Below are 72089 nucleotides of genomic sequence, written 5' to 3' on the forward strand. Positions count from 1 at the left end.
AAATGGACACTATCATGTCCTTTTTTCCTTCTTGTCTAACACTTATACAGATGCCACGTTATTTAAATAATGTATCTGTCTAAGAGTAAAAAAAAAAAGGTAATAAAGGACAGAATGTGATAAAACTGTTCCTCTCCCAGGAAAGCACTAACAGGGGAAATATCTATTTAAAGCGTACTGTCTCTTTGGTTAAGAAGAAAATGAACTTGCTACAAAGGGTTGTGGAACCTCACTTTGATGGAATTGGTGGTGATTAAAATCTGATGGTAGAATCTAACCATTTAAATTGCAATTTAAATTGGTCAAATAGGATGGAAATCAGAGCCCTTGACAACCTCAAAATGGGGCTGTAAGAGTGTCTCTGTGAGCATGTGAAATATTTTACCTCTCTCAATTGAAATTAGTGTTGCAAGGATAAAATGAAACAGTTTCTAAATTTATATGACTTTTCATTAGTAGTAAAATGATATTTGCAAAGACGAACATCTTACAATATATAATGATAAAGAAAAACTGCCAGAAAATTTAAAGCTTTTAATAACAAAGCTGATTAAACATTTTCTCCTTATGAGATTTTGTTATTCCAGATTTTGTTGCTATATAGAGCCTGAAAAAAGTGTAAGATGGTAATTTAAAAGTTAGTAAGTAGCTAGTAAATTACCAACTTAAATTCTTTCTTAGTTTAACTTAAGGTCATGTAGGTCAAAATGTTATTACCAACCCAAATACAGGAAATTCCATTACAATATATACATATTATACATGTAATTATACTATTTTAATTAAAACTAATATTTTAATATGTACTAGATTGTTTAACACAGTAAGTAGAAAAATAATATCTGCTTGTACAAGAAGTAATGAAGTTATTAACAAGGTCTCTAGTGGACGAGAGATTAGGACTTGCCATAACGAAAGTAGCTGTTTTAACTTTTGCTCAACAATCTTTCTAGTAGTTTACTAATTCCAATCATTATTTCCATTATCAAAGCTGCCTAGTGTCCTTCATTGGACTACCAGGTGTCCCATGTCATTGAGGGTGCAATCAGCCATCCATTTCTGTCAGGTTCTAGCATGTACCAGAGAACAGCCAAGATAGTTTCTAGACCTCACTGTTCAAACAAAGTCTAGATCTCTGAATATGACAGTGAATTATAGTATATTGATAGGAGAATGGTTAAAACACTATTACTTAAAGACAAAAGCCCAGGGCTCAGTGGTTAAGGGTGCTTGCTGGTTGTTCAGAGAACCCATGTTCAGTTCCTAGCACCTATATTTGGTGACTCATAGCCACTTGTAACTCTAACTCTCATAGAATGCATACCTTCCTCTAGCTTCTTTGGCTCCTGCACCGTTACCTGTGTGCACACATAGACATATACAAATAAAAATAAGATAAATCCTTTTAAAAAACTATATAAATAAAGGTAAAAATAAAATTTGTATTTTATATCAGTAGCTTTCCTTCTAATTAAAATTATTTTTTGAGAATTTGTTGAAAAGTTATAATACATCTACATATTGAACATGTGCACCACATACACACAAACACACACACACACATCCCTTTTAACATGCTTATCTTCCTGAGGATTTTGATTCTCAAAGAAATGTGTGTTTAGCTAGCATTAAAAGGTCCATGATGTAACCACATAATTGCAAAAAAAAATCATTATTACAAAAGATACACCCACAGAGAAGATACCCTGTGCTTCACTCCTTTCTGTTCCTTAAAAACTGTGAATAGGCAGATATTCCTGAAACCATTTCATTAACATGAAACCATGTTAAAATTGAGAGCCCTGATCTTGATAAGAGACTTGGCATAAAAGTAAGTCTAGCTTAGGCCAATGATGCTATAAAAACATCCATAAAATTCTTCCATATATTTAATAATAAAATTATGCTCAGAGTCCAATAAAATAAGCATAAATATCTTACATGCATTGATTATACAAGAGAGTATTCTGCTATAAAGTATACATGCGGCACATAAATAAAGCTGTATTATCCTATAAATCAAACTACTTAAAATTAATATGCTAGCTATAATAAAGATTAAACATTTAATTAACAGTATTTTTCTTGCCCTCTTATAAGTTTTATGATTTGAATGACCAGGGTATTATAACTTGTTGTCTAGAGATGCTTGAAAAGGATTCTTTCCTAGGATTTCCTGTCTTAATCACTTAGTTCAAGTGGATAGAAGTCGTGAGCATGCTCAGCAGACTGAGTCTTAAGAGAAGCGGAGAGGAATCCTCCCACACTGCAGAGGTAACTACACATCTATCTAAAAGTCAAAACCTAACCTCACACAAACTGAGACGGATCTAGACAAGCATAGACCTCCAAAGGGAATACGTGCCATGACTCCAAGAAGGAAAGCATTCGCAACACTTTTCACCTGCAGCTCCTGGTTCCACATGGGCAGCAACTGATAGAAACAGAGACAGACGAAAAAGGCTAGGCAGGTTGTCATAAAAGTGAGTAAGTCAGAAATGAAGTTGTGACAGGTGACAATGAGGAAGAGTTCAGTTTGATGGACATGCAGAGGTCCAGGTAATTTCAAGAGAGCCAGTGTCAATGGGTCTGAGAGAGAGCAAGATAAACAAATCTAAGTCCCTTTCATCCCCTTTGATGAATGAGGTAGCTCTGAAACAAACAAATCTGTTTTCTCATCACTGGCTTTGCAGTACCTTCAGCTAGGCAGCTCAGAGCAGGGTCAGACTGGCACACCCTCCAGAAGAATGGAACTCAAGTGTTCCAACTTGGTGATAAAAACAAAGTTCTTACTTTTCAGAATTGAATCTTTGATGTAACCACATAATTGCAAAAAAAATCATTATTACAAAAGATACACCCACAGAGAAGATACCCTGTGCTTCACTCCTTTCTGTTCCTTAAAAACTGTAAATAGGCAGATATTCCTGAAAGACAGAAGATTTATGTATTTTACCATAGAAACCATGTTAAAATTGAGAGCCCTGATCTTGATAAGAGACTTGGCATAAAAGTAAGTCTAGCTTAGGCCAATGATGCTATAAAAACATCCATAAAATTCTTCCATATATTTAATAATAAAATTATGCTCAGAGTCCAATAAAATAAGCATAAATATCTTACATGCATTGATTATACAAGAGAGTATTCTGCTATAAAGTATACATGCGGCACATAAATAAAGCTGTATTATCCTATAAATCAAACTACTTAAAATTAATATGCTAGCTATAATAAAGATTAAACATTTAATTAACAGTATTTTTTCTTGCCCTCTTATAAGTTTTATGATTTGAATGACCAGGGTATTATAACTTGTTGTCTAGAGATGCTTGAAAAGGATTCTTTCCTAGGATTTCCTGTCTTAATCACTTACTGTTGGGAGAGGCACATATACTTCCTGGGACTCTTCTATGAGGGAAGATCTTCCATAATGAATTTAGATAAGTTGTATAGCATCTGCCTAGAATGCATGAAGCCCCAGGTTCAATTGTTAATATAAAAAAAAAAGGCAAGAAGAATGTTCCAATTTGGGCAACAGACTGATGAAGATCAGGGTGTTGCTTCCCAAGTGACCTGGTAAAATTTCACTTCTCTTTATTTTTTTTTTTCTGTTACTGTGATAAATACCTTCACAAAAACAAACAAGGATGCCAAACTCAGTCTCTAGTGTTGCACTTTTTCCAACAAGTCTCCTCCTCCTAAAGGTTCCAAAACCTTCCAGAATAGCGCTACCAGCTGGGGACCAACTATTCAAACATAAAGAGTCTATGGGAGACATCACTTATTCAAACCATATAAACTAATTTTAAAATTAGACTTCAACACATACATTTTAACAAGACACAAACTTTCAGACCACAGCAGTTCTGGCAGTATATGAGTGATCCTTGCAGCAAATAATCTGGTGATAGACAGGGCAATGAAGTGGTGTCTTAAACGTCAGTTTAAGTACTCAAAAATACATAAGCCTTGGTGAGTGTGCTCTGTCTAATTTGTTTTCTCATTTGTGAGGTTATTTGCTCTTTCCCCTTACCTCATTCTATTAAGAGTGCAAAGTCTGTCAGAGAAATGCAAAAGCAATTGTGAGCAGGCACGTGGGGAGACAAACTATCACTATCACTCAGCTTCAAACCTAGGTGATCTGCAGAGTGTAGTGATGGAGCGATAGTGAGTCTGACTTGAAGTTCGTCACTTTAGCATTTGGAATCCTGGTCACATCCTCATCTTAATTATTGAATGCTAATATGCCCTAAGAGAACTATCATTCCATTTTATAGATTAAGAACCTGATCCAAGCATTTGTGAGTTATAAATGCAGATCTTAGCTTCCAATCAAGGAAGCAAAGGGTCTTTCTGTGCCCAAGGTCTCCCACAGAGGACATCTACAAAAATACTTGTTCTGTGAATAAATTAACGGGTGAGTTTTCTTTCCACCAATGGACAATGTTCAAGAGCACAACAAGTAAAATAGGGAAGAGAAGTTAAGTAACAGCAGAGTTGTTCTTCATATTTCGAGGAATGAAGGCTCCAGTAATAACTCAGCTTCATTGGATGCTGGCAGTGTTCTGGTCACTTGATAACCAACTTATATTACTACTTAGAAGACCTGGCAAAGTTAAGTAGTAAAAATACTACTGTGCTTTCATTTGGTATGCAAAAGGAAACTATAAGATACGCCTCAGTCCGAATTTAAACTGTGCTAGGCTGACGCGACACCTCATGGTCTTAGAACTCACTACAACCCCACCTACAATTGAATAAAAAGTGACAATAGTGACAAAGAAAAGGTGCAATAGTAAGAAGATAAGAGGAGTTCAAGAAGTGTAAGGTTGCTTTCTACCACACGCTGGGTTTTAAACTTAAGTAGATTTGCTTTAGTTCTCACAATAGCCCTAAATGCTCTCGTGAAACTTCCACTCAGGATAAGACAAATGACATTCAAAGAGGCCTCCTGACTTTCCCAAGTTCAGGCAACTAACAAATGATAAAAATGTAATTCAAACCATTTCCATTTCCAAATTATACAACCCTTATCTATCACATATGATATTGTTGAAGCAAAGCCTACACAATCTAGACAACTACAAATGTTCGCTCTCAGTAAAAATTTGTGTCTCTAAGCCATGTGGTAGAGAACAAAGGAATCCAAGTATTTGTGCTTGATCAATGGCTTTCCCAATCTGAGGCTCTGATTCTATTAACTCAGCATGTGTATTCTGATCTCTAAGAATAAACAAGGATCTGTAAGGGAATACTCTCATCCTACCAGGTCAACTGAAGCATCCCTAGTGACCAAGAAGTCACAGGTTAGTGCAATCAATTAGGTGAAAATGCTGTGCAAAATAGAGTGGACTTATTTCACAATGAGGGCATAGTTCCAGTTTTATACAATATGTACAATATGCCTGTCTGTCTTCTTGGGGACACATATGGTGCCACTGCCTCAGGTTCCCCCTTGTAACATTCTGATGTTAATATCATTCTTATTTTAGAAAGTGTTCTGGAAGTTCTGGCAGACAATAGAATTGTGAGTGAATGCAGTTGGATATTATTTTGGTGTGTGTACAAGCAAAATAAGCACAGTCAAGAGATAAGAACAGAAAACAATTCGTTGGTTGTATCAGGAGGGAGAGCATGGGAGTTATTGGGAAGCGAAACCAAGAATTTCCCATTAAGAAGTCTATGTGTACTCACACAGGAAAGTACACACACCTTCCTAAGGATGTGTGATTAAGTGTGTTCCTGAGTATGCTAAGTTTGAGGTTGCAGATGAAGAAAGTAAGACAGAGAGGCATATTTTGCTCAGTAACATGAAACATATGTAAAAGGCTGAACTGACAGGCAGGAACACTTTGGGGTATGTTCAGTTTGTATTATAAAATCATACATAGGAATGTTCTAGGCATGATCCAAACAACGTTAGTTGAAGAATGCAAAGATACTTTGAAGACAACATAAAAATTTGACCCAAAAAGTAACTACCTTCCTTAGAGGCTAGGAGAATCAATTAGAAGGGGTACTAAGCAGAAAATATGGATTCCTGAGTTGTACTTCTGACCAGTACTCTGACAGTAAGTAGTAAGGGTGCCAGTCATGAGCACACATCTGAGAATCATTAAAGACCATAGTACAAGGGAGAATATGTTTTATTTGAAACAGAGACTCTCTCTGTATCCCTGGATGACCTGCAATTTGCTGTATAGACAAGGCTGCCCTCAGGCTTGCAGATGTCCTCATGCAAACCAAATGTTGGGATGGCAGGTGTGAGTCACGATGTTCAGCCAGGCCCTGAAGTGACGCTGAGTTTCTATTCACTTCTCTTTACTTCAGACCAACACTCATTAGCGGATGCCATCTACCAGACGTTAACACCATGCCTCTTAAACAAGTGCTCCGTTTCTCGTCTTCATGCATATCAAGGCCTCCAGAAAGCTCCAAACACGATTTGCAGACCCGATGCATTCCACAATGAGTCCCACATTTTCCTGAGCTTAGGAAGCAGACACCGATGTCAAATAAGATGAAAGTTAAAAACAATATTGTCCATAGCTTTGTAAATTATGCATAGACTGTGCTAATTTTAAGTTCCTTGAGTATGAGTATGAGTATATAACCAACATAATCTAAGATGTTTTCCTTCTTCAATATTGTAGAACTTGTTCATTTACCTGTCAATAATCAGACAGAAATAAGGTTTTGCTCATGTTTTGCAAATGACATTTTTTAAAAAAATATTTTCATAACTTTACTGTGAGCTTTGCATCTTTTAGAGGTGTCAGACGGAGATAGGCAAAGCGATGACTGACTGTTTCACTCTGACAGGTCCTTTGGCACAATTATTTAATGTGAGCATTATTTAAATGTGAGCGTGAAATGAATCTGTCCTAACGTGGTTTTTAATTTTCAGTCTCAACATCTTATCTTCCATCTACATTTAAAGCAGCGCATCATTCTTTGCTTCCTCCTTCCATTTAGAGTTAACACAGAGCTTAGACATTGCTGTGCTATCCTTGGCTCTGTTATTTTCTTATCCCATCTGAAGGGGAAAACGCTGATTTTTGAATTGAGGCAAAATGTGATTGGTTTTTGGATCTGTAGAGCTGACGATTTAAAAAAGCCATGCTGTCTTTCCAGCTTTATTTTAACACTGTAGGATACTAGTAAAGCTATTTTCACATGGCCATCATTTTGAGGAAGTGCCCAACCTAAAGAGAAGTTAATGGAGAAGCTGACATTATTACCTTTCTCTTAGCCTGGCCGGAATGGTGCTTGCATTACTATGGAGGTGTATGATAGCTGTGTTTACTGTGGGATTCTAGACACCCAAATGGAGAACTGCTTAAGAGGTAGTAGAAGGACAAAGGCAAATTAACAGCACAATTATCATTGATGTAAAGATGAAGTGAGGTGAAAATGCACAGAAAATAGTTATGTGTTTAAGAAATGGGTCACGTTGAAGTGAATGTATAATCCAAAGAATTTATGTACCTTGATCGTATGTCATTTTTCTCGAGAAACAGCAGCCAATGGTGTTGTACTCATTCTGGAAATTGCCTTTAAGTACAAACAATATTCATTACAAGCAACTACTCTCAGCCTGAAAGGAAAATGGGAACACAGATTATTTGAAAACAAACAAACAAACAAAAGCTGCAATCTCCAGCATGGGGGATTTTGTTGTTTTTGAGAGGGAAAATGCCTAGATGATGATCCTACACGTTCCAGCCAATGGCTCCAGAGAGTGTGGACAAACAGAATTGTCAGTGTTGACACAATGGAGATGATGATGCTCTCAGCCATTTCCCAGAGAACAACTCATTTTCTGTGTGTGCTGGTGATATGGGGAAAACAACTGCATAGTTGAAAGAGAGTGAGTCAAATGGCTCTTTCATTGCTGGCAAAAGGAGTCAGAGTTCCTGCACCTGCTTAGTATGCTGCCGCGGTGTAATCCGAAGTAGACTGCAGATCATTTATGTGCTGAGTAAAATGTTAAAATTGTTCAAGGATGAGCAAAACCATTGAATTTTAACTACCTCTCAGGGAAAAAAAAAAGGTTCAAAAATTTCATTTCTTGATTTGTACACTTTTAGGTACAATTTTTTTTCCATAGATGAACATAAATGAAGTTAAAAACTGATGTTTAGGATAATAATACAGACAAAATACATTTCCCAGTTTTTCAATTAGCAGACAACTAAAGAAAAATGATTTCCACTTTTAATGACCTGGAGATTTTCTCAAGTGTTAAGAGCTATAGAAGATACTGTATTCAAACAATTTTCCTTGGTTATAATTGTTTCTATCAGCTTTATTCTTGTCTTTTGCTGTTTGAGCTCATATTATGCTTGTGTGTGTACCCTGTTTTTATTCATTTTTTTTTACATTGCAGCATAAGAGTTTTCTAGTTTGATTAAAAAGTCTTCTGTAATGAATTTTTGTGGCTTTTATATTAGTATTATAACACACAAAACTACCATACTACAACGAAGATAAAGCTAAGAATTCTGTATTTAAGAACTGTATTATGCAATATTTCTGTAACCAATGCAGCAATGAACATCTTTGTATACAAAGCAACATAGCTAACATTTTAAAGGCATGAGTAAACGATGATACATTAAAGTTGGATCCTCAGATAGGCTGCTCCTCTTTACATGCTCAGTAAAGACCACATTTCCCAGATCTTCTTGCTGGTACAGTTGACTACATGATTAGGTTTTGCCCAGTGTGTAATGAAAGTGCCCTGCAGGAGAGGCCAAAGCCCTTCCTTAAACTACGCATGCTTCACATCTCTTTTTTGTACTTTTCTCCATTTCTGAATCATAGAACAAGGGCTACAGGAGCAGTGGGACAAAAGGAGTCTCATCCCGAAGGCTGTGGAGTAGACTGAGATTTTACCAGGGGTCTTGGGAAGCAACACTTTCTTGATCTTCATCAGTATGTTGCCAAACTCAGAAAATTCTTCTTGCCTTTTTATTTTCATAATAAGATTGAACATGGGGCTTCGTGTATTCTAAACAGGTAGTGGACAACTCAGATAAATTTATTCTGGAAGATTTTCTCTCATAAAAAAAAAATCCTAGGAAGTATGTTTGTCTCTCCCAACAGCTCTGACAGTTACATAAAAACTCTATTTTTATATTGGACCTACCGCATCTTGTAACTAATGTATGCAATAGAATGACGTTCTAGACAGTAAGAATATACCTATTTTATAATGAAATAAAATAAGCATAGTCATGCAACACACAGCAATAGCATCTATAGTAATGCCACGGCATGCTAAATCCAATTGGGGTAAATGTGTCATCTATTAGTGGTACACTCTATATAAAATCACATTAATCAATAAGACACAATCCTCATCTTTCACAAGTATTGCTATATATAAGAATATTTGTTCCAAATAAAGAATAAGAGTTTGGTAAGAGGAAATTCTTAATATTTCGCTCCAAAAGGTGAATTAACTAATGAATTAAATCTGGAAGACAGATAATCCCTTGAATGTGTGCAAATAAAAATATGCTTTCTATTACTCCCAAGCAAAATTTCTATTTTGAAATCATCACTGTAAGATATACTACGTAAAGTATTCTGTAAATAGTAAATATTCTGTTTTGCTATACTTTTCTCTTTCATATTACATATAGATTTAAAAGTATCATTCATGTAACAGAGAAAGTTTAGCGATTACTTTGTGGTTCATGATTTTCTGAAGACCATGTGTATAAAGTGTGAGATCACATTTGCATTTTATGGAGCTATTTCACTGACGTCACCACGTAGTACCAAAGATATAACTTGGAAATTTAGATTTATTTCTAATTTTACAACCAACCTCTATTATTAAAATCTTCCAAGTAAATAAAAACCTCACATAACAAGTTAACTAGACATAAAACCCTTTCAACTCAATGAATTCTATACACATGTAATAGGCTTTAGAACAGAAACTTATAACCTAATTTTAATGTGAAGGTTTTATTTTAAAAAGGCATCATTTCAAGTTAAAAGACATTATCTTTTACTTAGTAAGTATTTAGATTTTGAGCGTTTGCGGTTTTTGTTTGCTTCTTGGTTGGTTGGTTTGGTTGGGTGTTGTTTGGTTGATTTTTTTGGTTTGGGTTGGTTTTTTTTTTTTTCTCCAAGGCTTCCAAAGACAGGATTGTTGCTACCCACAAAGATGAGACTTTCAAGAACACTGTAGCCCACTCACAGCCCTTTTCTCTTTCATAGCCACAAAGTCAGGAAATTTGGGGACGGTAAGGTAAATGTTCTTTAGCAATCTATAGGAAACACAACCTAAGTTTAAGCATCTTATAAATTTTATCTTTCAAGATGAAAAATGTGACTGATGTGAAAATGACTACTTTAAAAGCAAACTTGTAAAAACAAAAATCCCGTGTTTCCTCCTGTGCTAACAACCTGGCAATACTGAACCAGAAAGCCAGAGTCTGAGTCACATACTTTCAGAGGAGTTGCCTAAGGGCGACATGGATCAGCTCCCATTTTGAGGAGGAAAGCAATCTGAACGAGGGTGAAGATATTTCAGCCACAGGATGTTGATGTTAAACCTGGAAGTACGAAAGAACATGTGCTGTGTGATCAGGATACACTTTATTGTCAGGAAAGCATCCAAATCTTGGGAATAAGTACTAATAGGGAATGTCACTGTCTTTAAAGATAGATTCCTTTTTGGTCACCAGATGGAAAAATTAGACCAGAAGAGAAACCAAAATGGACTTGAATTTACATGAAAATTCCAACTTCTATATATTCTAAGCAATTAAATCAAAATATGCATATGTACTATTCTAGGATTGTAGGAACCCTGCAGTGTGTATTTTTCTGTAAGTTTAAAACTGTTTATGGGATTTTAACGGAAGTAAATTTATGTTATGGACTTGATTAATCCTTTTTATCCTCAAGCCACAGCTCTATTTTTCTAGTTCAAACTACATATATGCGTATGAAATTTGATATAAATAGACAAAATAGATAGATTGAGATAATTACTTTGATTTTCAAGCACTTTGAATAAGTAATTCAAAGCATAAGTACAAAAATTGGTAGCAATACCAACCTAAAAAGAGGAGTCAATGGGTTTGGAAACCAGTAGAGTAGTGAGAGACAAATTTCTTCATAGACAAAACTGTGAACGTAACATCAAGTGAATGCGCGATGTTTGATCCTAGAAATCTCTGCAATAGTTTATTAACTAAATAACCATCCCATTCTATTGATTTAATCATACTGTTCATTATATTTTAAATGAAATTGTGTTAGAACTGTGAAGACAAAAATCATATATATATATATATATATATATATTCCTTTGACAAGCTAGAAAGAATTAAAAATTTAAGAACACACTAATGAGAGAGAGATAATCCACTTTGCTCCATATTGTACTCATTGGTTGAAATAAAATACCTAAAAATACAGGTTTTATCTTTTAAATTTCAAATGGGCCCAATGTCTTTCAAAAACAGCAAGCTATTTTATTCTGTCTATTGCACCTCCATGGTAACAAATAACAGCTTTTAAATAATAAGTTGATTCTAATTTCCAAGAAGTAAATAGTTACTAAAAACAATATTTTCTCTAAGGTAAATTTTCATGGTAGTCAATTTTCCACAACTTAAAAACACAGGTGCAAAGCTACATAAGAAAGAAGAAATGGCTTCATGACCTATGCATCCTTGATCCAAAGTTGCATGCTATTTTCAAGGCACCACTCTCCCAGAATTCATGCTGTTAAATTGATTAGCCTGGCAAACAAGATGATATGGATGCTGTCTGTGTAATGCTAAAGCAGCTTTGCTCCTCATGAAACTGAAAACATGGACCCTGTTGCTTTTGACTGTAGCTACACACCACAACAATGTTGCTCTTTTCTTTATAGAAAATAAAAGGAAAGACTGAGATAGTCACATTGGTAATGGAGGCGAAGAAAGGAACGTTCAGATTCGTCAAGAACAGGGGAGTTGCAGATTACAAGCAGTTCTCAGATTCTCTTCATATTGGTTTTAAAATGAAGACTACTAAACAGGGATTTCAAAGAGCTATGTCAAATGAGCACAACCCCACCACAGCCCAAACCAAGTCTTTCCTTGCTTTTTCAGAAAAGTACATTATTCAAGGCTATTTTATTTCTCTTGTACAACTTGGAATTGCAGGCTGATACAGTTTTCCCAAAAGCTATCCGGCAAGGCGTGCTCACAAACACAAACATATAATGTTTCATCCGGTTTCCATTTACCCTGAGCCTGTACCAGAGATGGGCTGCATCTTGTAGCATAAGGGTAATAGCTATCAACAATTCTAGGACTGTCTCCTCCAAGAACTAATTTCAGATTTTTAGCTCGTGATCCTTTAGATCTAGATAATAAATATTTTAAATGACTTTAACAGTTTTTTTTTTCAAATTTTCTAACATGTTTTATGCATTCATGCCCTAATATCTCGGACTTAGTAGGAACTTTTGTTTATAACCAATGTAATATATCCAGTCGTATCAGAGATTGATGAGAACAAAAAGCAAGAATAAAATCTCCTTTCTTATTGCCTCCCAAACTTTGACTTTATTTCTCCCTTTCCTTTGACTTTGAGTGAGACATTAATTTTTCCTGGATCTGGCTTAGGCTTTTCTGATTGTAGCCTTATCGTCAGTCTCCCTGGAACTCACCTTCCCTACATACAGCAGATTTTGTGCTTGTTCAGACTCCACAAGTATGCGTCAATTCCCTTCTATATATTATATAACTTTCTACTATATTTATATAATTATATTACTTTCTATTTTATATATAAATACTATTCTTGTGCATCATTATTTATGGACTAAATATGATAGTGTTTATTCTTTCCTATAGAATTCTGAGGAATATTTCAACTTTTTCCGGTATTTGTTTTGTTTACTAACCAAGTCTTAAGTTCTTTTCCAAAGTATAAATTGGTACATTTTGTGTTAGAGGTTTCCTCACTTGCAAATAGTTGAATAATCTCATTGCCAAAAGCAACTGATCTATGGTCACTTTGGCTTTTTATTTATAAATATGGAATGAGAGTATCTATGTTCAGGTTCTCCATTCTCTCATAATTCTCTCCCACCAAGTACTGTGAGAATTCAAGGAACGATGTTTTATATATCTTCACAGCAGGTAATCCCTCTAGTCTGGCTTCTGATGGCTGCCTCTGAGGCTACCCAAAGTGATGTTACGTGCTGTACTTCCCCCAAGAACTCTCAAAGCAGTGGTGCTCCCTAAGCTAATTCTCAGGACCAAAGAACTCATGCCATGCTCAGAAAGATTGGATTCTCCCTGCAAAGGAGTTCTCTTCAATGTGCTGATCTCCACCTCAGCTTCCCTAAGGTGGATGGATGCCAGCCAGAACCTGTTGGATCTGTAACTACACAGAAGCCGAGCTTCTTTCCTTTCCACCTTTTACTCCACCGACCAAAGTATTAAAGTCCGTTTTAGTCAGCACTCTAGCTCCAGGTAAAGGGTAGATCTAGCCCCACTGAAAGTTACTAAAGGACCCCAAATCAGCCTTGTGGCCAGGAAACTCAGTGCTGCTAGGACAGACTTCACATGTCTACAGATATCACCAGCCTTCCATTTTGAAGCTTATGGGAGAATCACCTTTCCTCAGAATTCATGAAAAAATAAGATACAGAGGATAGGGAAAAGAAATGCAATCTTAAATAATTAAGTAATATTTTCAAAATATTCATTTATAATTATTTTATTAATTTTGTACATGTCATCAGAACTTACCCCTGAAGCTCAGGGGAAAAAAAACAGTTTGAGGTATTAAAATTGAAAAGGAATTTGCACATGTTTGTAAGGACTTCCCACTACAATAACCAAATAAAAAATTCAGTGTAACTAAACAGAACCTACAGTTCAGAGATTACCGGGGAAGCTGAAAGAAGCAAACCTCACTAACTGCTGTATAACTTTGCTTCTCTTGTCCATGATAAAAAAAAGGCAGCAAAAAAATAACATGAGACTTAAGTTGTCTCCAAAATGATGTTGCTGATTATTCAGCTCTATGTAATGAAGTGTAGGACTCAAAGTCCAAAAGCTGACACAATCCAGCCATGCTAATCACTCTTAGCCATCCAAAGGCAGAGTTCTAACAGACAAACCTGTTTCAGGATCTAATGCTTGATTCACAGAGCTTAAACTTGAACACCTGCTTACCCTAGGCAGCTGATATAGGTTCTTCATGGCATTTAAGTACTGTCTGCGTAAACAGACGGTCATACACTGTGATGGACCGTTAATCACGTTAACACAGAATCAAAGACAAGATTGACTTTTTAAGTGATTTAATTTTTGTTTAATATTGAAGAAATTATCCAGGATTTGTTTTTCCCCATCCCATTTCACTTTGTGCCTCTCACCTTGAAATAGAAAAGTTGAGGTAATTATTTAACTAATTGTTGTAATATAAACACTTGCTCCTGAAATATCCTAGCAAATTGGAGAAAGGGCGGTCTTTCAACTTGGTGATTGATTTAATTATTATATTAATTTGCAGTGTGCATACTCCCCTTGAAACAAATCTAAAACTGAATATTGGTTTGCATATTGCATATTAAAAATCTGTCCTGAATAACAGGTCACAAATCATAGCAGTGACATGTCTACAGTTAATACAGTACTACCAGGAGCTACACACCGGGCTCTGGTGTTTGTCACAGAATTCTTTCACTTGTTCAGCTGTTGGAATAATTTGAACACTAAAAAAAACTGTGGTTTTTTTATTGCTTTTATGTTAAACATGTAGTCTTTAAAAAATGGCTTTACAAATATTTTGCGGAACTGTTAAAAGATCAAATCCTTTCACTATTGAGTACTAAGAGAAGCTGCTTTTCATTCACAACTGAACCCGACATCTAAAAAATGACATTCGACAGAGACAGCCCCTTCGGACATTTATTGCCCCACGTGTCATGAAATGTTTAGAACAAAGGAACAACTTTTTCATGTTGGCTCCTAAAGTGTTCCACAAACTTAACCTCATATGCATTTCATCTTTATTCTGGGATTTTAAAAAGATGCTAGCTTGTTAGAAAACCCTAACAAGAGCGAAATGCATGCATGGTGTTGAAAATGTCCTCTGCTTAGGCAACAGCTTCTGAATTAAGAAGAACCTTCCCATAGAGGCCTCGCTGCTGGACACAGAGTTTACCTGGCAGGAGGAGTCACCTGTGCTGATGCTCACAGCAGTCAGGACCAGGGCCTCATAGCCATTCATATTCAAAGGAGTAATTTTCTAGGGACACATTGTATTCTTCAGACATTAACAACTACTTTCACTATTTGTTTTACAAATAGATTTCCCAAGAGTGCTTTTCATTTTATTTGGTGTTTTCTTTTTAAACAAACGTCATCAGGGATGAAAATCAAACCATGACACAGGTAGATCAATAGAAAAAGTAGTTAAATCTCAGGTGCCCCATTAAAATGTAACCTTAAGCTGTAGTTATCTGGAATAAAACAAAAGTAACTTCCATTTTGAGGGCAGATATACAATTTAATATTATTGTATTGGGTTTAACTGCTTAGCAGAAAATGCAATGAATTCTTTTTTTTCCATGTGCTTACATTTACCTCATGTCAACCATCAACAGAAATTACAAATAATGTGAGAAATGACTGATCCTTTAATATCTAAGTCCTGAATATTTGTATTTATTGCCAATGTTCCCATTAGTGATAGGAAAATAGGGTTGGCCACTTACAGAGGTGGCAGTAGCAATATCATCAAAATTCTTTCACTATCTTAACACTCATGAGCTACAACATGAAATATATCTAAACTAAAAAAAAAAAAGAATATCAAATGCGGCTAGTATTCAATTCAGATGGAATTGTGACCACAGTCTCATGGAGTAATCAATGAAGCCTCCTCCTGGGAGTAGAACCAGTCATTGTCACTCAAAGACGGGATTTCTTACGCCATTCAATACCAGGCTGTTGGATCCCTTTCTGTGTAGAAGGGCCAGTGAGCACACGAGGAGGGAGAAACTCACAACTCCCAGAATGACCATTCCTGATATCAGAGAGCTGGTGACGGCATTCAGCTGGAAGGGAGGCGCATTCAAGGAACCTGTAAGCATCAAAGACAGTGTTATAATGTCTTCAGAATGTCTTTGTCTCACCTCCTTCCACTGTGCTCCTCAGAATCTCCCTCACCACTATCGCCCGGTGCCACGCTGGAGTACGCAGTGATCTATTAACAACAATTCAACCAAAGACCCAAAGTATTGTATGAGTTAGAAGTGTGGTATCCCACAAACAGGCAAAGCAAAACAAAACAAAAGCTAAAAATGCTATAAAAATTGCCCAACGCATCACATATGGGTTTAAAATTCTCCTGTGAACTGTTATTTAAAAACTTGTGAAGCTGGAGCTCATTATACCAGCAAGCTACAGTTTGATAACAGATCACCAAAACATTCTGAAACATTACTCTTTTATTTGCTAATTATCTTACCAAGCTGTGAATTGTTGGTTGGAGTCTCATCTGAGGAGAGATAACAGAAAAAAACGAAAGTGAAAATGTCTCTCCAGACACTTGCTTTTCTGTATTCTAACTCGCTAACTTTGAAACTTCATCCCTATTCATCTTCTCCACCCAAGCTCCATGGACAATTCATGAAGGAAAGCCTGTGTACCAAATTTCATCCTCAAGTCTAGAAATAACATCACAAAATATATTATACTGTATTCTCTCCTGCCAAGGCTGTTTCATCCTTTCGTCTCTGCCAGGTTAGTGAGGGCAGTAATTGTTAACAGCTACTACATTTTTATGGACTTATAACCTGCCATTTGTTATTCTGTTACAGAGAAATACTCATTATTTAGTGTCGCTCTATTTTAAGAGCTGCCAGTTTGCCTAGCATAATCTGCAAAAATATCATTCTGAGATCCAAGAAGAGGAGTTCACTTTTAATAACTAAACAAAAGGACAACTAGACTTCCAAGCTTGAGCTGGAGTTCTATTTGTATCTGCAAAATTAAAGATTGAAGCAGTTGATTGTCATCTTTCCTTGGTGAACACGACACAGGCAATGAGCACGCTTTCTTAGTTTCCCCATTCTTACAGGCCAATTTGCAATCGTGCTAAAATTAACCTGTGAGCCAGCAACCAGATTATTCCATACCCATGTTAAAATGTACATGTGTACTTGTGGTTGTTATTTAAGTCATAAGGTTTGTACTGTTGACTACAGATTATACACATTTTTACAATTAATGGATGTGTAACTGTAGCACCAGACTTCATAAAGCTCTGTTTCATGTGTTGTCACATTTAATCCTCATGATAGCCCTGTGGTTTAGACAGCATTGCTACCTCCATTATACAGCTGAGGACACTTCCCTGTGTCGTTGCTTCTATGGCAAAGTAAACACATGCTAAAATCAACAGTCTAGTTCAGAGCCTTTTTCTCTAAAATGATATAAACTGACTGAGAACAGAAAATATTTCATAGCCTGAAGTATTAAATTCCATAATCAAAAATATTTTCTATACATGGGCCCTGGGGAAATATTACAAAATATCTGATTTTGTTTCCTTTCAGACACTTGCCTGATAGCAAAAAATACAGATCTGTTGTCAGGTCCTGAAATACAGATTTGAAAGCTAACATGGCACCTACTCAGGGCGCTCTTTACAATACACATGGGTGTTCATCTGGGGGATGTTTTACAGTGTGCGTTGATACCCAGAGGATGATTTACAGTGTATAATGCATTGTGATAGGACAAAAAACGAAAAGCGACACTCACGGGAAGATCCTAATCCCTTCTAATGTATCTATACAAAGGCAGTTTCCTTCTCGTGGAAATAAATAGAATGAATGGACTGTGGCAATTCATTGAAATGACATCCCTGTCCTGCTCACAGAATGAGCTGGAATCTTTTTAATACAATCTCTCTCTCTTTTTTTTTTTTTGCAGGAGTTATATTTAAGTCCTTTAAGATTGCTTTCAACGGAAAGCTCCTTCCTATAAAGTGTACAGAATGAGCCAGAGATGCTATGACTAAATACCCATCTCTCTCTCTCTCTCTCTCACACACACACACACACACAGCTAGAAAAAAATCAGAACATCTGTATTTCTATCACCACCCACTATGTGAAAAAAACATATTCTGCATACTTTCATGAACACTTTGCTATAGATAAAACATCCCTGTGTATTAGGACCAAACCCCTCATGTCAAATAAAAACACTAGTTCCAGGTTCTAGAGCAGAACAGATGAAGGCATAGTACTGTTGTCAGATAGCTGAAATCAAGCCATGCACTGTTTGAATGCAGTTTGAAATTAAATTTGAATAATAAATTCTAAGGGGGAATTGCCTTTCTGTTTGTTGTTGCTGATATTCTATAAGTTATTGTGTTGTTGTAATAATGATAATAACAAAAATACTATCTAACTCCAAAGAGGAAGCAGATGCTTTCCTGGAGTGTGAGGTCACCATCCACTTCTGTGTTCCCTCCAGTCGTTTTGTTGTTGATAGGTACATATGTGCTAAAAGAAATGCATGAAGCCTAACGGAACTAAATAAATTTGAATATAAAAACTCAGTGCGCTCCTCAAAATAACATACAGCTGTCTGAGGATTCGCAGGAGAGGCAGCAGTAGCAGGACCACAGCTGTGTGTGCCAGGAATGGCACAAACATTGCTAATACGTGTCTCCGTCTCATCTAAAAAGTCGTACTAAATGGGAAATATAAACATCACTCACTGGGAAAATATATGCAGAATAAATATTTCCCTTATCTCTGGCAAACTTCAAAAGTGTTTAATTACCTATGCTGTAAAATGAATCCTTTATTTTACATTTTAAAAAGCACTGAAGTATTTTAAATTCTAATTGTAAATGCAGGCTAATAGTCTAGCCCTGAACTCTACAATTCTTAAAGAGTTACATCATGGGTTAGTTTCTAGCATCATGCCTGTCTTATGTAGAGACTGAATATGTGTGCTCTTATGAATTATTAACTACCCATAAAACTATGATTCTACTAGTGTAAGAGTTTGGCTTTGGATTATTCATAACAACTTATGTTAACAAAACAATTGTTATTGTTTTCCAGCATTTGCAGCAGAATCATTTGCTACAGGCAGTTGTCTACCTTAGAAACATCAACATTTGGAAGCATTTAGTAAGTACACTGCAGAAACTTTAAGGATTTTACATTTAAAAAATATGAATATTTTCATAAGTTAGCTATCAAAAGTATTAATGTTATCGAGCAAAAATAACCAAAGCAGATTTCATTTCATTAACACACAAAACAAAGGAGCATATCTAAGAATTTTCAACTTAGTAGACTTCACCGAAACCAGACAACATCTCGGGTCAAGCAGCGGCTCTTTAGGTTAACTGAGCAAGGACTTTGGAGAGAACAAAACAAGCCTGGATGGCACTTGTCTATAGAAAACCCACCATTGAACCTGGAGAGACAAATTTTAAACAATTCAAGCAGAAACTATAAAGAGACACAGCAAAAGCAATAGCTTAGGCCGTAAAGCCCAACAGGAAGTTTACATGGGAAATGTCGAGGATAGACACAACTTGAATTCTATATCTTGAGGAATTTTTAAGAGTACGTGGATCTTGTATTATTGCAATGTTGATATATTAAGTTGTAAACAATGAAGCCATTTTAAAGACTAAGCTTACACTACTTACCAAAATAATAGCAAAATAAAATGAAGTAGAGTGAGAGAGAAGTACTCAAAAGTGCCTCAAAGATCTGAAAAGGATTCTTCCAGGATTTGTCAGCAGAGAAAACTAAATTCTCATGTGTCAGACATTCTTCAAGTAGAAAGAGTTCATAAACCAGGAAAAACAAACTCTGAGCATGACGGCAGAGGCACTCTACTTGGTTTCTCATTCGTTAAGGATGGATACTTTGGGAGTATAAAGATAGCACATCTGTTAAATGTGCTAGCTAATCTTCCAGAGTACCTAAGTTAGATTCCCAGAACTCACATCATGTGAATGGTGTAGGATTCCCCTCTGTGTGCTATAAATATGTTATATTACCATTGGTTACTAAAGAAGGTTCTTTGGCCTATGGCAGGGAAGGATAGAGTTAGGTGGGAAAACTAAACTGAATGCAGGGAGAAAGAGGGCTAAGTCAGGGAAACGCTATATAGCTGCCGAAGGAGAAAGATTCTGGAACCTTATCGGTAGGTCACAGCCATGTGGTGATATACAGGTTAATAGAAAAGGGTTAATTTAAGATGTAAGAGTTAGTTAGGAATACACCTAAGCTATCGGCCAATGTTGTAATTAACATAGATTCTGTGTGATTATTTGGGTCTGGGCAGCCAGGAAATGAACAAGCAGTCTCCGCTGAAATGTGACTCATAACTGCCTGTGACTCTAGCTCCAGAAAAATCTGGAAAAAGTTCTCTTTTGGCCTCACACATATGTGTTATACACACAGAGTGAGTCTCACTCACACTTAAGAAAATGTTTTTTAAAAAAGAGATATTTTAAGGATCTAGACATGGGGTTGGTGACATATAGAAGCTTGAATTGCTATCTTTAATAGAGTTGGAGGGTTTTACTTTTTTGACTTTTGAAAATTATTTTATCCTAACAAAATATTCAAAATCTTATGATGTTTAGATTTTCTTGGGCTGGGTATGAAGGAAACAGGGTTACAACTAAATCATCTATCCAAAGTGGACCCAGATGTCTCTTTCAAAGTGCTTTGCTAATAGAAAAACAACTCTAAAATACTCCATAATATACAAATTGCTTTGTTTTGCCTATCCTGAAGCATTCCTAATTACTGGAACTAAGAGTTAGATTTCCATCCAATGTAATTCCACCAGCAATATCTTATAACTAGATAGAGATAAGATGTGGGGCTTTCACAAAATGCAAAGCAGTCATTTTAAACCCTCCAGACAAATCCTCAGAGAATAGATACCAAGTTAGAAATTTTACATTTAAAATATTTGCATTATTTAAAGGTCCTATTAGCTTCTTTTTCAATAATAGTATGCTTATATAAACACAAGGAAGTGAATAATTAACTCAATTTCATACATTTTTTAGGCTAAAGTACTTTTACTTAATTATTTATGTATTTCAGGCAAACTTCTTTTTTTACTATTAGGTAGGTGACATTGGCAAAAAGGTAAAGGCAATTTAATTGAAAGATAATAAGAGCCTTACAGCCACACAAAATTGAGAAAACACTATTAGCATATAAACCAAACCCAAACTGTTCTCTTTATTCTTTTGAGAAAATTCCGCAACTACATTATAAAGAATCTTGAAACCTACCTTTTAAAACTCTGGCTTTTAAGCATGCACAGAGAAATGCATATTATTATTAATAGTCATGTGGCTTTTTAGAATAAAAGCTGGACCTAGAGTCAAGTGTGTCCAGCTTCAGTTTTAGCATATTCAAATTTTACCACATGCCTCTTTTATCTGCTCAATTCTGGAAGCTTCATACAGGAAGAAATTCATATTCCTTGGTCTCATCCACGTGGTTTTGTGCACAAATGTGCGGGGAAAACATTTGTATCCATGAGAATATGTGTGTATGACCCCGTGTCCATCTGCTCATATAAAAGTATGAATGTGAATGTGCTCCCTCGGTACAAAAGAGGCAAGTGATACTCAAAGTGGGCAGCTCAGCAGTATTTGCTAGGATGCTTTACCAAGATGTAGAGCATTCACGAGAGTAAGCGTGTTTCTTGGGCAAAAGGATAAGGAAAGGCTTCCAGAGAGTGCAGCTTTAGAAAGAAAAGTGTTGCTTATTTTTAAGATCTTATCTTTGTATTTATAATTGTATATATGTGCACATGCACACATATGTGTGCAAGCATGTTCCAGTGCCACTGGAGGCCAGAGGCATCCTGTAACTGATCTGCCTTTACAGGAGATTGTGAACCTTCATGGGAGCTGGGGTCAAATGGGTATTCTGCAAGAGCAGCAAGTGCTCTTAACTGCTGAGCTATCTCTTCAGCACCAAGGAAACTCTTACAGGATCTTACATTTGTGTGGTGGCCAGGCTCAATAGTGCCTCCTGCTGGTCAGTTTTAATTAAAAAAGTAGATAACAAGGGAAATAGTGGATAGAGTTTATACAGGTAAGCCTCAATGGCAAGAATATAAGCAGGAAGTACAAATTGGAGGTACAGTGCAAAAAAAAATTGCACTGGCAGCTGGGGGCCATGTGAAACAAAAGAATTGTAGTGAAGACACATTGCCTCTGGCCTAAACACTGAGTAAGTGGAGAACTGCTCACCAGTCTCACCACTAACTAGTGTTCTTTAGAAATCTGGAGTTCTTGGAAGCCAAGTAGCTAGCCCATTCGGATTCCTTTCCTGCTACATACAAAAGGAGGGGCTTTCTTACCGCTGCGAGTAATGATGGGACCAGCAGACAGGACCGCGTTTCCAGAAGTGCTCTGAGGAACCCAAGTTGTCCTGCTCCCAACATCTCGCTTTTTTCTGTTGCCACAAATCTGAGGTGTTAATGGAAACAAATGAAATTCCACACCAGCACAAAATTGTTTCTTTATGGCCATTTGGAAAGCAGATTCTTTTGGAAGATACACCACATGTTTAATTTTATACATTTCCTACTGTGCATTTATTTAATTACTTTGCATATAACTGCTACAGTGATTCTTCTTCTGGCTTGGACCACATTTCTTATTCCCTCCCTGCTGTAACTGTGCACTGCCTCATTAGTTTACATAGCTCAACAGCTCTCCTGAAAACGAGCTGTGTTTATCAAACTTTGCCACGTTTATTTCTCTCCAGCCTTTAATAAATTCTTCCCTAAAATGTTGGTCAGCACAGAACCAAGGTAATGTGAACTCTGCATTTGCCTCCATCTGACACAGCGAGTTAAGACCTAAGAAATCAGTGAGTTGATAACTTTGTACTTATGTAGTGATTGGATATATATAGTAAAGCTATTTTAAATTTGGAAAAGTACTTACGTTTGTCCTCAAGTTAATAGTAATGTAATTCTAGGAAGCCTGTTTGAATAAAAGTTCTGATTTTTAAAATTTTTCTACTCACTATATCTGTATTTTGATGGCAGCTGCATCCCATTGGAACCAGATCTTCCAATGACTTTAACTTTTAATTGAAAGGATTCTTGAACCATCTGGTGCTAATCTACCTTCTAGAACCAGCTGAACCCTGCTCATGCTTCCCTCCACTTTCTGCTCCAACCACCCTGGATCATGTGTCTGCAACTTCTGAGCATCCTTTGGTACGGACTCTCTCACACACTTGATCTTTGTCCTGCTGGGGATCATCCATTTTCAGAATCACAAGCCAGACCATCTCCTCTGTCTATCCCTCCAGTCTGTCCTCCCCTTTCTCAAATGACAATCACTCGCCTTTACTACAACCCAGGTCTGCCTTTGCTACTACTATTTTAATTTTGCTTTTCAGTCATTCTTTCATGATCCTAAAGGATGAACCAATTGAATTCTAATTCATGATAGCTTCATCACTTCATCCTCATCTTGGCACACAGTAAACATTCGATAAATCTTTACTGGATGAACTATCAAGTCATAGTTCACCCTGACCTATGACTTACCTGAGATCTGATAGTCTTTCAGCTTAGGTTAATTCAGAGAGCTAAAACAAAAGTGCTTATAAACATACCGGCATGAGGAGGGGACAGTCATCAGCTCTGCAGAGCTTCGTGAGACAATGCAGGAAGACAGTGGACATTTTCTGATTTTTGTGTTTCACAAAACGGAACACTTCAAATGAAAACCGGCCCCGTTGGCTTCTCCCGTTTTCGATGACAGTGGTCTGAGGATCTTTGTCGCAGCTATAGTTTAGGGAATGTGAAAACAGAACATCATTGGGAAGTGCCAATCAAGTGAGATTTGTACATCAGTCTGTGTGGTACAAAGGACACCCTCATTATACTTAAGCTAAAAGAAACTGCCAGTGTTGCAAATAAAGGGAAGAATATAAATAAATCAGGTGGTTTTGACAAATGTAACATGATCATAAATTGCAAGCAGAACAGTTTCTGATCATAGAATAATGTCATGTTTTAGGAACACCATATTATCCCAGAATTCAAAAGTCAAAAATAATACAAAATAAACATTACTAAATCACCCTCCCATTACCACACCCACTTGTTAACCATATAGTAAAGATCATTGCATTTATTTTGATTTCTACCAGGATATATTAAAATAAATGCTTATTCAAATAAGAATGTACTGTTATTTAGTCCATTTTTATATAATGCATGCTTTTTATTAAGTTAGTAGCTCATTCCACAGATCTTTCTATGTAAGAATAAGAGCACCCTCATTATTTTTAAACAATTATATAGTGTTCCAGTATATACATAGGCTAGAATTTTATTTAGTCAATTCCTTATTTATATACAATCGATTTCTTTGATCATTCATTGTGATAAAAATAAAACTAATGATCTAAAGGACCTTGCTCTCTGGATTCCATTCTCATTCTCTACCTGACATTTTGTATTTTATATGTATCAGCAAGCCATTTTTTTAAAATCACATTAGCCTATGACTGTTGTTTTTGTTCAAATCTTTTCTTTAATGTATTTGAAATTGCTAATGTATTTCATTTTTAAACTCAACTATTATTTCTGAGTTTTAGACTGTCCCAGTGACAAGGCATTCTGCTTTGTGATATTATTATAATCATTATGTCAATAATGTGTGTGCAAATGTGAGAGTGGATCTATGTATGGGTGTGTATGGGTGTGTGTGAGAGAGAACATATGTATATACACACTGACACGTGTGCATATGTATGTGTGTATGCATGTGTGTATGTGTGTTTGCATGTATGAGGGTGTGGAGTATGTGGGATGTGGAGGTGTATGTGTGATTGTATACGTGTGTATGTTTGTATGTGGGTATGTATGTGTATGCATGTTGGGTCTGAGGGTATGTGTGTATTGGTTATGTATGTGTGTGCATGTGTGATGGGGTGTAGGTAGGGGAGAGGGGTTACAGATGTACATGGCCACAGAGTTTAGAGGTTGAACTCAGTTGTCTTCCTCAATTACTCTCCATCTTATTCTCTGAGACGTGTTTTTATTTTCTAATCTCGATTAAGTTTCCTGAGAAATAAAGTCTCTAACTTTTATTGGATTTTTGACTATGTCTTTCTTATTTTCTTCTAGTTGTCACTTTAGGAAACCTTAAATTTCACCGTGCATACCTGTTCAACAAGTCATTGTGATTAATTATTTTCAGCTTAATAACATACTCTTAAATTGTATTTTTAAACAATGTTCTATTATTTTAGATTCTTTATGAGGAATTTCATTATAATATAATTTCTATATTTTATATAATATAATTTCTATATTTTATATAATATAATGCACACAAATGCATATATATACATAAATACATGTATTTTATTCCCTTAGCTACCTAGATCTGTCATTTCATCATCAGTATCCTCTTTTTGTCTTTAGAATTGTTTGTTTTAATTTACGTTTATTATTTTTGTCTTTCATGCTCTTTGCTCTATATCTATGTCGCTCTACTCCTATAAAAACATTCTAGTCACATCTTCCTTTTCCATCTTAAATTTGTCCAATTCCCTTTTCACATCCTCATAACCCAACATTCTATTTTTCTATTTTCATTTTCCTAAGTTTCTATAATTCAATCATTGCCACTGAAGCTTGCTTTTAATAATTTTAAAATCAGCGTTGAGATGTTGAGTTACAAGCGCTTTCTGTTCTATGCTATTTCTTTCTGATGAATTTATATTTAAAACTCTTTTTCTGACATTTTCAATTCCTTTCCTTTTAGTGCGTTCCAACACGGCAAAGAAATACCTGCCTTTGATTGTGGTTCCTATCTGAAGTATTGGAATTTAGCTGGATTTGCTACTTTCGGAGACTCCTAAAGCAAACTAGAATGGTTACAACTTTCTTCACGGTTGCATAAGTTCAAGGGCTTCATGCTTCTGTTTTATAATGACAGAAGTTTTTAGCTACATTGCAGTTCTATAGAGGAATTTTCTCTGCATGTCTGAGCTTGAAGAAATTCAGAGAATTCATTAACTGCCCTCCAAAGGTAGGGAGGGACATTCACAGGTAAGTGTTTTGCCTATTTCATAGGTCCTTTTTCACTTAATAAGATCTACCACTGTGAAATCTCTAGGAAGTCTCTCCAACTTCATTTCTGATGTTTCCCATCCCTGGCAGCTGTTGGACCTCAGCCCTGCTCCCAACATCTCCAATTTAGAAGGCTGACAGCCACATTCCCTCCAGTTGCTGCTATAATTTTTCAACATAATCACTCAGATTTTACCCTCTAAAATTTCCAATAAGAAACCTGAGATGATTTAGAAGTTGCCATCATATTTATTCCATGTCTTACGATCACATTCCATATAACTAATTTGTGATCATTATAAAAATGTTGGAAAACAAATATCAGATGATGCATAATCCTTCCTCTTAGAAGAAATACCCACAGTGAGCTTTTGGCCTGTAGTGCTTTCTTTTAGATAAGTGAGTCTCAGGATATACAAAAGTAATCATGTCAATTCTTTAACTTTGTTTCTTAATACACTTACATTCTTAATTTTCAGAAAAGTAAATATCGAGAAGACAAAAAGGTAAAAAAATAAATAAATAAAATAGCTGATTTTTTTCCCACTTAATAAGTGACCACATGATAGTGGCATCAGAATGAACTGCCTGGCTTACTGGTCTCTGCCATTCACTTGGTTATTTTTTTATTGCTGGATGTGCAATTTACTCCCATGCTTTACTATCTTAATAAAACTGATAGAGACTAGAATATCATAAATACTTCAAAATACATTTTTCAATTTGGAAAAATAAAATCAAACAATTGAACTCTTTTCCGCCTCTTCATACACACTGACTTTTTTTTCCTCCAAAGCTTTGCTGAGATTAACATTTCCAACAATCTAATATATTAAAAGTGGTAGTTTGGCCATATCCTCTGACACCACCCTAAGGTTGATTAGCCAATAAAGCATTCTTTACTTTCCATTACATTACTCCCATCATGTGTCAATAACTGCAATGATTTGAGCCAACTGTATTTTACAGGCATGATTAGAAGACATTGCTTAATTCTCAAATCTATTCTGTTGTCCGAGAAAAATGCTGAAAGGGACCTGGAATGATTGAATGGTTTTATGATCAATGTCCCCTTTCCCTGGGCATAGATCTCACTCACTCAATCACTGTCTATTGGAGAACAAAGTTGGAGTTATTGGCTCTGGTTAAAAGAAAAAAAAAAGGAGTAGCGGGTTATATTGCACTTTCATATTAAATACTGATAAATGAACAAAAGTACTTTGGGATCTAAATTATCCAACCATTACTTTAATTTTACTGTCTTTTTGACATATGATAGGAGGGCGTAGCTGCCAATAAGTAATACCACCCTGTTTCCCATCGTTTATTGAGAATGATAATCTTACTTTGCTATATGTAAGATAGTGAAATAGCCCATATCTCCTAAACATGAATAAAACATTGTTAGTGAATGTCATTTAGTGACAGTTCTCATTCTATGATAGCCTTATCAGCATTTTGTGTCACAGACGGTTGTTAGCTTTTGTACTGAAGACTACAAGTTCAAATTGTAAGAATATACATTGAGAAGGCCCAGGAGTGCTGTATATTTTGTTAGCCTGCCCTATACATTCCATTTGAATGATCTATAACTGGGTCCATAGTTTCAAAGCAAGACTTAGACACCTACCTAAGGAAGAGATCATATCGAGTGTCATCATTTGGGTTCCCAGATGGGGTTGTGTAGCAATAGTCCATTAATACATTCCATCTGCAGAGAGAAGCAAACATGATCTGGCATCAGAGTCCTCCCTGGAGCATTGGTAATTAATCCAAAGAAAGTAAGCATTAGCCAAATTCTTAACACATGAATCATATGTTCATTACTTGCTGTTTGCAGAAGTTTCTTGGTTATTAAGAATTTATCTAAATTCCATATATTTAAAATTCAGCAACAATTGTCAAATGGGATGGAGAGTAATGTCACAAACAATAAGAGATAAGGCAGGTGGATGGACAAAGCCCTAAGGAACAAAATGATACTAGGCTAGTCATATATCTGAGGGAGAAATAGAGAACATTCTGGCATTCCAGAAGATCTCCACACAGCCTCCTTCAGTCACTACTCCCAATTATTTATCAGAAGTCTTGTTATTTCTCAATTAATGACATAAAATGGGCAGCACTCTCTTAGACATAATAATTTGTTGTTTATTTTTACTAGAATGACTTAATGCTGTGACAATGACCATATATGTCAAATAATACTTTAGAATGAATAAGCTAACAGTATGACTGGGAAAAGTTAAGTATTTTAGCTAATCAAGATAAGAGTGCACAATTACCTTCCATCCAGATTAGTAGCTTGCACAGCTGCATATACTTTGGTTTTCAAAGGTAATCCTATACTTGGGATAATTAACTGCTCTCTGTAGGTTGAATCCTATTGATGAAATAATAAACAATCCACATGTCATTATCTTTCTATCAATAGAAAATTTACTATTTAGAACTGATAAAGAAACAAAGAGCAATCAAATCAACATATACCTACATCACTGACTCTAAAGAGATTTATTTTATGCTCATCTTGGCAGAACTTCTCTTAACCCATAGTAAATACAACAAGTTTATATCAGGGTGTACACCATCTTTGTTCCATTTGTGTGATAAATCATGGAATTTATCATATATGGTTGTCAATGTTCAGTACATGTAAATTATATTCAATAGTTAGTGATTAGTAGTAATTTTTTAGTATTAAGTTTCCAATCGTAAGATGATTTAAGTTAGGATTCCATTTTTTATATTTGTCATAAATTTCAGTTTTCATTAATTAAATGTGCTTCAATTGAAGCATTTCACTGTTGGAGTGTCAGGTGTTCATTTTTTGTAATATTTCATTAATCTAGAATTCTTTCTCTGATCATTTAAAATTACCAAAATTTAATTTAAAACCAGAGAAAGAGAGAGAAATCATGCAATATAGCCTCTGAGTTGTGAAAATGCCTGCTATAAAAGTCTTGTTCAAATTTTTCTTTCCCTTATTTTAGAGCAATTCTAAATAAGGCATTCCTATCACCCCAAACACATAGCAGTAGCTTAAAGCACATTAAATTAGAAATTTAAAAGTTACACTTATAAGTTGATAATAGAAATAAAGAAATACATAAATGCCAAAGGAAAAATTCCTGGAAATCAATAAGACAAAAAGGCATCCTACTGAATGGGAAAAGATCTTCACCAACCCCATGTCAGACAAAGGACTGATCTCCAAAATATATAAAGAACTCAAGAATAGACATTGAAATTCTAAATAACCCAATTAAAAAATGAAGTACTGAACTAAACAGAGAACTCTCAACAGAAGAATTTCAAATGGCCAAAAGATACTTAAGGAAATGTTCAACTTCCTTAGCTATTAAGGAAATGAAAAATCAAAACAACTTTGAGACACCATCTTACACCTGTTAGAATGACTAAGATCAAAAAACCAATGATAGCTTATGTTGGAGAGAATGTGGATTAAGCTATCATTGGTGGTGAGAATGTAAACTTGTGCAACTACTTTGGAAATCAATATGATGGTTTCTCAGAAAATTGGGAATCAACCTACCTCAGGATCCAACAATACCACTCTTGGGCATATACCCAAAAGATGCTCAATCATACTACAAAGCATTTGTTCAACTATCTTCATAGCAGCATTATTTGTAACAGTCAGAACCTAGAAACAACCTAGATTCCCCTCAACTGAAGAATGGACAAAGAAAGTGTGGCACATCTACACATTACAGTACTACTCAGTGGGAACAAAACAAAGCAACAACAACAAAAAAAATGACATCTTGAATTTTGCATGCAAATGTTTGGAATTAGAAAACACTATCTTGAGTGAGGTAACCCAGACCCCCCAAAAATGAATATGGTATTTACTCACTCTGAAGTGGATACTAGCCATAAACAAATGACATTGAGCCTATAGTTCATGATCCTAGAGAAGCTAAGTAAAAAGGTGAACCCAAAGAAAAAAATATATAGACCCACCTGGAAATTGGAAACAGAAAAGATCACCTGACAAAATTGGGAGCATGGGAGCAGGGGGTAGAAGGAACAGAAGAAGGGGAAGAGGAGCGAAGAAGGGGAGGGTTGAGGAGAACTTGAGGCAATGGGAAAGTACAGTTGGAGGAAGGACATATATGAGAGCAAGGAAAGAGATATCTTGATTGAGGGAGCCATTATGAGTTAGCAAGAAACCTGGCTCTAGAAAGATTACCAGGAATCCACAAGGATGACTCCAGCTAGGACCCTAAGCAATAGAGAAGATGGTACCCAAACTGGCCTTGCCCAGTAGTCAGACTGATAATTATCTTAAATATCACTGCAGAACCTTCATCTGACAACAGATGGAAACAGAGGCAGAGATCCACATCGGAGCACTGAATTGAGCTCCCAAGGTCCAGTTGAAGAGAAGAAGGAATGAGAATATGAGCAAAGAGGTCAAAACCATGAAGGGATCATCCATTGAGACAGTTTACCCGAGCTAATGAGAGCTCACCAACTCCAGCTGAACTGGGAAAGAACAAGGATAGGATCAAACTAGTCCCTCTGAATATGGTCGACAGTTGGAACAGACTGAGGGGCCTCTGACGGTGGCACTGGGATTTGTCTCTACTACATGCACTGTTTTTTTTTTTTTTTTTTTTTTTTTTTTTGGGATCCTATTCTCTTTGGATGGATACCTTTCTCAGACTAGATGTAATAGGGAGGGTCTGGGACCTTCCACAAAGCAAAGTGCCTTACCTCTCTAAGGATTGGGGGGGTGTGGAGGGAGTAGGAATGTGGATATTTGTATTTTTAAAAATAAATTAATTTTAAAAAACTAATTTTTCTTTCCTTTATTTTAGAGCATTCTAAATAAGGCATTCCTATCACTCCACACACATAGTAGTAGGTTAAAGCACATTAAATTAGACATTAAAAAGTAGCATTTATAAGTTGATAATAGAAATAGAGAAATACATAAAATGTCAAGGGAAAACTTCCTAGAAATCTAAGTGGTCAAATCATTTAGCTTTAAAAAAAATTGTTTTCCAGAGTTGGTATTTCTAAAGAGATTGCAGTTTTATGGTGAAATCGTTTTTAACATTCATTGTAAAATTTTAGTCACCAAAGAATATGGAGAATGTCACATTTATCTGACTGGACAAAGGCAGTATATATAGAATTAATTTTTAAGATTAAAATTTGGATGTTGGGAATCTGAAAGAATTGTATCCATGCAGGAACATTCCATTCTTGAAACTGCAGGTATACACGGAACTGCATGCTTCATCTGGGGAAGCATTAGCACTGAATTTCTAATTATTTTCTATATTTCTGTGGTTAGCAGCAATGGCTTCTATAGCCATGGCAGACAGATAGTGCTTCTTTTTATAATGTTTCTGGATTCCTTTTCCAAAATCTTTAAGTAAGTTTCCATTCTTTACCTATCTTGTTCATACACCTTATATTTGCATTAATATTGTCCCAAAGAATGCTGACTTTCTTCAAAAAAAAAAGTTCATAAAACATTTGCAAACGATGTACAACCCATTTGTGTTTGGGTCATGAGTCATCAAATTTCTCTTTCCTGTTTGTACGGTCCTATTTATTCAACCACTCAGCAAACAGTAATAGTTGCATACAGTTCAAACAGAAATGGCAGCCTAGCTTTCTATTTCCACAAAGAAGAAAACAGCTACTTTTATGTTATACAAAGAGGAGGCCACAATTGGCGCACGACTTTAATCCCAGCACTCTGGAAGCAGAGGCAGGGGATCTCTGTGAGTGTAAGGCCAGTATGATCTACAGAGCAAGTGCCAGGACAGGCAGAGCTATACACAGAGAAACCCTGTCTCCAAAAACCGATAGATAGATAGATAGATAGATAGATAGATAGATAGATAGATAATAGATAAGATAGATGATAGATAGATAGATAGATAGATAGATAGATAGATAGATAGATAGATAGATAATAGTTGAATTGATAGATAGATAGATAGCTTTCATATTTAAAGAATTCATCATCAATAAAAATTATATGTTTATAACTACAGCTTTTCCATGCACATAGATAGTGTCTATTATACATAAACGCAAAAGAAGGAAGAGGGTTGTTTCTGGACAGTGTTCAGTTGTTTCTGTCCTAACAACAAACCAGAGAAAAGAGTTCAGCAGTAGACATGTAAAACAACTTGAAAGCATGCCTAAGGATTTACTAACAAAAAATTCTCTAGGGAAAACAAATTCTTAATGGCTGTAAAATGACATTAAAATTTAAATGCTACAATACAATTACAATTAGGTAACTAAATATTAAAATCCCAAATAAATAATAAATGTCGTTTGGAATCAATTAATGAAAGTATCCCAACACTTTCTTGTACAATGTGAATTCATAATTTTTAGCGTCTTGCGATATAACAAAATAATATGATGTTAGAATAGTTTGCGGCAGTGATATTTACACAAAACAGCAATGGATGTGTATCCTATGATTATCAGAATGTACAATGTGAAGGGTACAATAAATGTAAATGGTCACTCTTAGCTAACAGGGATGTCTCCAAACCAGTTCATTAGTTCTAACAAATAAACCATAATAGTAGAGGACACAATAATAGGGGAAAATGTATACAGGTGTATGAGGATGTATTGGAATGTTCTATTTTTTTAATCAAATTGTCTATAATCCTAAATTTGCTCCAAAAATATTAAGCATGTTTATTGAAAATTAAATTTCAAACCTGGCATGAGAGAGCTCAATGATTAAAAGTCTTACTATGTAGCATGAAAACCAGGAATCTTCTCCTTCAAAGACAACAACAACAACAACAAAAATGTCAGGTGAGCACTGTAGCCCAGCACTCTAGAAGCACAGAGAGGGGATCCCTTGAACAAGCTGGCTAGCTAGACTAGTCCCATCGACAAGGTTTGGGTTCAGTTGAGAGATCCTGACTCAGTAAGGAGAGAAAAGTCAGGAAGACTACCGACAATGACCTAGGGCCTCCACATTTGCTTTTGCAAGCATACATGAATTCTCACATAGAGAAGATACACATTCCCACACATACTCCACACACAGAGACATATAAAAGAAACTGTAGGAAATTATTGAATTGTAAGATGTAATTGATAAGGAACTTTAAATTTTCAATATTTATTTATTCATTTATTTGGTTGATTTTTCAAGAAAGGGTTTCTCTGTGTAACAGTCTTAGCTGTTCTGTAACTAGCTCTTGTAAACAAGGCTGGCCTTGAACTCACAGAGATTCACCTGCCTCTGTCTTCCAAATGCTGGGATTAAAATGTGCAACAACACCACTTGGCATAATTCAATTATTAATACTTTATTGAAAACTGACTAAAAATTCAACTTTTAGTACTCTTTCATTTATAATATGACAAAGTGATTATCTTCTACTACAGAATTGAAATTTGAAGAGATTCATACTTCCGTGGTTTGATTTTCTACTTTTACAATGGAAAAAAGTAGTCTAATTTCACAGAAAATAAAGATGCCATTGAGTGGCATATGGACGTATTTTTCACTGTATTAATAATGGAAATTCTCATCTCTGTCTCACTCAGTAGCATTATTAAGTATTGTTGACTCTAACATGTTCTGCCTCAACTCTACCTTAAAGAGTTTACACACCAAACTCAATAGAGACAAGTCTTATAATAGAAAACTACTTTTATAAATATTGCAAACAATAAAATAGCTGGCCAACCTCTGAACAAACTATCAGTACATGGTTACTACATGTACAGAACCAAGTCAATTGGCAGAGTCTCTTTGCGGAAGAAAGTTTACAAATGACAGAAAGGCAATCTTCAGTTCAACACATTTTAATGTGTTGTTTGGAACTCTGTGGTGTCAAACTACAAACTTATAAACACGATTTTTAAAATGCCTTTGGAAAATGTCCTACTACAATATTTATAGCTCATTATATTCAAAGGATAAAGCACTGACTTTTAAATCAATTGCATGAATTATAACTCAGTGCCATGATGACATGAATAATAATGCAAAAATCAGATTCATAATTTACAAAAATGTTGGTTGATAGATTGAAAAATTGATATTTAAATCAGGCATTTAAAATGTATGAATAAAAATTTTAATCAACATGAAAATATCATTTGGGGGATTAATGTTACAGTTATAAATAGAAATCCATGTATTTTTCACGTGTTGCTGCCATTCTCAATATTTACATGAAAAAAGTTTAGACAATGCTATGTCATCAATCCAAATTATTTCAGATGTGACAGAACTACCATCAGTCAGAACCCATGTTCAAAATATTAACACATTCGCCACCAGTGATGCCTCCAAGAAGTTTCATTCAAACTGTGTATATCATCTGATAAAAACATTATTCCTCCAAATATTCTCTTAACTATGAACACACACATACACATATGCACATACATGCGTGTGCATGTGCACACACGCACACACACAGATGCACACACACACATACACACACAGAGGTGCAAATAAATGTAGATGGATTCTCAAAGTAACTATCACATTTTTGGTATGAAATTTCAATCATCAGCTTTTAGAAAATTTATCAGAGCTTATAGCACACCTTTATAACAAAGATATATGAAAATGAAAGTAAGATGGATAAATGTTACCAAGCTACAGCAGGGTTAATGTGGCTTTCAGGAGGTTTTTATAGAAAAGCTATTCACATAAATGACTCCTCACAACAGTGAGAGGGAAAAATAATGTCTTTCACCCATCAACTCACATTATAAAGGAGCAAGTTCAAAGTGCTGACAAATGTCCCATTGTTCTCTCTCACGGAAATAGCAGCTGAAGACCTAAAACCGATTGGAAAGAGGGAACGCACTAATGAGATTTTAAATTAAAAATTTTATTTATACCCAGATGTTAGAATTTAGACAATAAACTCCGGAGTTAGCTTGACACGCTTTTAACTAGACCTTCAATAGGTGTAGTGTTTAAATCATCAAAATGACAAGCTATCAAAAAACAAGGAAACTCAAATAAAGACAGACTGTCATTTATGATATTTTATTGATAAAGTCATCTTTTTATTTGGAATTACATATGTAAGATACTTTTTTCTGGAAAATTCATTTCCTAAGAACTTAAATTTGAGGCACATAGAATGTCATCAATTTCACAAGACATTCTATGAAGTTAGGGATTTATTCTAGTTTGTCCATGCTAGAATACAGGGTACGTGATAAGTAATAGGAATTTAACAAGCATTAACTGAATAAATGAACATATTCCTTAGATATGCCAGGTGAAGATAGAATGAGGGATGCTTCTTCCCATGCCTTTATCCTTTAGACATAGCCACTTCTAAACTTTGCTTTTGACATCATCACATACCATCAATATGGTAGAATGTTCTGTATTTTTAACCATGAAACAAAAAGTACCTTCCTTATCTCCATGTATTAAGATAAAATAATAGTGAGAATCTTATAATACAGACCATCAAATTAGAGAGGGAAACTCATTATTCAGTTATTCCATTTTGTCAAAAATTTCAAAAAAAAATTAGGTCATTATATTTTAGACATACTGTCTCTTCATTTATGTATTTTTGGAAATGATCAATAATTCCATGGATATATCCTATAGCTCTAGTTCTTTGTCTAGAATTTCTTGGGCCTGCATTATTGCATCCATCGTCACCCCTCTGCAAAAATCATAAGAACTCAGAGTCTGGAATTGTAGAATTCAGCAGGAGAACAAGTGGCAGTTGGATCAGGCAGGACACAGAATTGTAGTGACCAGATATGATAACCTATGCAAAACTTCAGAACTACATAAGCACCCACGACTTTTGAACAAAGGAAATAAGAAGAATGCTAGATAGCGATAGATGATAGATAGATAGATAGATAGATAGATAGATAGATAGATAGATAGATAATTAGATAGATAGATTGATAGATACATGCATACATACATACATAGAGATAGAGAAGTAAGTAGGTAGATAGATGACAACAGACAGAAAGTGATAGATGGATGGGTGGATGGATAGGTAGATTAATAGATAGACGATAGATCGATAGATCGATAGATCGATAGATCGATAGATCGATAGATCGATAGATCGATAGATCGATAGATAGATAGATAGATAGATAGACAGATAGATAGATACAGAAGTAAGTAGGTAGGTAGATGACAGACAGAAAGATGATAGGTGGATGGGTGGATACATGGATAGATTAATAGATAGATGATAGATAGATAGATAGATAGATAGATAGATAGATAGATAGATAGATAGATGTGTCAATGTTCCACTCCATCACATTGTTTGAGGTTGACTACAAACAATCATCAAAAATAAGAAGCAAGTCTAAAGAAAATATGAGAAAATAAGAATAAAACATGAACTCACGAAGCAAGCTGGGTGTTATTAACCAGGTATTCCAATGGATAACTACAACTAAATTTGTAAAGGAGCCCAGGAAGATAGCTGATGACTGTTGGCGGGTCTGGAGTATCAATATATCCTGAAATATTTCCTATCTGTACTGAGGTTGCATTTCCAGAAGCACCAACACCAGGAAGTGTGGAAACCTGTTAGGACATCAAATCAAGTTCAATAATGAAATGTTTCTATCTGCACATTCATGCAATTTACATACAAATAAAATATTTTGACCACCTATTTCACATTTTGGTTCAGCTATAACATGCTATAGATTTGAAAATATAATACTTATAAAATTTTATTTTATTTATTTGTTTAGTGTTGTATTGACTTTAAATTTTTCCCACTTTCTCTTCTCTTTTTTCTTGATTTTTATTGAGCTCTATATTTTACTCTGATCCCCTCCCTGCCTCTTCCCTCCCCTTTAATCCCCTCCAAAAGTCCCCATGCTCCCAATATACTTTATAAAATGTTAAGGGACACTGTGTCTTTTAAAGTCAATGGAACTTTATGTGTACCACTGACATTTGACTTTTAGTTATTTCATAAGAAAGGAAAAATTACATATGTAGAAGTCTACAATTGACATTTTAAAACCTCTTTGATAAATCCCAACTTTTCTAATAAATCTTAAAAGATTTGTTTTATCTCTGTTTGTCCCAGACTTTGATAAATCCCAACTTTTCTAATAAATCTTAAAAGATTTGTTTTATCTCTGTAGCCCCAGACTTTGGCACATTACTGTTGTGTGCATACCGCATGAGAGCCATGGTGCACATAAGGTATTCAAAGGACAACTTTGTGGGATTGATTCTCTCCTCCCACCCTTCTGTGGTTCTGTCACTAGAGTGCACATCTCCAGGTTTGACCTGAGGAGCCACTCTGCCAGCCTGTTTAGACTTCCACTATGAATAAAACGCTCCTGCGCCAAGCCCTCCTTGCTCTGGCCTTCGATACTCCTACCACCTCTCTCCTTTTCTCCTCCTCAGGACCGTTACCCATGTAGAACACCACGTATTCCCCAGTAAACCCTCTCACTTGCCCACAAGCCTGCAATGATTTCTCTCTGCAGCACACAAGCAGCCTGCTTTCTTTGCATTCCCTTAACCAGCCTCAGAATGCCCGGTTGGACAGGTCCCACCTCAACGTTACATTGGTGTTTTCACTGCAGCACCATGTCAGGGGTCTTACCACTAACTTTTGAACAAATAAATGCAAGTCACACACCTACTAAGAATGATCCTTTCCACTGTTTTCTTTGGTGGATCATGGAGTTTCTCACTCTCAGACAAATTTCAAGGAGACCATGAACTCCCAGAAGTTATAAAGAATGTTGCTTACTTTTGTGTTTCTTAACACTGCTTAGCTTTCACTAGATCCCCAAATACTTGTAAAACTGAAAAAAAATCATCTTTGGAATAATAATGTTTCTGATTTTCATGAGACCAAGGGAGAATATAATAGTTCTCTCACCATGTCAAATATCACAGAGCATTTACCAAATATTATTAGGAGATATTTCTGTAATAAGTAATATTAGATTTTCAGTAATAGGATAAACTTTATGCATGGGCCTAACAGTACACAGACAGGAAAAAGGCAAATAGCTTGCTTATGCAAGAGACAAAACAGGCAGGAAGGGAACATTCATTTTAATTCCAACCTACTGACATAGTAGTCTATTGGCTTTTTCTCACATAGGAATGTCCTCTGAGGAGTCTCCAAAGCTGGTGATACCAAAGATAAAATATGGAAATTAAGAAAGCCTCTCTTCCTTCCACCATTTGCCTGACTTACTAGGTAAGTATATCAGTTCTGTAAAAAACACACACACATGCACACATCACACACACACACACACACACACACATCTCACACACACACATCTCACACACACACACTTTTTATATTCAGCTGCTTTCTAAAATGTGAAGAGCACACATGTGCAAAATAACATTTTCCATGCCCTTTCTCTGGAGATATTTTCTAGGCAGCAAGGCAACATTGGCATCAATCTATGAAAGTGAGGCTTTGGAACACAGTGGGAGGAGGGGAAATTCTACTGGTCCCTACCTGTGCTCCCTCCACTAGAAAACAAAATAATCAACTAATAATAATGCAATAATCAACTAAGCGCCCTCTCCCTTAGGTCTGCTTCATAACCTCTGTGAACACAACTCAGGGAGATGAATAAACGTTTTTAATAAAAAGAGTCAACAATACGTAGTCTGCAGGCTTGGAAATGGTCACGGGCACAATATTGTAACTGCCCTTTGGGATAAGATAAAGAAGGAGATTCAAATAAATCTCTTTCCTGTCTGCTAGCCCCTACCAAATCTTAGAAACCATGCTCTTAGACTAATCACACCTTCCTTTTGAATCTGTGGTCATAATTTTTTTTGAAGACTGAAAACCAATTTTTTCTTCTTTACTGTGCTAAGCTATTGTGTGTATTGTGCCACTTTTATTAGGATTGATAAAATGATATTTGAGCAAGCTAAATAAAATATAGTACTAGGTGAAATTTAATATAATCAGTATTCTCACCACATATTATTAATTTCAATTAATTTTTATTCCCTGGAGTATATATTTCTTCTTATTCCTACTTTTGGTGTTGAGTGAATTAATAAAATAATGAATGATATTAATTATAAATTCTTAGACATGGTAAAAATGCTCAAAACACTGATTTGGTTATCAAAATAACTGAAAAGAGGTGCTGCCAGAATTGCATGGGTAAAACTGGGTATGATAAGTATTTTAAATGCAAAGGGCAGTCCCACGCCGTAAAGAAGTTCACACAAGAAACACAGCTATCTTACAAAGTATCAGCGACAACCAGTCAAGGGTAAATATGAAATAAGAGTTCAAGTGTCCCATTCTATATTTAATATTTCTTACTAAATGGGGTCATCCGGTCTATATCACCACAAAAGAACAAAAACGGTTGCATCCATAAAGTGTAAGGAATATGGCTTGTGCTTAGAGATGCCCATCCAAGTCAGTCTAACAGAGCTGCTTAGAGCAGCACAGCCCAGCACATGCCTCTCCACGGCCCAGCTCCTATCAACACAACCATTATGAGAAGACAGAAGTGTATATTTGGGAGTTTATACTTCAAACAGGCAAAAGAAAGTGATTTGTTTGGCTTTATTGGAATTTCTTCCCGAAGACCGATTGGGCTCCTGATTATTTCATGAAATGGGAGCGTGTTTATTTACGACCTCAGCTACAGCACTGGGTTTTATAGGAATCTTACCACCAAGTTGTTTCCACAGCCCTCCAAGGTGCTGAGATTGATGATGAAAATGACCACTGCTGGGAAGGTGTTGTTATTGATGAAGCCCCTGCAGTGGGAATCCCCATGCCTTCCATTCAGTGCCAGATCTGTTTCAGAATAACCCGAAAAAAGGACTGTGCAGAAATTAATCTTCATTGTAATGGCCTGCACTCCACAGTAGACACTGATGTCTCTTTCAGCTGAAACAAAAAATACATAAAAGCAAAAGTTAGTCATAAAAGCGCAGTAGAAAGCAGGTGGACGACTGAGTGCTGCCTGGTTTCTTTGCCATCTCCTTTGTCTAACTCATTTCTACTCTCAATCCAGTGTACAGGTCGTTAAGAAAAAGAGCCATGAAATATCACCATTGACTTAGTTATTTAAGGGGAGATTTTTTTTTAGATATTATAAGTCACCTCTGTTTCCTTGAGCCTGATGTTCAGAGGATACGCATAAAATGTCGGTCTAGCACTGTTGAACGGCAGGAGAATTAAGTGGAGAAAATCAGTTTACTGAGGAAATTTAGGACTGGAGTAACTGAGTTATTCGGATTTCCTGTCTAGAGTGAAGCAGAACAAGTGATGTGTTTTCTCAAGAGAAAGGAAGCAGCTAAAACCTACCGTCCACCAAATTATTCAACGCATTGCTATTTGGTAGCTCATGCTACCAGCACACAGAAACAGAAGGCATCGTGAACAGGCCCATTTTATTTAGCCTACAGTAAATCATCTTGGAGAAAGAAAATGAAGAATAGTTTGCTGATACTGAGTGCAAAATGCACAGTTTGCTCAAAGAAAAAAATTGCCAGTGATTATGCATGCATTAGCTGGCCATAGAAAAGTAAAACATAGCTTGCGTGGTTCCCCATGGCTCTGTTATTTATCAGGAAGCATTCTTCTAGACATGAAATGAGCACATGCATAAACCCACAGCACACACACACACAGAGAGAAGGAGAGAGAGAGAGACTCTTCATGCCTCTAACCGTTCTCCTACAAATAATAAAGAAAAATGAGTAGAAAAAGGAGAGTTCCAAGGATGAGTAATTCCTAGCAACAGGTTTTACTTTCACTGGGTGGTATCCTATCCCGAGATTTTATTTGAAAATGTGATTGCTACAAATTTAATTAATTAAGAGATGATGAGGCCACTGCAGTAAAGTGAACTTTGTTGAATACGGCTGATGCAGTAGAAAGATCAAGGAAGAACCTGAGCTGATGACGGGAGTGGAATGACTTGTCTGGAAGCCGAGGTACATCAAGACTGTCTGAACACCACGAGGCCACAGAGGGACAGGACAGAGTGCTTGTCAGACACTCTTGATGGGAATGTAGCTACACCTTGATGCTGAATTTCTGGCCTTCAGAACCATGAGATAATCATCCCTGGCTTTAATTCACCTTGGGCGACAACAAGTGCCCATTGTTTTAAAATCCTCACTGGGTGAGACTTTGTTAAGTCTGTGCAGGAAATGAATACAGCAAGTTCACCACTTTTAACAGGGTGTCCCAGCAAAACGAAGAATCTGAAGCAGGCATTGAATTTACAAAATGTAGAAACAAACAAGAGGCATTTGTACTGCTCTGATAAATTACTCTGATTGTTTAAGAAAAAACTAAATACAGTAAAATAGTTTTTGGCATATGATATAGACTGTTTTTTGGTGGAGACTGCCTTCGTTCTCGGTTGTCCAGACCCCCTTGACTCCACCTACTCTCTCTCTCTCTATTTGTGTTATGATTTACCGCCTGGCTTTATTCTACTATGTTATTGACCCCAAAAGCTTTATTCATCAACCAATATAAGCAACACATATACAAAATGACATCCCACATCAGTGTTCGTCTGATAAATATGTAAATCTTGTTCAAGATATTCAGCAAAAAATTAATTTACTTAAATAACTCAGTCTTCTAAATAGTGTCAATAGTAGATTTTTTTGAAATATGATTCTCTATACTTTTTTACAAGTAAAATGAACTATATTTTGAGAAAGTGAATAAATCAATGTAGAAGTTTCCATGTTTGGTAATCATTTTAAACTTGCTACAGTTGTGTGCAATAACTGAAAATTTTGTTGTGGGCAAAAGAAAAATAGTAGGGATAGGTGTATCACAAAAATTCTAATCATTCATAGGTGGGAAAGTCAGACAAATGAATATATGTTGGCCAACACAGATGATAACAAATCTACTTAGTTTGGGCGATATCTCTACAGCCTTAAGCAACATTAATCATTTAAAAGTAACCATAATTTTATGTGATCTTCTTTCCTACAATAAAAAAAGTTCATTTAAAAGTATTTATTGAGTATCTGTGAACTATTGTTTTGGTGTAGTTGGTAGCATTTTAATCCAACTGTGCTAACTACTTATTTAGAGCCTCAACAGTTAGTCATTTCCTGGAGGTCAAAGTCCACACCTTAACTAGCTCTGCAAGATCTCTTGATCTTTCCCTGGCCTCACTCCACATTCTCTTCTTTGTTTCATGCCCATTCCCTCAATTTCTTAAACAAAATGTTTTGCAGGTATTTAAAAGGATTTTACTGAGTGGCAGATGCCAGAATGTGTTTACCTCCTAGGACAGGACTTTCTAGCACGGGAGCACAAAGAATGTTTGGAGGATTCATGAATAGTGATCTACCTGGAGTTCTATAAATGTACCCTAAATTAAAAATGCCAAGATTTCAAAGTGCATCCTTAAGATTGGCACATCTTACTACATACACTTTATTGCAAGCTCTTCCCATACCCAGACTGTACCTGAGTAACCCTGACTCAACCCAGCAGGTCTCAAATTTCATATCTTTTCTCAAAGATTTCCTTGATCCTAAATACAAAGTATGTTATTTTTGGTTTTTGCTGCCATATACTGTTAAAATTATGCATGCATTTTGATATTTGTCTTATAAACTGAACGTCACAGAAGGTACCAAACCTCTTATATTCACCAATGCACCCCAGAGGGGAATTAATTCATTAAATAAAGTATTGGAGCAATAGACTGCGCTAAGGGTTTTGAACTGCTTATATCAACCAGTTCAGGAAAGCAGGAACAATAGCACGACCCAGAGAAGAACTGGGCAGCGTATGTATGTGAGGAAGACAGAGAAAGCCAAAGTTGACCAGGTGAGCTCATTAAGACTGGCTCTCTGGAGAAGACGGCATTGAGCTTAACTTTGCAGGAGTTGGCTATGTAAAATAAAAGAGTGCAAAATATTAAAAGCCAGTGGGGTAGTGTGAATAAAAATTATGTTTTGAGTGTTTGGGATGCAGGTAGTGTCGTTTCCATCATATTTTAAAATGCAAAGAAAATACGTCAGGAAATGAAGCCATATGGCAAGAACAGATCTGGGAAACCTTTGTAAACCAAATGACCTGTCTTTTTACCATGGCAAAATATTTACCTAAAAGTTGAGTGGAATCTTCAGCATTTAACAAGTTCATTAAGAGTTTGCCTGATGGTCAGTGAACAAGTGAGATTATATTACTTGATATATTATAAATGCGCAAAAATTACATATCAATAAACATATTCAAAGAGACATTTTCCTTTCCTGACTTAAGCCGGCCAGTGTCTTCAACTTCCACACCTCTGTTTGAGAGAATTAATTGGTGCTTAGAGTTCACCGAGCGGATGGAAATGGTTTCTGGGTTCAGACCTAAGCTTGTTTCCATTTTCTGCTTTGCAGCTGAAGCCTTGTAACCCTGCAACTGAGCTGAATTCACTCCAAACTGATTCCACTTGAAGATATAGCAACAAATTAAAGGACTTTCACGGGGGAAGAAAGGAGATCTGTACAAATCCATCCTGGCCTTTTCTAAAGACTTTTCACTGTCCCTCAGAGAAACACATTTTCCCATTTTCCTGCTTGTAGATACTAAAGACATCCATTCAGCTCAACTTCACCATTTGGGAAACTTGGAGAGGAAAAGCAAAGGATACTTCAAGTTGCTAAAGTACAGTTACAGCCCAAGTAGATATTTTTCCAGTTATTTAATAATACTTGTTTTGAATAACTAATCTTTTTGGAAGTGTTACTTGCCAGTGACTGGCATCAATGAGATTTTGCTCTGTGATACTTGACTATTAACCCAGTAAGAGTGAGTTAATAGTGAGAGCAAGGCAGTGATTGTCCCTAAGAGATGACTTTCTATGTTCTGTGTTTAAAGATACTGAATGCATTTAACCCACAGACATGCTTACACAGTCTGTGTGCTGTTACATTGTCAACATGCCAAGGTATTTCATGGAGATCGTAAGAGCCTAAATGTCTCATTCAAAAAATGAAATATATGTTAATAAATCAAACTGGTAAAAACAACATTGCATATTCCATTCACCTATCAGTGTGGCCATGCGATAGCCTGATGCAGATTTATTAAAGTCATGCAAAGTATAAAACGTGCCATCACTTTGTCAACCATCTAACTCTGATTTTTCATGTTCTGTCTTATGTTTGACTCTTGAGCATCCTACAACTTAAAAACATAGTAAAGACTGACCTCCATTTTGATGTTCTCTTGTCATGCAAACATTAATCACTGCGCTGCAATGATTAGTACTAACTTAAAGCCAGATTTCAGGATATTTCTATCCCAGTATCAGAAGATACCAGGATACCAGTGATTTCATTAATTGCACTGATCTAGGTTCTTATAATAGTATAATATAATTTGACGAAGCTAAGTCTTCTGAGAGCACTCAAAGGTGATATAGATCTACAAGTTAAAGGTTGAGGGTGGGGAAGAGGAAAAAAGGGAAGGGAGGCTATGATTGATATGTAAAGTAATAAATTAATTAAAATTTCAAAAGTATTAAGATGATATAAAAATGAGTCAGGTTGTCACAAGCTAAGAATTTGTGGCCTTATCTGTATGTTGCTGAATTGACATAAATTGACTATGGGGTTGTTAAGGAAAAGAGGAAGACAGCTCTACTTATTCCGTATATGTATAACATTCTGCAAACATGTTGCTAGTAAGTGCTGCCTAAAGACAAAAGTACAATTATATTTTAAAAGAATAGCATTTTACTCATGGGGAAAGAAGTTCTGTATTACCGTTATTCACATATGTATACTGAGGTCTGTCATGTCTCTAACCCATTTATAGGGTAAGTATAGTCTATGAACTTCCAATCAGGATACTTTATTTTGTACATGAGGAGTTAGATAGTTGGCAGAGTGATGGCACATTTATACTTTGCATGACTTCAATAAATTTGCATCAGGGTAAGGCATGATGACCGTTATGACTATTATGTGACTATGTAAGCAGGTCTTTGAATTAAATGCACTCAGTATCTTTAAACAGAAAACATTAAAAAGCATGTTCCAGACTTTTGTTCTAGAACTACTTTTGTTCTAGACCATGATCTAGTACAAAAAAATTTACTTAGTACATAAAAATCTTATACATAAATTCTAGTACTTAAAAATCATGTACTACTTTTGTTATAGACTAGAGGCTATTAATGTTACCATGTCCAAACTAAATCTTCCTACCTCATGTCAATAACAGATTCAAAAGTACATTTGTCATATACTTATTAGGTATCAGTCTCCACCCAGCCTGAGGATGCACTGTTACCGCAAGAAGCTTATAGATTGTGGTTCATTCAATAGAGGAGAAATTTGGAAAATGGCCCCTGAAAACAAAAGCCTGATGTTATGAAAGTACTTTGTAAACATGACCTATCACCTACCTTGGTCAAGTAAGGGTGTTTGGAAGGAGACGGTCAGTAACAAGTGAAATAATTGTAGTTGTCTAAGGCTTAGAAGAAGTTGATTAGGTGACAATATGAAGAGTGGTCGGTATCAATCGCAATCAGTTTGCCTTTTTTTGGGGGGGGGGTGATGTAGTGGCTGAAGAAATTATTCCCTGAGATAAAGAATTCAGGGAAAATAAAGAGGACAGAATTAGTTTTTGAGAGGCTGGTGTCTGTATGGGACACTCGAGACAAAGGGCACAATAGGCATCAGAAAGAAGAGTAAATTAATATCAGATGGGAAAGAACAAAAATGCGAATTGGAACGATAAACTGCTCTCTGTCAACTCTAAATAGTGAGCTATGCTGTTAGCTGGAACCACTCAGGAAAACAATCAAGTAAGAAAATTAAATTAATAGCAGACAAAGTAATATCCAAGCAGTCCTTTGCTGTGATTACCTAGTATTGATATCCCTGGTTTTTATCATGTGCTCTGTTCCATACTGCTTTAAGAATGAGGCTATGTTTCTTTTTTTATTACCTTCATCTTATCTGTGAGCGGATATTTGCTTTTCCATTAAATTATAAACTTATCAAAGGTTCTAGATTTTCTTCCCAGAGTGCCTAATAACATTAGCAAATGTTTTTCTGTTATACCTTTGCTGTAAATCTTTCACAAACAGCACACATGGTTACTAACTATGTAACATGAGGTTCTTAGTTTCAAAGAAAAGATATGGTGACAGACAGACCGACCCTGACTTTCCGTACCTCACTCTGTCTCTACCGACTGCCTAAGAAAGGCTCTGCCTTCAGAGTTTTCAGTGAACACTGGTAATCTTATAGGTAGCTACTATTTGACTTCACATTGAAAACATGAAATAGTACACAATTCATAGTGTTTTGCTATTTGTTCTGGTATTTTTACTTACTTTTTAAGTGTGCATTAATCTTGCTAACTTGTTATCTTACCTCTTTTCTAGAAAATTTAAATTCATTTACTGTTCCCATTGACATATTAGTTGATGCCTGTCATGACTAATAGCAGCGAGTGTCAGACAGTTGTGAATGTAGATGGCACTGACATGGTGGCTTCCAATATATAAAGTCAGCAAGCGCATCATGAATTCTCTAAGTGTCACCTCTTATACTTTACGGAAAAAGTGGATTACCAGGGAAGCTCATTAAAATACAGATTCTGCCTCAGTAAGACTTTAAGTGGGGCCTGCACTGCTCACACCTCTCACAAGCTCCCAGGTGATGCTGATGTGATAAGTCTCTCAGTCAATTCAGTTGCTAAGATACGGCTAATTATTTTGATTGGACAGAAGCTCTTAGGAAGATTTTACTTGGAGGAACTAAGCATTCCCACCAAATGGGTATGGGATGCAGGATGCACAGATGAATAAGAGGGAAGGTTCAAATATAAAAGCAACAAGAGGGAGAAAAAATATATATATACATATATATATATGTTTAACTCCCTTCTTAGTCCAAGAAAATATCTGATTTTGAATCTGAATGAAATTGAACAGAAGTGTCTTGAGCCTGAGCCTACCTCTGCTTTAATATGCCAGGAACAACCCACGTGACAGTGCTGAGGAAAGAACCAGTCTCCCTTTCTCATCTACACCGCATTCCACAAACCACAGCAGAACACTACTGTGCCAAGTGGAGTGTTTTTTTTTTCAAAAGTGGTGCTTTTAGCAAAAGCAGTGCATCGTGATGAAAGGGACTGAGAACTATTCCCTGCCCATGGGAGACTCTGGAATGGTTGGAGATGTGCAACACAGTGGATGGTCCACTGTGAGTAGGTAGAGGCTCCACATACTTCAGCTGCAAGGATCACATGGACATAATCTTATATTCACAGGCTGATGTGCACACGCTGAAAAGAAGTATCTGTGCCAAGCTGACAGCATAAACAAAAGCCAGTTGTGTGGAGAAGAAAGAATGTTTTCTGCACAAGGATATAATGCTTTAAGATTCATAAAAAAAATTCAACTGGAAATCACCTACCTCCTGGACTGCAATAAATATTCTAATTATAACCTGTGCCATCATCATAGGCTTTAAGAATAATTTATATATCGTTCCTGTTTCTTCTGTTCCTAAAATAAAAGCAGTGGATGTTTGCACCAAGTTTACAAATTACCTAGAGAACAGATGTGTGTGTTTCTTTAACTCATTTTTAAAGTTATATTTCCTTTCACAAAGTTTTTATACAAGAATCGGGCTTTGGTACTAAAACAGCAAGAATTCCTTCAGGGGTATTGATATTTCATCTACGCAAAATACCAGCAGCTGATGAAGAATTTAAAGTGGATTAGGGATTCAAGTTTCCTCTCTATATTGAACAGGTTTCTCACCACCTTATTTTTCATAGCAACATCTGTTTCTCGTTAGCAAATACAAGCTGCTGTTTCCTGGGCTCTCAGATATTCATGTGGAGTCTGAGGCAAACTTTGAAGACTTATAATCACATTTGCTGTTCTACCTTGGAACCAGAAGAGTCTGATAAACGTTTTAAGGCAGGAAAAAAAGGGAAGGAGGTACAATGGTGGTACAATTTTTATGTAGTAAATATTTCACTATTAAAGGGGGGGTGGATGCTGAATTATTCAGTTGCTGCTCTTGCTGACTAATTGCTTTCTCCTCTACAATGTTTTATCATTGTCGATTAATAAGAATGTGACAGACACAGTGCCTGAATCAGTCCCTCAGCCTCGTCTGTTTAAGAATTATCGTCACAAGTGCAAAGCAGGATGCAGACATCCCCTTGACAAACGGATGACCAAAATACTGCCCCGAGTAGGAAGACAGAAGAAATGGCTTTCTTTATCTTCACGGATGACCAGACATGTTCCCTGAAATTACGATTACACTACCTGCTCCTCAGGAATGGAACAACGCCACCGTTAAGCAAAGCCAAAGACAAAATGAGTTCATTATGTGTAGTTTACCCTTTAATTCTTTAACTGGAAAGGCTAAACAAATAAACTCACCATACGGCTTTTTGATTCTTTAACGAGGAGATAGTTTTATGCATAAGTCATCGTCCTAGCATCATCTTTAAACTTGCTATTTAAAGTTTGTTTGAGAGCAGGGGCTTCAACACGTGAAGAACGAGTCCTACCATTATATCACTGTTGAGTGCTAACTTGACAACATTAGACAAAATCTAATCCTGTTTTCCTACTACAAAATGAGGTTTAAAAGTGGCTTTGCGGCCGGGCGATGGTGGCGCACGCCTTTAATCCCAGCACTCGGGAGGCAGAGGCAGGCGGATCTCTGTGAGTTCGAGACCAGCCTGGTCTACAGAGCTAGTGCCAGGACAGGCTCCAAAGCCACAGAGAAACCCTATCTCGAAAAACCAAAAAAAAAAAAAAAAAAAAAAAAAAAAAAAAAAAAAAAAGTGGCTTTGCTTGTTTGTTGTGAGAAATCAAATACGGCTGTACCTATCACTCAGAACATGAACCCTAGTATTGGTATTAGTGTTATTTTAAATGGAGTGTCAAATTTAAAGTTAGGAAACACTGATTTGCCCAGGATTTCTCATAACCACTTAGTTCGCCCTTTGATGGTGTCAGAACATGAGTGTTCTAGTACCAGTGGTCTCTCTGGTTGTGCTTTTTTTTTCACAAGACTAGAAATATTGCCTAACCTGGCCCTACTACTCCCTTCTGAAAGCAGAGGCTGCCTCCAAAACGTAGCCCTCAGTCTCAAAGACCAGCACTCTTATTGATAGACTTCACCTGTCCAAATATAGTGTCCAGTATTTAAAAGTTAGCTGTGTGTTTAGTCTGGAGAGTGTGTACCATCTCAGCAGCTCATGAGTCTGTTCCTTTTCATTAGCTAGGGTAGCAAAGAGTTCACTACTTTCAAAATTAGACGGCATTTCCTTAAATTTAAACAAATTAGAACCATGGTAGCTATCTTGGTCCAAGAATAAATGCCATGGAAATTAGAGAAAATAGCTTCAGTGTCCTAAAACAGCTGAGGTCAGATGGGGTGAGAATAATTCCTATCTTTATTAACATTGCTTTGCATTTAGACAGCCCTTCTCTCCTTTGCCAAACTCATTCTCATTCTGTCTCTGCTTAGAATCTTGAATAGATCCTGGAGCTCCTGCTGACCCCAAGAAAAGCTCTGATGTGGGAAAGAAATGCAAAGTCAAAGGGCAATGAGCAATTAACTCTTCGGCTTTATTTGTGCACTCTATTCTTCCACAAACAACCTGCAAAACAAGACATAATAAGAAGTAATACTCATAAAATCCTAAAGCTCTCCCGAGACTTCTACTTTATTTGGGTTTTGGGATGTTTTGTTCCTCTAATATAAATTTTAAACATGGGTATATGTGGGTGATTGTATATAAGTAGGTACATTTGGAAAGATCCGGGAAAATGCCTATGACTGTTTTGGCATTTGTAAGATTGAAACAGGAAATTAAATTGGTCCTCTATGTTGAAAATTAGAGAATTCTCCTTCCTCCCTGTTCTTAGAGGATTTACTTTAAATCACATGGTGTTGTGTTTTCTGTCCTCTTTGAATTATACACAGATTATTTAGAAAAAGTAGACAGCACTTGGTTAACCTTGATGACCCAGGGATCCCATTACTTAGCAAGGGAGATAACAACATCGCTATCTCCTAGACACTGTGAGGAGGAAAAGGTTTGCCTTTAGAGTAAACTTTGCTTCAAAATAGCAAGACAACTCCAATTATAATAGTATGGAAGATAAATTTTCCTCTAGATGAACATGATTAACAACACAAGCAGTCAATTACCAGGTAAAGTTAGGATGTATGATTAATGGTGCTGTCACAGTCTTACACCAAGGATAGTTATTATTTGTCTAAACATACACAGAATGACTGTTTCACTTGGGTAAAGGGTACAAATTCTTTAATCTTCAAACTATCCATGCCATTGACATGGTACACATGACACGTTAAGATTAATGCTTATTCAATGCCAAAGATGTTTTCTTCTTTACTATGTAGGCACAGAGAAGTTTTAGACAAAGAAATTCTATTTCAGTGATAATATCAACACATGATTATCATTTTTAATGGACTAATGGACTCTGGAACAAATCAAGAACATATAACCACTTATTATTAATCATAAATGTTAATTAGATTCATTTATGTGGTGCAAGTACAGATTTCAGTCATATTTAGAGACAAAAATGACATGCTTAGGGTGAGATAATGGATCCCACAATTACTCAAAATGATTTTCTGTAAGTGGTCAGTAGATACTATCAGCTACTATAAATGAATGCTTTTAGCATAGTCCTTTAGTTTATACCACAGAATAAATATGATCTTTTGCTGTCCTTGTCACTTGGTGGCCAATCAACACATTTCATTCTACTTTGAAAGAAAGAAATGGTGTGGAGTTGTGTGGGTGGGACAGTGGGAAAGATCTGGGAGAAGTTTTGGGTGATCAGAACACAGTGTATGAAATTTTTATAAAAAAAAATAAAATGGGAAAAATATAAGCACAATAAGGAAGAGGAGGAGACAGAAGGAGGAGGAGGAGGAGGAGGAGGAGGAGGAGGAGGAGGAGGAGGAGGAGGAGGAGGAAGAAGAGAAGAAGGAGAAAGAAAAAGAAAAGAAAGAAGGAGAAGGAGAAAAGGAGGAGAAGAAACATGGAATTACATCAGCCAGTTTGTCTCTGCTGAGGAATCTTTAGAACAAGTGAACCCCTTTACCTACTCAAATAAGTTCCTGTCTAGACTGCCCTATCTAGCCATCTGGTCTCTCAGCTCTTGCAAAGGCTCCTTCCACTGCCTGTTTTGAGGAGCAGTCAGTGTCTCTGTTCTTCTCTGTGTCTTTATTTCTCTTTCTCTCCTAAATGAAAGAAACAGCTTTTACACTCACAGGATTGCATCCTCTGCCTATACCATTCTATACTTTCTTTCTTTATTATTCATTTCTTCCTTAGTATTTCCAGTATCTGTGGACTTTCCATTCTGAGAATGCAGTGCTCAGGGTCTAAAAACACTCCTCATCTAGATTTCTGGCTTAGGCTACTCTTCTTTTTCCTTCACCCTAAAAATAATCTTAACATTCGCCTTTTTGACAAACCTGCCATATTTATGTCACCCCCATTTTCTGTTCACACACCAAGCAGAGATTCAGACTTTATAGAACTGTTTTCACTTTGGATATCCCTTCTCAGACTCGGGTCTGCACTTCCTACTAGGAGAGAGACGATGTCACTATCCATTCTCCAGAAAGTTCCCCTAAACTATTGTTTCCAAAAATCCAACTTTCTTTTTAAAGCACGAAGTATTTTTATTTTCCGCACTAGTTAACAGCATCCACACCAGTTGCCTGTGGGCAAAATATCATCTGGCCTTCCCTTACTCTCCCAAATCAAATCAATCTCACCCTCTGCTGAGCGAAACAGAAACATTTCTCTTAACAACGCGGTCTCCTCCCATTACTCCCACTTCCAGGAGCCCCTTAGTCTTTCTCTCTGCCCATAGTCTCTTCTAACTTGTGTTTTTTACGTTTCCAAATGTCTCTTTCCTTAAAGAAAACAGACTGTATCACACCTACCAAAAACCACGTTACAAAAGATTCAGGGTCTCTATCCTGCCTACAAAACAGAGTAAGAAAATCTCCATTAAACTATATAACAAGGAACATTCTTGCCAAATACTATTAAATATGATTTACTCAAAACTGCAGCTCTAATTAGTTCATAGGGTTTGCAGGAAGAGCATGCTGACAAGCGCCTTTGACTTGCGTGCAGCTGCACCCACAGTGTCAGGATCCTATAGATTTGATAGCATAGAACAAATGATCAAATTAGAGGCAACTTGGCTGAGCATTAAAGCATATCAAGGAATTATTAAGTGTATTAGATATGTGCATAAAGTTTAATGATTTTTAAACTTATTTCCATTAGATATGCATACCAAAGCATGAAAAATAAGTTTACTTAAAATAGCCTAGAAAGAAGAGTGGAAGGGAGAGATGAAAGAAAAATTATTAACATACATAGTAAATAAATCTCTATGACCAACTTGAGATTTTTTTAACTATTTCTTACTTACGTGTGCATTTGAAATTGTCCATCCTAAAGATTATTTTAATTTACTTTATTTATTTATTGTACATCCAGACCAGTTTCCACTCATTCCTCTTCTTCCCTATGCCCAGCCCCCACCCCAATCTACTCCTCCTCTTTTTCTATTCAGAAAGGGCCAGGCCTCCATGGGTATAAATAGAACATGGTATATTAAGTTTCAGTTAGACTAAGTACCTCCCCTTGTATTAAGGCTGAACAAGGCAATCCAGTATAAAGAATAGGTAGGTTCCCAAGAGCCAGCCAAAGTATTATAGTCTTTATTTCCCTTGGTAGGAGTTCACAAGTAGGCCAACCTACACAACTATTCCATATCAGTAGAGGGCATAGGTCAGTATCATGCAGGTTCTTCGGTTGTTGTTTCAGACTCTGTTAGTTCCTATGATCCAAGTTAGTTGATTTTGTACACTTTATTGTGACCACTCTGGCTCCTACAATCCTTCCTCCCTCCAGCAGTTTCCCCTAGCTCAGCCTAATGTTTGGCTGTGCATCTACATCTTTTTCCCTTAGTTACTGGCTGAAGAAGGCTCTCTGATGACAACTGGAAGAGTCACCAATATAATAACAGGAGATAGCCAGCCCAGGTTACATCTCCACCTACTGTTAGGAGTCTTAGCTGGAGTTATCCTTGTAGATTCATGGGTGTTTCCCTTGCATCACATTTCTACCTGACCCAGAAATGACCTCCCTTCCCAGTCTTCTATTTTATTACTCTCCTTCTCCATGACCCCCCCCCAATCAGATCCCTCAAGTTCCCATCCCTTCTTCCAGTCTACCTGGGAGATCTCTTCTTATTTCCTCATCCCAGGAAAACCCATGAGTCCTGCTTGAGCCCTCTGTGTTACTGAGCCACGACAATCGACAATTAATAAATGGGAGCTCATGAAACTAAAAAGCTTATGTAAGGCAAAGAACACTTTCAACTGAACAAAATGATAGCCTAAAGAATAGGTAAAGATCTTCACCAACCCCATATCCAACAGAGGGTTTACCTCCAAAATATATAAAGAAGTCAAGCAATTAGACATCCAAAAACAAATAATCCAATCTAAAAATGTGGCACAGAACTAAACAGAGAATTCTCAAGAGAAGAATCTCAGATGGCAGAGAAACACTTAAAGAAATTTTTAAAATAAAAATTTAGAGTTTCAACCTTAATATAGTAAAATTACATATAACAAAACAGGTACCAAGCAAAAATTAGTTACAATATTTATATCTACTTTATTTTTTATCATAACTAAGGATAATTATAATAATAACTATCTATTCTTCAATTCCATCAAAGACTCCAGAAGGATATACTATTACCTAGATAAACAGTAAGTTCATTATAAGCACCTTCCAAACCTCTAGAATTGATGGAGACATCTCACTGCCTAGACAGTCACCCAAAGTTCTTCTGTACTATTGGGGCATCTTATCTTCAGCCTACAGGCCCATAGTATCAAGCAGATTTTTTCACAAAGCAGGAAATTTCAAGACAGCTCTGCCTATATTGGAAGTTTGTCAGTCAGTTTTTTCTCTGTCTTTCAGAACGTCTGGCATACTCTTTCATGAAGCAGGAACGCCAAAGGATTGACTCACCTTTAGGCAAGTTCAGCAGTCATTTCTCTGGGGGCCTGCATGTCCAGTTCACCAACCCATACAGGCAAAAGCATTGTTTTTTTGTTTTGTTTTTGTTTTTGTTTTCCCAAATGACTAGAAAACTCCATAAGGAGCCTCTTGAATGCCCATCTTCCTCCTGAAGTAGATTGGTGCTGCCAGGAGGAGATGTGTCTCATTGTCATGAGAAGTCTTAAATTCTTAAAACATTTTAAATGCCACATTCTATAATTTTTGAAAGGTTTGAAGAATGCCTATCCATCTGAAATACATCTCTGTACATCTAGAAAATCTAACTAACATGACTACAAGCTTGACTATTATAGATGATTATCTATTAACCTATATTTCTTAATTATATATTACACTATTATGAGAGCTAGACAAACAGCTAAAAAATACCTTAATCAAGATAAGAAATACATATAACAGAATTGACCTTAAATTTGTATCAAAAAAACAAGATCCATGCCAATGCAATGTATCCATCTCTATAGCATATCCCCTGTTAAATATTAACAAACATTTATGAACAATATTTGGGAATATGGGCATAGATTTTAGACTACTTTCTGGTGATTGGGGGTGCTGTTAATCAGGTCTTTTATGGTGTATCAGCAGTTGGATAAAGTAATTTTTGAGGAGTGTTCAAGGCAACATTTCAGGGTGTCTTGGTCCATTAAATCACATTAGTCTGGAATCAATCCACAGGTTCTTATCATCTGTGGAAACAATTGAAGAACCTCTTTTCCAAAGCAACATATCCTTAGACTCATATTTTGAATTCAAGATATATATATATTGGCTTGGCTTAGCAGTCCCCAGTATCAAATGTCTCTCTGCAGTCAAAAAATTCAAAAAAAAAAAACACAATAATATACATAATCCGAATTCTCTGAATATTTCCCATCTTTACATGGCTTATTCTTTACTCTGTCTCTTTAAAAACTTTATCCTTTTTTAAACCATTTACTTCTTTTTATAACTGTCTATATTCTTTTTCTTCTCTTTCCCAAGCCTACATATACTTATTAAAGACTGTGACCAAATTAGAGGTCTTTTCAAGCTGAATCTGTCTTTATTGTGTATTTATGATTATTTTCTGACCAGAACTAATTCTTAAAATGCTAAGTGCTTCTTATGAACTTGAGATGCGGCATTACAAGGCTATATACGGCACTTCATGCTTGCTCCCCACAGTCCAACATGGGGGAAGTCCTTTCACCACCTCTACAAGCCATGCTCATTGCCTCAGTTCCAAGTATGCAGCCAGTCTATGTCTAGCCATTAAGCAGTTTGTAACATGCTGCTTACAAACCCCATTTAAATTTTCGGTCTCCTGAAAGAGCCAGAGGTCTCAGGGGCAGCATGGCCCAGAAAGCCAGCATTTGCAGCTTGTATGTTTTTGTTTGTTTGTTTTTGCTACCACTGACTCAGGAAAACCTATGTTAAAGAAGCTGCAGCACACCACCAGAAAACAGCAAGAAGCTGTGTTAAACTCTGTATTTTTGTATCTGGAATTCCTTTTCAAGCTCTCTCATGTTTTTAAGTGATTTTAATTTGCCAATTTGGTACCAATTTGTTGAAATGGAGGCCGCTTGTTTGTTCCCAGCTGCTCAGCCCCGAAATAATCACACAGAAACTATATTAATTAGATCACTGCTTGGCCCATTAGCTCTAGTTTCTTATTGGCTAACGTTTACATCTTAATTTAACCCATTTCTAATAATCTGTGTATCAGCACATGGCTGTAGCTTACCAGCTAAAGTTTCAGCATCTGTCTCCTGTGGTAGCTCCATGGCTTCTCTCTGACTCTGCCCTTCTTCTTCCCAGAATTCCATTTAGTTTTCCCCTGCCTAGCTCTGTTCCCCTATAGTTCTGCTATAGGCCCAAAGCAGTTCCTTTATTAACCAATGATATTCACAGCATACAGAAGGGAATTCCACATGAAGAAATGTTCAATGTCCTTAGCCATCAGGGAAATGCAAATCAATATGATTCTGAAATTCCATCTTACACCTAAGAACAAAAACACAAATGACAGCTTATTCTGGATAGGATTAGAGCAAGGAGAACACTCCTCTACTGCTGGTGGGAGTGCAGTACAGCCTCTTTGGAAATCAATATAGTGGTTTTCCAGAAAACTGGAAATCAATCTACCTCAAGATTCAGTGATATCTTTCTTGAGCATATATTCAATGGATGCTCAATCATATCACAAGGGCACTTGCTCCACTATGTTCATAGCAGCTTTATTTACAATAGCCATAACTTAGAAACAAACTAGATGCCCCTCAACTGGAGAATGGATACAAAAAAAAATGTGGTACATTTAAACGATGGAGCTTTACTCAGTGCTTAAAAACATGACATCAGGAAATTTGAAGGCAGATGAAAATTTCATCCTGAGTGAGGTAACCCAGACCAATAAAGACAAACATGGTATGTACTCACTTATAAGTAGAGATTAGCTGTAAAGTAAAGGTGACTTTAAAAGAGAATTTATTTGCGATACTCAGTACTATTAAAATCTCACCTTCACATATTCTACAGATTCACCTCTGAACATATTACACAAAATAGATATTCCTCTATATATTGCCTCACAGGCCAAGAACCCAGACAATAGGTCTGAGTTTATGAAACCATTTGGCCATATTCCAGTCTCACCTCAACAAATGAAGCCACCTACTAATTGCTCTATTCTGGTTTATTACTCTCACATATTCCAAAATTGAAAGTTTGGCAAGTATGGAGAAGGCAAATGCTGACCAAAGGTCTTGCAGTTCACATGGTGGACTTGGAAAGCAGTTTCTAACTCTCGGATAGTTACTTTGTAAATGTGGAATGGATATGAGGTAATTCTAGTTAATGAAGAATGACACTTACACAACGTTTAGAGTACCTCCTGATTATGTGTTGGCTTACTGATCTGTAGGACATGTCCACCAATATGGACAAATTTCACAACTATTATTATATTGGTAGGTTTTGCGAAATTCATTTGAAAATTGACTTATGCAATTTGATAGTCACAAACATTTCATTGAAACAATATTTTAGAAATATCACATAATATTTCACAGCTATTTCAATAAACATGATTTCCCAAATAAATATATTCACATGTAAAGACAGTTTTAAAAAGTCTGAATTAAGTTCAGAAATATGTTATCAATTAGGCAAATTTTGAAGAAAATTAGACTCAGAATTTATTGTCCACTGACTATACTTTTTATATTTGCAAGCAGTCATTATGATATTATTGACTTTTATAACCACTCTGTATGTCAATGTGTATATAAATTAAAAATCCAGAAATATTGTCTTGATCTCATCTTCCATTGTTAATATTCATTCAGTGTAAAGAGACAGACAGACCTCATTTTCTATATGTATTTAAATGACTGCTAGACACACATAACTGTTCTTTTCAGAATCAATTAAACAATAGATGAAGGCCAGACTCACCAGGAAATCTGCTGTGGAGGTTGGCATCACAGTTGTAACTGTTGAACTGAGCAGACGCTGGATGTGTCCTAGCAGCTAGAAGGAGCAGCAACCATATCCGTTCCATGGTAAAATCTAGAAAAGAATAACAAGCATGTGGGCATACCAACCATCACTTTTTCTTTGCTGTTGGACAAAGAGCTTATAGATCACCAGTCAAAGCCAGGGGGGGTCATAGAAAGTAATCATAAAAAATGAGGATGGAGATTTTGCATACAATGGCTCAAATTTTAATCCCTTGACTTCAGTTTGAAAATGGTAACAAAGCTAATGGGTTTTTTCCTAAAAGAGGACAAGATCATATGCAATATAAGAAAGAAAAAATCGGTTGTAAGTAGGATGAACTCAGCTCAACATCTAGCCAGTTTGCACAGCACACTTTAAGCAGACTAATGAATTTAGAGGCAACAGTACCTGAAAAATATCGAGGGTGCACAAATAGCCCAGGGTATTCAAGCATTCAATGCTCTATTCTGAGAATATTATCAATATTCTCAATGACCAAAGAACATCAGAAATATCTTTCTTTCAACACAGCAATTTTAGACTATTGCATTGTCTCAAGAATCAATGACTTGTGTAATATTTTCTCAGGAAGCACAAGAATTAAGCAAAAGACTAGGAAAGCTGTATGTGTGGGAATAACACTATAGTTGCGCCAATGAATGACTGCTCCTTAATGAGATGTGAAGACTAATATCTTTGCATAAAAAAAACTGAATTCCTAGGATAAAGTAAAGGAAGTTGTTCTGTAAGATGCCAATGTGGGTTTGAAAAAATAAATGGGCATTGACTGAACGTTCAATAATGTTTTCTTGGATGAGCTTTTATTGGCCTAATGAAGTTAAAATGGCTTCCAGAAATGTTCAATTTATTCCCACAGTAATGTGTGTACACTGAAAAAAAAATCATTTCAGTTAGTGGTTTGGGTCTACACATGAAAGGCACAAAGAAGACAAAAGTATAAATGTTTACTCAGTCAAATGCATTTTAAAAGCTTGGACTTTGGAGGTAAAAACAATATTTTAACTGCCCTTAAAGATCTGACTTATATGATTAATTAAGTATTCAGCATACGGAAGGAAATGTGCCTCTTTTGAATTTATGTTTAGAACGATGAGTTTATGGTGAACAGAGTTACTTTGGTGAGGATGTGGGAAAGGAAGGTATGATTTTTCTCTCCAAAATAGACTGAAAAACATAATTCAACAGGAGCATCCTTCCTTCGATGTCATACCACACCTCAATCACAAGCCTCATGACTTTGGCGATAACAACGGTCTATCTGGTTACTTCTACTCCCTTGGGGCACTCCATAAACCAAGGGCTCACTGGAATGGCTGCCGCACACTCTGGGTTCTGCTGACCACATCTACATCACCACGGTCTAGTCATCCAGACACTTAAAATAGAACAGAACAAGCCCATTCTTTTAGAGGCTCGAAGATGGCTAGGAAAAAGAGCAGGGCAGTCTGAACGGGATGCTGCCACAGCCTTATAACTGTGAGCCCTATTAAGCCCCAGAAAATATTGGCAACTCTAAACCCACACTGTTTTCTCCCAAAAAGAGAGTGTGTCTGACAGGTCCATGGACTGGAACTTTATCTGGTTGGATTATTTTTATTAGACTGAGACATCATCAAGCTTCTAAGAAACAAAGCACAACTTCCCAAGTGTGCTCTCTGCACACGGTTGTGGCAGATGTTCACCTGTACCTTCTCATTTATAATCCCTTAATGAATGGATGAGCTTGGGATCATTACTTTGTTGTACAGAAGAGGAAAACTGAGTCTCGGGATGTTTAACTGACATGAAAAGTGAGTGAAGGAAAAGCCATTCTATTCGCAGTGTTTCCTGAGAGCAAGCCTGCTGCATGAGCATGCTACCTATGCACCAGCCATTGCTAAACGATTGAGCTGTCGTTTTCATTTCCATCCATCAGCAGTGGCCATTTTCTTTGCATTTTCAAAGATTGCACCCTTTCGTAGATCTTTTCCTCTGAGAATGAACAAGCAAATCCGGTGTTAGTACTGCAAGTTTGAAAATAGATATGGTCTCTTTGATGGTGACAATTCTCTCTCATTGTGAAAAAAATATAAAAATATTAGACACATCTGAAAATAAATGGATACTCCTGCTAATTAAATCAGCCCATGAGCCCTAGTGATATACGCACTATACATCAAATCTGAGGCTATCCCAAAGTGGCCTGTCACCATGCTTCTTATTTTTGCACAAACGCTGCAGCCACGTCCTGAAGATTCAAACTTGTGGCACTTTATTTTTTGAGGAAGAAGAGGCAGAAGTGGGAGGCAGCATCCACTAATAGAAAACACATTGCTTTTTGTGTAGCAAGTACGGATTCGGGGTCTTCCCAGCCATTTGTTGCATTTGTCATTTCAAAGCCGAGATGTTGATCTTAAGGCTTTAATTCTGAGCCCTAAATTCTGAGCGCACAGAAAGCTTTGATATTACATTTCAGGGACAGCACACACTGTTCTTTAAGTTCTCCCCAGCACTGGAATCTCCAAGGAAAAGAACACTGACTAGTCCTGCACTCCTCAACTCAACACTGTGCCACCCGGACACCAGACACAAGGGTGTGCCCTGGGTTAGTGCCAGTTGATAACATTGCTCGGTTTCTGGTGGTGTGTGGACTCACCTGTATAATTAGCAACATCTTCTGTATAGGTGAATATATATTTTGAATGCACACACTATTGGCAGTGTTCGTGGCATTTTTAAGACTTCTAAAAGCACTCTGTAGTCTACTCACAAGAGAAAATGAAACAAAGCTTTCAGCTTGCAAAATTGCAAAATTCCTATCCTCAATTCTATCTCCACCATTCCCGACTGCAGAGGAAATAGGAGCCTCTGCCTGCTATAACAGCAGCCTCTGTCTGCTCAAGCTTCCCAGCTCTTCTTATTACACACATGGATTTATTTCTGTCCTAATCCTACTAAAAAGCTTAGGTGTGAATGATATCTGTAGACCACCATGGGAAGCCCTGAACTGTCTTACGTCTGATTTTGGCCCCAGGGAACTCTTCCTAGGCACTTTTCTCCACCACATGTAAGTACAACAACCAGCATACCTATGTAGGCAAGAACAGTGGTATGTAAAATGGCCTAACAGTTAAAATTATAAATATCAATGACATGCTTAGATATTAGTAAACTTGAAAGTATTCATATGCAAAGGATTTTTGCCTCTGACTTAAGACTGTCATAAACTGAAGCTGAATGCAGCAGAGGAAAAGAGGATTGTATGTACAAATGCTGAATTTTAAACACATTAGAATACAGACAATGTAGTGTGCGTTTGTTATCCTAGCAATCAAGAGACTGAAGCAGTAAAATTGTCATGAATTCATGGATGATCCTGGATACATAATAACACTCTGTTTCTTGCTAAGAAAAAGAGCAAGAAGTTATAAATGTCAATTTAACAAAGACATCCTGACACTTCCCAAACTGGTACTAATAGGTATTAACAACGCATTGGAAGCCTGCTGCTAAATGATTTGTTTCCCCACATATCAGTATTTACCATATTACAATTTCCTTTTAAAGTGGGAAATTTTTCAAATATATACATTTTTAATTTGCTTGGAATTACATTTAAAGTGAGATAAATAAAATCTCACTTCTCTCATAAACATAAAATTGATATAATTTTCTCATAAACACCATTCTCTAGATTTTATAAAATAGTATTTTGAACTTTCTTTTTGTATAGACTTGGTGTATGCCAATGACAGAGCAGTGCTTAATATTCAACTACTAATATAGATTTAATTTTTACCCATGTTGCAAGACTTTAATTGAGTTATACAGGGTCACAGATTTAGGAAATTGGCAATCCAGAATTAAAAATTCAGCCTGGCCTTTGCAATGATTATACTGCAATTTGATTTCATTGAGTTTTTCAATAAATAAAATTAATGTCCTTCTACTTCACAAAAAGTAAATTATATTAATAATTAATGCTTAAATATGCTCAGAGCAAAATCATTCAGATGATTGAGTCAAAATATTTCTTAATATCTACATAATTTTTATAACTATATTTTATTTAGGCAGGGTGAGCATGAAGAATATTATTCACTTTTCCAAATTGACTTAGTGAAAGTACAAATGAGCTGTAAGGGTCAAGTGTACACCAGAATGTTTTAAGCATTTTATACATATCTTTTAGACAAATAGGTAATTTATTCTCCTTATTCTGGGGGATAAAACGAAAAATTTAAATTGTTAACAAACTGCCCCCGGCCAGTGTGTGACAACCTAGTCCAAAATGACGTACATGGCACCAAATCAAATGGAAGTTTTGCTTTCACAAAGTACAGTTGATGGATGTAGTATTTTTCTATCATTTATTTATCAAATAATTACTGAATGTTTTCATGTAACTGGAACTATGTGGGGAGGACAGAACTAAAGTACAGCCATGGGGGGGGAGGGAATGTCTGCATAGAACTTACATTTTAATAAAAGAAATCAAGGGGGAAAATCTATGAATACAATATAAAATATGTATGTGATAAATGCTGTCGGTAAAAATAGATAAAGAGTGAGGACTGAGGAAGTGGGGTTGGAGGACTGAAATTGTCTATGAAGCAGTCAGAGATTTATCACCAATTCATACGAACAGCTCTAAGTTATAAACAACCAGTTCTTTCTGCCCATAACTTATACTTCATTTCTTTCTATTTAAGTACTACCAAAATTGAAAAAGAAAAAAATACTTTTTAGCTCATAAATTATTCTCTAGGAATAACCTAGACACTCTGAAAAGCTGCATCAACCTTTGCAGATGTGTAAAGGTGGATACTAAGTAGAGCCTGAGAAAAGGAACCTTAAGTACCCCTGTGCCTCCTCCGTGACCAGGGGATGGGCAGGTGAGGAGAGAACGTGCCTGAAAGTACCTTCATTTGCTCTTGAAAAATAGCTCTGCAAAGACTAATGGGTGCAGCAATTTACCTAAATTCATGCTTTCTGAATTGTATGGGTTTCGTATGTGTTCGATTATATAGCTAGGAAGAAAAATGGAAAAGGCAAGCTAAGTATAATTTCTTCTAATATATAAGGAACAGTCTAGGATTGGTGTCTTTTACACTAAGCTAAATCTGAAAGTCTGAAACACCACACACACACACACACACACACACACACACATACACGATTAAAAAACTTGTGCAGTGTGCTCTGGCATCAATTTGGCCTGCTCTCACCGCCCCACACAGGTGCGCAGTCTATAGCAGCCAGAGGCACCTTCCCCAAGTTTCTGCATCATCTATCCCGGCCTCCTCCCCCAGGGAACATCCTAAACATCTCAGACAACTTTCGAATAACTGGAAAGTGATGTTTCCAGAGAAAGAGAGGAAAACAAATGTGTGTATTTAAACAGATGTCACAGTTTGAGGTGTGGAAATGAGGGCTACTTCCCACTCGGCAGTAAGCATCAGGACCTGGGTAAAGAGGTACTGATGCTTTCCAGGGAGACTCCTGTCTCCGAGTTATGAATCCTGCTGCTGCAGTCTTCCCCCTGCGGTGGAGGGGGCGGGGGGGGGGAGAGGATGCTTTTACTAACCCTCCAGAATCACTGTTTTGAAAGTCCTGGAGTGCTGGAGAACATGGTTCTTTAATAAAGAGAGATGGTTTTTGACAGAATGTCTAGACTAAAGCTCTATATTGTTTATTTCTATTATGCTTGGACACTAGAGGCAACATATATATGGAAAAGAAAATAAAAATATAAAACCTTCAACTGAAACATCCATTATTGCGCATATATATATTCTTTATATAACGTATCCTTGTCTTGCTAAACAAAGAATAAAACCCATCATGGAGTTTCAGAATAACGCCTCAAACAAAGAAGGAAATGTGTGTCACTATCAAGAGCACATTGCAACATTTTATAGCTCTGAATGTGCTGATGTATATCACAAAGAAATATGAGAGCTAAATGTTGCTCCTAGGAGAAAAACCTACGCCAGTGTTCTGTGACACACAGGAAGGGTTCATGTCTTTCCTTTTGCCACCTTCTCCATTTGTCTATCTACTGAGGGTTTCCTCTAGTCATCTAGTGATTAACTGACACACAGTGTTTCGTTTAGAACATTAACCCTTGCACCTTAGTTTGAGGGGAGTAAGGAAGCTGACACATTGAACTAAATCACTTTAAAAGCTTTTTTTCTTAATAATTCATCAAGTTCTTTTGCAGGGTATTTGTATATTTTATCATTCAGAAGGAGCTTTGGTTCTGTGCTAGTATATTGACTTCCTCCTTCTTACATGAAGTGTAATCATAGCCAATTAATAATAAAATGATAATTTCATTGATTAGCATAATCACTTCCATCTAATGAAGTAGACAATTGACTATTAGAATGACTATTACAGAATGAAAATATTTCTTTCTTAGTAGAGCTGATTTACATAATATTTACCAGAAGACACAGCAAAGGACTCAGCCGGTGAGAAGGATATTATGAGTTATTCCAGCTGACTATAACTGACTTCTCAATAATCAAAAATATATTTTTGTCAACAGTACTAAGTAATGGAAATATAGCTACATGTTTTGGTGAATCCTTGACTAACTCTGTAATAAATTGTTTGCACAATTTTAAATTTCTATGTCAATCCGCTCACTGTTTGTTTATTACAAATGATTATTCAACATTTTATTTAAGTTTGAGACTTGGAGTTCTTGAGGTGCAATGATGGAGCAAAGTAGGCATGGTCCTCCCCTCCTCAGCACTTACAGACTAAAGAGTGTGTCAGCATCATACTATTGAGGTCAGAAGGTGTTTGTAAATGCATTTGGTTATATTGGAGGAGAAACATAAAAGTTTCCTTGAGAAATTCAAAAGGAATAACCTGGTTTAGCTGAGGATGTCAGGAAGGGCTGGTCTCAGGAGTCCAAGGTTTCGAACTAAAGGACTGGATGTACTCAAGCAGAAACAAACATTTATCAATGGCTGTAAAAAATTGAAATTTAAACTTAAAGTTTAGAAGGGTAAAGTGGAGAACTTACACATTTGATTGACTATTAATACTTAAAATCTTGCAATGTATTTTCTAATATATTAACATATGCCATAAAAATGTGTCACACGCATGAATATTGTTCAGGAGAGATGGCTGAGCAGGCATAGTCGCTTGCCACCAAACCTGACAACCTGAATTTGAACCCAAGACCCACTCAGTATAGAAGGAAACAGAATATTACAAATTGCCCTTGGACATCCGTGTATGAAGAGATAGAACACACAAACATAAGTAAAAGTATTGTTAAAATTTTTACAGTAGATGTAATTGCGTATGACACTTACATTAGACTTGAACTCACTGAGAGTGATTCAGCCTGAATTGTGTCTACATTTATATAATAATGAACACAGTAACTAGAATAATGGCAAGTCTGTTTATGCAGTTTGTGGTAATTGTGGTTGATCTGGTTGACAGTAAATGCCAATGCGGTGTGATTGGCATTAGTATAGACAGCATGTGTTTGTGCTCTCAGGAAGTTTGGGATCAAAGGGGAAACATGTTAGTTAGCTTCATCATCATTGTGTTAACAGTAGTAAAGATTCTAGAAATTAATTTTGACTATATGGCCTAGATGCAATGAAAGATTCCTTATTTTAAAAAAAAATGCTGCACCATCATAAAACATAGTCTAGGCATCTAATAACTTCCTTCTAGCTTCCAACAGATATTGGCAGGTATGGTATCTATTTCCTAGAATGTGATAATATGTCACAATTACTAACATAATTTTGTTAGTAACATAACAATGGATTTGGATCCTGCCTCTCTTCTGTACTAATTTTCAGTGTAATCCGACAAAGTCACAAGATCGACTTATATCCATTACCTCAAGTGTGAAGTGTGGGGCTACAGCCTATAAACCCAGAAAGCTTTAACAGATGCAGGAGAAAGATCACTTATGTCTGTTACCCAAGGTTAGACCCCTACACGAGAAGGTTCTGGTAACCTGCTTTTTCCTTCCTACCGTGACAGTTGATGAAGCTGTGTATGGTACACGCAGAAGACTCTCATATTTACTTTTCATTCTAAGAAAGAAAACGTGGAGGAAGCCCCCCAGCCTACTTTTGTTAGAACTAACGGAAGCATTAACCCTGTCGCTATGGGATAGTTTGATTCTTCCTTCCACAAACAAAAATGAAATAAAATAGTAAAGTTTAAATTATATGGAAAGTACATCGCCATTGGCTGTGTGAGCTTATTTAATGTCTCCTTGCTATGACAATTTTGGTGCTTTTCCTCAAATGGCTTTAGGAAGCAATATTCACAAAATAAAACAGGCCACTGGTAATTTGTGCTAATACTTTATTTTGCCTAAAACACACATTTGGCCCTGCTCTCATTATTGTGCCTGGGTTCTTATATTATTTGTTAAGTTGTTTCAGGGTGGATAATAATAAGTTTTGTGGCCTCCCTGTGAAGAATACCAGAGAGGCAAATGGACCACCTTTATCTGTTAGGCAAAGGAAATGATAGCAAGAGACTAAATGCATGGTTGCTGTGAGTAAACCGAATAAAGAGAATAAAAATCAGAAACCAGCATATTTCTAAAATTCAAGACTTAGCTGCTTGCAAGCAGTCCACTAACACAAATGTGATGCAGTGATAATGAGGAAAGTGTGAGGTCCACGGGAGTGGCAGCGAGTTGGAGCAAGTATGCAAGTGTCTTTTTACACAGACGTTACTTCAGATAAATGCTGAAATCAGAGAACATCTAAAATTTAAATTTCAATATTACACTTCCTTTCGATGTTTTTGTTACATTTATTCAGTGTTTATGTATTGTGTGGGTGCATGTGTATAACAGAGAGACTGTATGGGTGATGAGTGTGCATGTGTATGAGATAGAGAGACTCTGTGTGTGTGTGTGTGTGTGTGTGTGTGCTGTACATGTCTATGAAAGACAAGGAGAGAGGGGGGGGCGGGGAGAGATAAGAGGGGGTGCGAGTGAGGGTCTTGGGAATGTGTCATGCCATGTGTATGGTAATCAAAGAAAAGTTTCCAGGAGTGAGTTACCTCTCTCTTCCACACGGGTCTGTGATCCAACTCGGGTTATCAAGGTTGGCAGCAAGTGGCTTCTCCCACCCAACTATCTCTCCTGCTATGCTCAATCTTCTTACTAAGCACCATCTGGTTTTATTTTACCAATATTTTTATATTTTTAAGATTCATTCATTCTTACATCACTAAAGATGACTGTATCAAACTTAAAGTTCAGTTAAAAGGACCGTCTCATTAAAAAAGAAATAACTATTACTCCAGACGTCTAAGTAGCAACTGTATTTCTCTTTAAAATGGGTCATCAAAGAAGATAAGTTTGTGAGAATTATGCAAAACATAAACAATTATACAATTACGTTACTTCAGTGTAGTGTACTTGAAATGTCTCATATAAAAGTTCAAAAGCAAATGATCTCTGAGTAGCTCACTGTGCGGCATCTCTGGCACACTGTACTTTCCTTCAGCTCTTGCTATCTATGAAATAAAGACCCACGTGGTCTAAGCAAGTAATAGCCTCTATAATGACGTCACACAGGTGTGCTCAATTGCATTTCATCCTTTCCCTAGTTGAGTTACACAAAGGGACAGAAATCAGGCTGACGTTTCCAGTATCAAAGTCAAGACTGTCAAAGTTGACAGAAAGCAAGGGTATGACCTCTTCAAACTGCTTATGAGGAGTAGAGTCTAGATGAAATGAGCCTACTTCTAACAAAAGTATAGTCTGGCACTAGCCAGAGTTGGGAATATAATATATATAACATAACTCCAGACATGACTCTCAGCTCCTATCTCATTCACAGCATTGGCTTTGGGGATCTGAAGGAGGAGCCCTGCTCTAGACACAGCTGGGGGCCAGTGTGTTAAGCTCTCTAAGTGGAAGAACTCAGACAAAGTGACCACGGAGGAGGATGGAAGGATGTGAGCACTGAAATGGCGATGTTTGGCTATGGATAAGATTGTAGACCATGTTGTATTATAACTAGGCTACTGGCATGTAGGACAAATTTAAACATAAATAATTGTAGACACTGAGATCTGTTCTCTAGACAAATTTTCTTAATGGTATTTTCGGCCATGTTGTACTAAGGGCAGCATGAAAACAAAAGCTCATCATGTCACTGTCATTACACATGTGTACATATACCACACACACAGTATAATTTTTAAATCTCTAGATAACTTTAAGAAATGCAGAAGAACTGTGGGGGGGGTGCACGCCTTTAATCCCAGCACTCAGGAAGCAAAAGCAGGCAGATCTCCGTGAGTTCAAGGCCAGCCTGGACTACAAGACCTGGTTCCAAGACAGGTTCCAAAGCTACAGTGAAACCCTGCCTTGAGAAACCAAAAATTAATAAATAAATAAATAAAAAAGAAAGCAAGAAAGCAAGAAAGCAAGAAAGCAAGAAAGCAAGAAAGCAAGAAAGCAAGAAAGCAAGAAAGCAAGAAAGAAAGAAAGAAAGAAAGAAAGAAAGAAAGAAAAAAAAATGTATAAGAAAGCCCCCAACTCTGTGACTTTCTGAACTGGCTAAATAAATAAATAAATTCTTACCTGTCCACCTCCAGGTTTCTGCTTCCCTCCAGCCATCCTGTCTACTCAAGGGTTCTCACAGCTGCCAGAGGTAAGAAGCTGTTTTGTGTATCATCATCCTGACTCCCTTTGCTTCCTCTGCATGGAGTTCTGAAAAGCAGGTACTCCTGCCCTCTCCCACCACTTCCACAAGAATGTCTCTCTCTATGCCCTCTTCAGGAGTTTTTTACTGCTAACTCTCCTTTCAGGGCATTTTTCCACCAATACACATCCTCTCTTTCTAAAGTTGACAGTGTCTTTTCCTGTCTTCCAAGAAAAATCTTTGTCTTATTCTATAATCCTAGTCCTAAATTTTTACTGCATTTAATTCAGAATTTCCAGGTCAGTGTTATTGGTAATTTGCTTCAGGTAATTCTTTGTTGTGGGATGCCAGTGCACTCGGCCACTGAAGCTGTGACCCTCAAAGACTCCAGACAGCGGGGACTATCCACAGTCACCCTTGCTGGCCTTTGTTTTCCCTCCTAATGAATCCATAAACACCTGGAGAATAAAGATGTGTTCTCATCTTTGTCATTAGGATCTAGCAGAGGACAAGAGGACTTGCAGACTTTCAAAAACTGTTTGTTAATGGATGATTCTATTGCAACCAAAGGAAAGGTGGGTCATCAAACAAGTCAATATTTAGACCTTGTCAAGACAACACTTTAGTGTTTAGATATTCCATCACTAATGGAATGAAACTTTTCAATTTGATGTAAATATTAACCAACTAAAAATTCCATCAGCTACCAATTACTGAAAATAATTTATATTGGGTTAATATGCCTTTAACATAAAAAGAGAAAAAAGAAATGGGATTTGTGATATACAAAATGATTTGAAATTGTATCAATTTATAAAAAAATTATCAATTAAAACTACTTGAATTTAGTTGATAAATTGATCCAATTTTTAAAAAAAATTCTGACTAGTATATTTATGTTTTGTACTTTGATTAATTGACTCACTTAAAAATCTTTTTAGCTAGTATTTCTGGTGAGTCATAAATAATATCAATATCACATGAAAGAACACTCATTGTAAATAGTACAAATGCTTACTAAGCCTTGATTCTTGCTATTAATAGTGATGGCATGCATTTTAAAGACTTGACAAAACAAAGATTTTTAGAAACCAGAAATATATAATTGTCCCACAATTTTAAGATTTATTCAAAAGAAATTTCTATTTAGAGCTTTTGTGTCAGATCGTAAATTCATGAGTATAAATACATATGAGTTTGAAATGTAAATAAATTCCACAAATGATTTAAAAATCTACAAAAGATTTTAATTTAGATTAATTCCTAAAATTTGCAAAACGGCTATAACTTACTATATGTAAATTTTCATAAATTGCATTTGATTTAGAAAAGTTGGCCATGAATTTTTTCCCAAAAACAAAATATTTTCCTAATGAAAGATGTCTCAGTATGAAAATACAGATCCCGAAATACAGATCATGCTGTCCTGTGGCAAAAGAACATACTTTGCTAGACACAGCTGAGGATATGGCTGGATGTGTCTAAGATAAACACATTTAACAAACCCTGTGTCCTAAGGTAAAATAACAAGTGGTGTTCATTTCTCTTCTCTGTTGAATGATGCAATTTTATAGTTAATGAAGGTAATATCAACAAAAACTTCAAGTAAGCTTTATTTTATAGACTTTTAACTTTGCAAACAATAAAAAAACACTGAGTTTTTTTTTTCTCTCTCAGCTCTAATTTAGTGAAAGAAAAATAAAAGTATTTCTTAGATAGTTGATCTTTAGAGTCTGGATTCTTTAGACAGGTGGTGACAGAAATTACTAAGCTAAGTGACCTAGCTTGAGCATTGATGTCCTTAAAACTTATCAGCTTTGGGTTCTTTGAGTTTGTTTACACTTTTAAGTGTTATTTTTCTAAAATATGTTAGACTTGTAGGCATAATTTTATATTATTTTTATGTTAGCTTGTCATTTTGTAAGTTCTAGATGTTAATGTTTGAAACCAGAGTTACTAAACTAAGATCAAATTTTGCCCATAACGTATTTTTTGTATGATTCATGGTCGGAAAAACCTCCACAGTTTTGAATGTTTAAAAGAAAAGAGTAATCTCTCATTTAAAAGTGTACACACTACATAACATTCAAATGTGATATCTATGGATACAGTGTTACTAGAACATAGCTTATTTGCATTCACTATTTTCTACGGCTGCCTTTGAGATACAGTGATAGATAGTATTTGAGATAGATATCTACAAAAAAATGAAATATTTTCTATTTTGTTTTGTGGAGGACTTCACTGACATAACAAAAACAATTAGTGTATGATTATTTACACAAAACTTTTCAATGCAGTGTGTGTGTGAAATTTTACTTAAATGCTTATCTTTTTATTCATTTGTTATTAATTTTTGTAAGCCTCGGTAAAGGCCCCTGATCATGAGCCTCGCTGTGATTTTCGTTCGGCATTTGGATCAGCAGTGTTGAACTGGCTGGGTGGCTGGGCTGCTCCTTAAAGGAACCTCTCTTCCTGATCACTGAAGAAAGGGGCACGGGATGCTCTCTATTTGCCCACTTGACATCACCTTCACAGTGCCTCAGGATGAGGAATAATGCTAAGCTTGTAGAACTCAGCTTAAGGCTTAATTTGGCTGGGTCTTGACAAAGTTACATCTACTTCCCAGCTAAACCATTTTGCAATGAAAACAAAACACAGCAAACAAGTCAACACTAATTTATAGTCTTGACCTAGTTTACATCCCAACTTAAAACCAGAAATAACCAGAAATACGATGCATAAATTTGGTAAACTAGGCAACAACAGGATTTTGCTGCAAGCGGGTATTCCTAACAGTCTTTCGAGTAATGCAGGTGCTCCTGTTCCTAAGGAACCTCATGGTGCCTGGGCTACTGAAAGGGTCATAAAAACATGAATCTTTGGTTATTTAAGCTTTGACGCCGTAACTAAATGAATTTTAATCCAAGCATCTGCCCTTGATTCAAGTGATCAAAATCTATCTTTAAAATAGTAATTTCCAGCAGTACAATTCCGTGGTCATTTGTGTATCATAAGTGCTCTTTAAAAGGGAAAAAAAAAAACCCTTAAAAGTCTTGATGTGTACAATTTACTGGAATACCTATCCTGAATTTTTTACTGTATTAGGCACTTATTAAGAATGAAGGCTGTATTTTTTAAAAGCATTTCTGAATAATATCTTAAATAAGGTTACATACAGCATATTTCCAAATTTTTATATTTTGCTAAGTATTATGATTGTAAACAAGAATTTTAGAAATCACTTAGGGACATTAAACACTTAGAACTAGAAGCTATGTCTCAAATAAGAGTTTTGAAGGCTGTCACACTAGGAAAGATCAGTGACTGAAAAGAAAATTAAGACAGATTTCTTATTATGTATGAAGAAAATTCCTGAGAGTTTAAGTAAATTCAACTTCCTTTTTCTGTTGCAAAAAAAAAAAAAATTCAACCATCACTATTTTGCTTGAACATGTAAAGTGAATTATATGAAACTCATCAAGAGAAACAAACAAAAAAAACCAAAAGGATTATTGTCTCAAATATATGGACCCAAGAAGTAACACAGCTTTAACACACACACACACACACACACACACACACACACACACACAAAA

General features: G+C 36.3%; 1 protein-coding gene across 1 annotated transcript; it reads right to left on the bottom strand.

Moving 5' to 3' along the window:
* Positions 1–15949: 15949 nt before the first annotated feature.
* Positions 15950–57887, bottom strand: Zpld1 (zona pellucida like domain containing 1). Its single transcript, XM_050122374.1, has 10 exons — positions 57782–57887; positions 39867–40087; positions 36569–36750; positions 34925–34997; positions 28457–28554; positions 27802–27882; positions 23699–23870; positions 22425–22533; positions 16513–16542; positions 15950–16125 (listed from the first exon to the last, which is right to left on the bottom strand). The coding sequence occupies exons 1-10, from the start codon at positions 57885–57887 to the stop codon at positions 15950–15952; spliced, it is 1248 nt and encodes a 415-aa protein (XP_049978331.1).
* Positions 57888–72089: the final 14202 nt, after the last annotated feature.

This window comes from Alexandromys fortis, unplaced genomic scaffold, assembly GCF_014885135.2.
Source record: "Alexandromys fortis isolate MF-2015 unplaced genomic scaffold, M_Fortis_MF-2015_v1.1 scaffold_187, whole genome shotgun sequence".
In the NCBI taxonomy this organism is placed as follows: Eukaryota; Metazoa; Chordata; class Mammalia; order Rodentia; family Cricetidae; genus Alexandromys; species Alexandromys fortis.

Coding starts and splice junctions, on each gene's coding strand:
- Zpld1 (XM_050122374.1), bottom strand. CDS start 57,887: ATGGAACGGATATGGTTGCTGCTCCTTCTAGCTGCTAGGACACATCCA. Junction 40,088..57,781: donor CCTCCACAGCAGATTTCCTG/GTGAGTCTGGCC, acceptor TTTTTGTTTCAG/CTGAAAGAGACATCAGTGTC. Junction 22,534..23,698: donor ACTGTCCCCTCCTCATGCCG/GTATGTTTATAA, acceptor TTAACACCTCAG/ATTTGTGGCAACAGAAAAAA.